The sequence below is a fragment of the Schistocerca gregaria genome, chromosome 5, assembly GCF_023897955.1.
Source record: "Schistocerca gregaria isolate iqSchGreg1 chromosome 5, iqSchGreg1.2, whole genome shotgun sequence".
Lineage (NCBI taxonomy): Eukaryota > Metazoa > Arthropoda > Insecta > Orthoptera > Acrididae > Schistocerca > Schistocerca gregaria.
The window spans coordinates 147920214-147992302 of NC_064924.1; positions in this window are offsets into that span (position 1 = coordinate 147920214).

Here is a 72089-nt window from a genome sequence, read left to right on the forward strand (position 1 = left end):
CCTTACCGTTACTCATTCAGGCTTTCTCTTCATTGATCATCATAAGTCTCATAATCGTCATCTCATGTACCTCACCAACATTAATCTCATTAGCATGTTACAACATGAATCATATTCACTGTCTTTCTCTCAATGTAGACTTCAAATAACAACACCCTGTACTGTTTTCGTCCACTTATTTCCACGTAAACAACACTTCGTAGCTATAATCGTAAATATTACAGATCAGTAAACACTGCATCATTACATCACAATAGATCCTGAAAAACATCTTACATCAAAATACCTATCACTCTTCTACTCAGACGACACAATTGCATCCTAACAGTCTGTATAGTGTTAAATGTCTTTGTATTATCATCACTGTGTACAGCTTAAACTATTTCTCAAGTGAACAATACATTGCCGAAAACCTACACATCCCCTTAGAACTGGTTTTTAAAACATACTGTCAGTGTTCATTTTATTGGAAATTATTTATTCCTATTCGGTTTCTAGATGGAATTTCGAAGTTCGTAACAGTTTGTGTAGTGTCCACGTCGTGGAAGCATATTGTTCGAGTAGATGCGCGATAAATGCAGTTTGTTACGCGCAATAGTCGCCCGATTCCTGTCAAAAGTTGCCTGTCGCGCGGTGGGACTCGCTCTGGCATGCAGTACTATAGCACTGTTTATTGATAACTGTTACTCTACGCTGTAACGCAAGAAACAGTTTAGAAACAGGTGACATGTCAGGGTACCACTTCAGTAAATAGAATTATTCTACATATGGTTTAACATTTGAAACATGATGCAGTCCGAATCGTTTCAATTTCGTCCTAGTTTTGCTTCCTAGTCGTTGATTATCTCGTGGATTTGGTGATTTCATTTCAATTATTTCTATCTGTCGCGCTGGCCTTGCACATCGAGAATTATGTCAGTGTGAATTAAGATGTTGATTACTGTGAGTATGACTATTCGCATAGTTGTTGTTGTGCCATGTATTTTGCGGATTCGATCCACCTGAAATGTACCCGTGAGAAATTGTGGGACTACCAGCTGAGTGAGGGTACTGTCTGTGAGTATTGTGTTTGTTATGATACATATGGTTACGCCTGTTCCTATAACAATAGCTTATATGATGTCTGTTACTGTGTTCATAGTCAGATTTAAAGAAATTACTTCTATCACAATAGTCATTACTCAGCTGTGAGAATCGTGCGTCGTATGGACGATGTCGATTATGCAGTCTGTAATTGTTTCTGTGTTTGTGTTTGTTGTGCGAGTTCCTATAGTGTTTGTTTTCACACGGTAAAAACGCGTTTTGCGTGTCGTAGTTTCAGTTGTGACTGTTACTGTATGTTTTCGTTAAACCGGTGGCACTGATCTATTCCAATTCCTGAAGTACTGTTTCAGAGACTTCTAAATCATTTTTACATTTGCTGGCCAAAATTACATGTCTCAAATGTGCAGGTAACTTTCTTATACAAGTGCGAAGTAGCTCTGACAAACTGTGTGGGTTTGATAAGTACCTTGTCTTCAAACTATTTTTCTGGGCTCAAGAAGTCAGATTGTTGAAAGTTTTGTCGCATTATAATGCTATGTTTTGCTCGATCTTGTGTGGCCTGCGACCAGTAATCTGACAAAAATGGTCGATAGAAAACATTTACGCTTCAGAAATCTCTTTCTACTGAGCGCATTTTTTTTTGCAGGCGCATTTTCCAGATAATATCAGGGAAATTCTAATTTATTTTCAAGTGGCCAATTTGGAAAAAAAAGAATGTAGGAACTGATCAATCCAAGCTTCAGCGTCAATTTAGTTACTGCAATTCCTGAAAACTTCGAATTTACTTGCTGTCAGAATGTGTTTGTAATCGAAGTTACCATTTCTGTGTGAAATAGATTGTTCTCTATTGTACCAAGTCGGCGATTCATTGCCGCATCTGGATGTATGGTACTGTTCACGTGGAAAATCACCTAAACGGCATAAATTTGTATGGCCACCAAAGTTTTCTGAATATGAATGTAAACGCTCAACATCGTCTTTTTCATTCATGGTGCTCCTACAACATTTATCTTCCAGATTAATTTTCTCTTGGCTGTCTTTAAAATTTATGAAAGACTGGTATTCTGCTGCGTCTGAAATTTGTAATGCCACTTAGTCATTTGAATCTCTCTCTGTACTATATTCATCATAAGAATGTCCGCAGCTCGTGGTTTTGCGGTAGCGTTCTCACTTCCAGCACACGGGGTCCAAGGTTCGATTCCCGGCGGCGTCAGGGATTTTCCCTGCCTCGTGATGGCTGGGTATTGTGTGTCTTTCATCATCACTGACTCGCAAGTCGCCGAAGTGGCGTCAACTAAAAAGGACTTGCAATACGGTGACCGAACTTCCCCACATGGGGCCTCCCGGCCAACAATTCCATAAGGTCATTTCATTTCATAATAAGAATAAACCAGATGTAAACATTACGCCATGTATTCTTCCGCGTTTCACGTGGAGTGGAAGTCAAGCTGTGATCAGTACAGTCAAGTACGATGAAAAGGATACGTGTTACGCTGTGCTACACGCACACAGACTGAGCGATAATGTGGGACAACAGCTTTACCTACCCGTTAAGCTTGGACAGCACTGGCCAGCCAGCCGTCCAAATAACCTGCAATGAGGTGAGCAGTTGCAGTTCAGACGTAAAAAGAGACTGGCAAAGAAACAATATAGCTTCGAATGTCATTTAATTTTTAAAGAGAATGAAATAATATTCGGAGAAACTCTAGCACTACCGCACGCTTCTTAGGTGACCAGACGGAAAGCATAACATGTTCTCGTTATCGCCTGGCACAGTATTATAATTACAAACAAGAGTGACGAAAATTTCTTACATAAACACAGGGTAATTTTTCTGAGCGAGCTGTGTGTAAAGCAAAATCATACTGCAAGGATTTCACCGTACTGTTGAATACTGAAGCCACTGAAGTTATTTATTACAGTCAGCCGCCTGGTAATCACTTAGGTCCTTCCTTATCCGAATCCGAGAAATTCGTTTAAGTCCTGGAAGTGTCACCTGCTACGTTGATAATGAGCCTATCAACAACAGAATCCACAAAGCCAACCAGGTGAAGCATTTTCTCTTCTTCTTTTATGACGAGCCGTTTTATATCCCGACAGCGTTCGGCAGTGACGTGTGGAAAGCTGCTTGCGTTAGTTCCTGTACGTCTGGCAGCTTAACACTCTTGTTAGTTCTCGGGCCGAATCCCGCAGTTCTGTTGGGTTCATATTGTAATGGTACAGTAGCAAACGTAAAGGTGCAGCATTTGTATGGTGTATTCGATGCTGTGACAGTGATTGTGTTTCATGTTTCTACTGTACTTATCTACTTCTGTGGTATAAAACGATGGACATAGTCCAAATAAAGAGAATTTGTATTTTAGTGTTTGCCTTAAAAATTAAATTGTTATATTTTCAAAGTGTAAGTAACTTATCTTAACAGTCTTTCATAAAACAACGATAATTAAGAATTTGTATTTAAAATTAAAACAGGAATTTCGCGGCCAATATGTAATTAGAAACTAGAAGACGTGCATTATTAATAAAAATGATAATGACTTTTATAATTTAAGCAGATATTTCAAATAAAACGAGAAAAAAATTATACTGGGGAGATTTTAACTAGCGAACCACTAACTGCACTCGGTTAACATTGCATTCCGCTACCGACAGCGGTACACGTACGATGTTGATTTACGTAACAGCTAATTACTTACACTAAATGGGAAAACTTCAAAGCCGATTATCTCTGTAAGTTTATGAAAAGCATTAAGAACAGCCAATTTCCCGGCACTTTTTAACCGTGTTCCACACGCTTGTTTCAGTACGGAACAGGAAGCAGCCTCAGCCATTTTCATACTACGCATTGACAGTGCAGCAATCAGAGCACAACGCTGCAGAGGCTGTGACTGTACAAGATTTTTGGTATAAAAACTACCTAGCTAAAGCGTGATTAAGGAAAACGTTCATGGCTGTTAATACATTTGAATATCTTAAAATTCCATTTAACATAATATATCTAATAAATCAGTAGGACCTACTTCCAAGAGCGTAACATGAGTCTTCGTGTGCTACGGCTTCTAACCAAACATCGGTTGATTACATAAGGTTTATTCTTATGATAAACGGATTATGCAATGGTTGAAAAATTTGCCTTTTGCTTTTTCAGGTCATCAACTTTTTCTTTAATTGTGATTAACTGTTCTTTGTTCTTCAGAATTTAGTGTTAAAGTTTCTACTCGTTCGTTAATTTCCTTTACTGTTGTGTTAAGCTATTCGTTCTGTTCTTCTATCTGTGTAACTATCGCACTCGGAACAACAGTGCTAATTTTAGGTAACAATTCGTCCTTTTCGTGTTATGTTTCAAGATCACGTAATCTAGATGATTATTGGTTGAAAATCATTTTAAATTCCTTGCCTAAGTGATTTCCTGTTTTCTTCCACTGATTTTTGTTTCTTCCGGTGATTTCGTATTTTCGTCTTGTGTTTTTTCTGTTCTCGTCCTGTGTTTCGTCGATTTCCTTACTCATGCAATCTCGTGTTTCTTTAAGCACCTGGCGAATTGATTCTAGAAAATTTGTCAGTTCCGCACAATTTGATTCTATATAATCGTTCACTGGAGGTGTTGTGTTTCGTGTCCGTTGAAATAACACTGACGCAAAACCTGCCTCTGACGTGTCTTATTTGTTGTTGTGGAGTTCCGCACGGCTGTGGCGACTTAGTACGCTATCGCTAGACTGTGGCGACTGATCGCCAACCGAATCAACTTCAGAACTTCTTCATCACCTGTCGACTATTCTGTTTCATTATTGTTCGCTAATTGGTCAAAAATAATGGATCCGCGCAATTTCCGTCAGTCTTGCGTAAATTCTTGGTATCTGCTATTTGCTCAAGGTGGTTTATCTCACCCTTTACCGAAGCATTATTTTGCAAAACCTTATGTAGTCTTGTGCTACGATGGATTTTCATATTGTTTTCTGTTGTCCCAAACATGATGAAATACTATTTATTTAAAAAACAAAATTTCTACAATGACGAAACAAACAAATTTGTACTATCGCCAATACTCAACAATGAAAGAAATCCCCACAGGACAATTACTATTATGCAGCAATTTAATCCATAATACTCACATGAAGCAAACTTTCACTATCTGAACAACATTGGTAACATTAGCGCGGCGGTATTTTTGCTTTCAAGAAATCCAACACTATCTGACTACGTATTACCAAAACAACCAACGAACTATCCTGGCAGAAAAGTCGACATATGTATCTTCCGCGTTATATTTGTTCCTGTCTGAAATTTAGCGCAAATTTACCTCCCACTCTATGAAAGTCTACGTATTACCAAACCTATATACCCAGAAACTGTTATCCAACTTGAGGTCGTACGCTAACCTTTGACTAAACAGAATCTAATTTGACCTGAACTCTAACAGATCTGAATGTAACTTGTCCATATATTGAATGCGCAACTGAAGTAAAACAATTATCTGGCCCTAAGCAATATTTACACTTATCTCGCATTTTAACAACAATGTTGCAGATTTCTCGAAGGCACAACAGCAAACATCAAGCAGGAAGTGACTAAGCTAGAGTTCTGTCTCTAAGTAAAATTTTCCTCCTGCATTCAGACTGTGAGATGTGATGAAATGAAATGTTTGTATGGCATTATTGGCCCGGAGGTTCCATTCGGGTTCGGTCGCCTAGTGCAAGTCTTATTTCAGTGGGCGCCACATTGGGCGACTTGAGGGGGATGAAATGACGATGAGGACAACAGAACACACCGTCCACGAGCAGAGAAAATCTCCAACCTGGTCGGGAAACGAACCCGGGCAAGCTGCATGGCAGGCAAGCACTTTACCACCCAGCAAAGCAGACTGACTATGAGATGTGATAATGATTAATGATAAACAGTGGGACAGGTAGAATAACTACCCCTATTAAATGATATTCCAAGATAACGATTTTAGAATGAAGTACATACTTAAAAAGAAAGAGTAAATCTTCGCGTGATCTTCGCACATAACATACGTCTCAACAATACTACGCTTAACAAAGAGAACAATGATTTAAAGAGCTTCCAATATTAACAGAGAATTTCTATAAAAATCAAACAGCGTAATCAGTTAATATCCTAATATCATACTCAGGGGAGTAAGGTGGTCTTTCTCTCAGCTCTGAGCAAGTTAGCTAGCTGACAATAATCATTCCTAGCTGTGCAGCGCTGCAGTCTAATCTCAAACTTTTTCTCTTCAAAAATAAAAACATTATTCAAAATTCACATCCATCATATTCATCCTTGCTGTCGTTTACAATCCATATTTCATCAGCATTTCACGCATCACTACCAGATATGTTTGGATTCCGTAGAAATGGTGGAAAACGTGAGGCAATACTGACCTTACGACTTATCTTAGATGAAAGATTAAGAAAAGCAAACCTACGTTTCTAGCATTTGTAGACTTGGAGAAAGCTTTTGACAATGTTGACTGGAATACTCTCTTTCAAATTCTGAAGGTGGCAGTGGTAAAATACAGGGAGCGAAAGGCTATTTCCAATTTGTACAGAAACCAGATGGCAGCCATAAGAGTCGAGGGGCATGAAAGGGAAGCAGTGGTTGGGAAGGGAGTGAGACAGGGTTGTAGTCTCTCCCCGATGTTATTCAATCTGTGTATTGAGCAAGCAGTAAAGGAAACAAAAGAAAAATTCGGAGTAGGTATTAAAATTCACGGAGAACAACTAAAAACTTTGAGGTTAGCCGATGACATTGTAATTCTGTCAGAGACAGAGCAGTGGAACGAAATGGACAGTGTCTTGAAAGGAGGATATAAGATGAACATCAACAAAAGCAAAACGAGGATAATGGAATGTAGTCAAATTAAATCGGGCGATGCTGAGGGAATTAGATTAGGAAATGGTACACTTAAAGTAGTAAAGGAGTTTTGCTATTTGGGAAGTAAAATAACTGACGATGGTCGAAGTAGAGAGGATATAAAATGTAGACTGGCAATGGGACGGAAAGCGTTTCTGAAGAAGAGAAATTTATTAACATCGAGTTTAGATTTATGTATCAGCAAGTCGTTTCTGAAAGTATTTGTATGCAGTTTAGCCATGTATGGAAGTGAAACATGGACGATAACTAGTTTGCACAAAAACAGAATAGAAGCTTTCGAAATGTGGTGCTACAGAAGAATGCTGAAGATAAGGTCGATAGATCACGTAACTAATGAGGAGGTATTGAATAGGATTGGGGAGAAGAGAAGTTTGTGGCACAACTTGACTAGAAGAAGGGATCAGTTGGTAGGACATGTTTTGAGGCATCAAGGGATCACAAATTTAGCATTGGAGGGCAGCGTGGAGGGTACAAATCGTAGAGGGAGACCAAGAGATGAATACACTAAGCAGATTCAGAAGGATGTAGGAGGCAGTAGGTACTGGGAGATGAAGGAGCTTGCACAGGACAGAGTAGCTTGGAGAGCTGCATCAAACCAGTCTCAGGACTGAAGACCACAACAACAACAACTAGATATGTACGTCGCCTTCCACACGTCAACTAAGAAAATACCAGTATGCGCAGAGGCAAGGACTGTGCACGACAAGACTAAACACTCTTTAACAGCAACGTGACTTGCTCTCTCCCTAACGTACACAATGATCACACACAAAAACCAAAATGAGATAACCACCTTTCAAGTTGAAATAGGTTGAAATGCTGAAACAGAAATATTCACGGAATGATGGCAAACCAGGGAGAGCAACACGTAAGTGCTGAGCATCATCCAATATCTCTTCTCCCGTTTCAGAGTCAACTAATAACAGAACTGCTGCCAGTAGTTTCTTGCCTCGTACAAGTGCTAACAATCCAGCAATAAAAGGGGTCAGAAGCCAAAGAAGGATTCTAGCTGACATCTCCGCCCTTTCGACAGTTCTATGGGATTAAGCAAACATGGAAAGAATAAATAAGACTGTTACCCTAACATTTCAACGCCTACAAAATCACAAGTGAATCACTTCTTACATTTTTCTTTTCATGTGCAGGAGCGTACACTTACTGCATCCTACTAAAATTGGTTCCCCTCAGTGAGTCACAAACCCAGCCCTACGAAGTCATGATTGTAAGATAAGACGAATTTCTTGACAGGCAAATACACACTGCTGCTCGGTATAAATTTTTTCGCAATCAACGTCGCAATGACGGATCCTGTAAACAATGGTTTGCGGAAGTGCATGTTATGACTCGGCACAGTAAATTCAGATTTTGTGTGTGGCACAGCTTGTAAGGATGAAATGTTCGCAATGCTAATATTCAAAAGATCTATCAAATTAGAGATTGAGGGCCGAAGTTCTAAAGGATCGCAGCCCTAGCCTCATCTACGTATGTAAAGTAACCGATGTACACGTAGTTCAAGATTTAGCCGAGCAGGATTACTATCTACGAGTTACCGCTTCTCCTGAGACAATGAACTCGTGTCCCAGTCGCTCTGGGACAAGTTTCATCAACATTCGTTGGACGGTACTGTAGGATGTGCAAAAGACTTTCGCGCTCACATGATGTAGAAAGCTAATGCGCAACATAAATTTTGCAGCACAGGAACCCCTTGAGCAAAATGCATTACATGACGGCGTGGTTACAGAAATTGAGAGGCTGGAAACCATTGGACTACTAATGTCAGTGGGCTTCACCATTTGTCGTCATTCGTAAGCCAGACGGGAAGATTCGTCTTTGTTCGGATTTAAAATGCATCGTATATTCATTGACACTCATTGAACCCACACCCTCATGTAGAGGAAATTTGGGAACCTAGCGGACGGACAGTTCTAAAATATGATCTTATAGAAGCCTATCTTCAGTTAGTGTTCGACAAAGAGGCGAAGAAAATGTTTGTTGTGAATACTCATGTCGGCTTGTTTGAATATCAAGGCGAACCTTTCAAAAGCGCTTCCGCATCTGCGTTGTTTCAAAAACTTCTCGAACAAGTAACGTCGAAGGTGTCTTCTTGATTTAATTATCCTGACGACATAATCGTTTACGGTAAAACACGGGAACACCAGCTTAAAAACCTAGTCTGCCTTCCTCATGTTTTAACTGGGGCGGTCCTCAAATGTTCTTTGTTCCATACAATGACTGTATACTTACTACAAATCATCGATGCCATTGACGAAATATTTGCAAGGAATTTAGCGGCTGCCATCTCATAACTATTTCCGTGAACTGCAAGCTGTTCTTGGAAAACTGCCGCATCTCTAACCCGCCTGAGAAGTAAACACGTACCGTTCCATTGGACAAAAGACTGTGACCAAGCCTTACAAAGACTGAAAACTGAAGTGTTTCGTCAAACTTGCCTTACGCACTACAATCCGCTCAAATCACTTGTGCTTGCAGTCGATACCTCATCCCATGGTGTAGGAACGATTTTATCTCACAAAATTGGCAAAACAGAACGCCATATCGCATTTGCTTCCAGACCTTTGAACAGTTGTCAGATTAATTATATCAGCTGGAGAAGGATGCTCTAACTATAATATAATGTGTCACCAACACTATTAACTGTACGGCACAAAATTTCGCTGGTCACGGTTCAAATGGTTCAAAGCACTTGGGACAAAACATCTGAGTCATCACTCCCCTAGACATAGAACAACTTAAACGTAACTAATCTGGGGAAAGAGATCCCTTATCATTTAGCTACAATATAGCAGGTCAGCAACTGGAAGCAGTTAATTCCATAAATTATCTGGGAGTACGTATTAGGAGTGATTTAAAATGGAATGATAATATAAAGTTGATCGTTGGTAAAGCAGATGCCAGACTGAGATTCATACGAAGACTCCTAGTGAAACGCAATCCGAAGACAAAGGAAGTAGGTTACAGTGTGCTTGTTCGCCCATTGCTTGAATACTGCTCAGCAGTCTGGGATCCGTACCAGATAGGGTTGATAGATGAGACAGAGAAGATCCAACGGAGAGCAGCGCCACTTCGTTACAGGATCATTTAGTAATCGCGAAAGCGTTACGGAGATCATAGATGAACTCCAGTGGAAGACTCTGCAGACGATCAGTAGCTCGGTAGGGGCTTTTGTTGAAGTTTCGAGAACATACCTTCACCAAGGAGTCAGACGGTATATTGCTCCTCCTACGTATATCTCGCGAAGAGACCATAAGGATAAAATCAGAGAGATTACCGCCCACACAGAGGCATACCGACAGTCCTTCTTTCCATGAACAATACGAGACTGGAATAGATGGGAGAACCGATAGAGGTAATCAAGGTACCCTCCGCCACACACTGTCAGGTGGATTGCGGAGTATGGATGTAGATATAGATGTAGAAATTACACACATCCATACCCGAGGCGGGATTCGAGCCTGCGACCGTAGCAGCAGCGCTGTTCCCATATTGAAGCGCCTAGAACCGCGCCGGCGGCGCTGGTCACGGACGATAAGCCACTGACTGCACTGCTTCATCCGTCAAAACAAGTTATCGACCGTACGGCGCTAGAGCTTGAATGCTGGTCGCCACTATTGTCAAATTGCCAGTACGAAATTCTGTATCGCCCAACGGCGCAACATGCAAACGCAGACGCATTGTCTCGTTTACCTATCGGCACAGACGCAGCATTCGATCCATCGGCGGCTTTGTGTTTACATAATGATTCCTCTGACTCGCAAATACTATGGAATCCAGTTTCCCAGAAGAGCGCCGTGCGTGGCACAGTCTAACGGCGAGACCGAACGTTTCGTTCGAGCGATCAAGAAGAAAATGTCAAAACTTCCGGCTTCACATTCACGTGAAGATTCATAATTTATGTTTCCGAGTTAGTGTCGCACTTCACCTGCTCCTGACATTTCGCCGGCAGAAGGCTTGCATTGGAGAAGCCATCGGACCTTTCTGCATTTGATTCGTTCTTACCGCCCTGTTCCAGCTTTAGACTTTACGACGAAGGTTCAACCGAATGTCATAGTTCAATATCGAGTTTACACCGAGCCACATTCCAGGGAATATGGCGTTGTTCCCTCATCAGCTGGCAGGGCGCAGTGTTCTATTCGCGGCAGCGCATACGCGCAATAGCTCGACCAAAATCGGCTACAGTTCCTTGAATTCATTGATCCTGCCGTTTCATATTTCTCCACTGCACGAGTTCCGGCTGCCGCGACGCAACCACATCTGTCCTCCGCAAGGCAGCCTCCTACGCAGCTTTTTAACTAGGCGGTGGTTTGAGGTACTGTGATGAACACTCAGTAGACGATACCCAATTAACGAAATCAGACGGCGTTCAGAGTAAAGACACTTACTATTAAAATTTTGTCAGTAAATTGTGAAAGTATTCATAAAAACATTCGCGAATTCACTGCTCTCCATGAATGTTATCACGCTCAAATTATTCTTGGGATCGACAGCAGGCTGAAACCTGAAGTGGAAAGGTGTGAGATATTTAGCGAGTCTTTTTACTTTTTTTTTTGTCATCAGTCTACTGACTGGTTTGATGCGGCCCGCCACGAATTCCATTCCTGTGCTAACCTCTTCATCTCATAGTAGCACTTGCAGCCTACGTCCTCAATTATTTGCTTGGCGTATTCCAATCTCTGTCTTCCTATACAGTTTTTGCCCTCTACAGCTCCCTCTAGTACCATGGAAGTCATTCCCTCATGTCTTAGCAGATGTCCTATCATCCTGTCCCTTCTCCTTATCAGTGTTTTCCACATATTCCTTTCCTCTCCGATTCTGCGTAGAACCTCCTCATTCCTTACCTTATCAGTCCACCTAATTTTCAACATTTGTCTATAGCACTACATCTCAAAAGCTTCGATTCTCTTCTGTTCCAGTTTTCCCACAGTCCATGTTTCACTACCACACAATGCTGTACTGCAGACGTACATCCTCAGAAATTTCTTTCTCAAATTAAGGCTGGTATTTGATGTTAGTAGACTCCTCTTGGCCAGAAATGCCTTTCTTGCCATAGCGAGTCTGCTTTTGATGTCCTCCTTGCTCCGTCCGTCATTGGTTATTTTAATGCCTAGGTAGCAGAATTCCTTAACTTCATTGACTTCGTGACCATCAATCCTGACGTTCAGTTTCTCGCTGTTCTCATTTCTACTACTTCTCATTACCCTCGTCTTTCTCCGATTTACTCTCAAACCATACTGTGTACTCATTAGACTGTTCATTCCGTTCAGCAGATCATTTAATTCTTCTTCACTTTCACTCAGGATAGCAATGTCATCAGCGAATCGTATCATTGAAATCCTTTCACCTTGTATTTTAATTCCACTCCTGAAACTTTCTTTTATTTCCATCATTGCTTCCTCGATGTACAGATTGAAGAGTAGGGGCGAAAGGCTACAGCCTTGTCTTACTCCCTTCTTAATACGAGCACTTCGTTCTTGATCGTCCACGCTTGGTTGTTGTAGATATTGTATATGACCCGTCTCTCCCTATAGCTTACCCTTACTTTTTTCAGAATCTTGAACAGCTTGCACCATTTTATATTGTCGAACGCTTTTTCCAGGTCGACAAATCCTATGAACGTGTCTTGATTTTTCTTTAGCCTTGCTTCCATTATTAGCCGTAACGTCAGAATTGCCTCTCTCGTGCCTTTACTTTTCCTAAAGCCAAACTGATCATCACCTAGCGCATTCTCAATTTTCTTTTCCATTCTTCTGTAAATTATTCTTGTAAGCAGCTTCGATGCATGAGCCGTCAAGCTGATTGTGCGATAATTCTCGCACTTGTCAGCTCTTGCCGTCTTCGGAATTGTGTGGATGATGCTTTTCCGAAAGTCAGATGGTATGTCGCCAGACTCATATATTCTACACACCAACGTGAATAGTCGTTTTGTGGCCGCTTCCCCTAATGATTTTAGAAATTCTGATGGAATGTTATCCATCCCTTCTGCCTTATTTGACCGTAAGTCCTCCAAAGCTCTTTTAAATTCCGATTCTAATACTGGATACCCTATCTCTTCTAAATCGACTCCTGTTTCTTCTTCTATCACATCAGACAAATCTTCACCCTCAAAGAGGTTTTCAATGTATTCTTTCCACCTATCTGCTCTCTTCTCTGCATTTAACAGTGGAATTACCGTTGCACTCTTAATGTTACCACCGTTGCTTTTAATGTCACCAAAGGTTGTTTTGACTTTCCTGTATGCTGAGTCTGTCCTTCCGACAATCATATCTTTTTCGACGTCTTCACATTTTTCCTGCAGCCATTTCGTCTTAGCTTCCCTGCACTTCCTATTTATTTCATTCCTAAGCGACTTGTATTTCTGTATTCCTGATTTTCTTGGAACATGTTTGTACTTCCTCCTTTCATCAATCAACTAAAGTATTTCTTCTGTTACCCATGGTTTCTTCGCAGCTACCTTCTTTGTACCTATGTTTTCCTTCCTAACTTCTGTGGTGACCCTTTTTAGAGACGTCCATTCCTCTTCAACTGTGTTGCCTACTGCGCTATTCCTTATTGCTGTAGCTATAGCGTGAGAGAACTTCAAACGTATCTCGTCATTCCTTAGAACTTCCGTATCCCATTTCTTAGCGTATTGATTCTTCCTGACTAATGTCTTGAACTTCAGCCTATTCTTCATCACTACTGTATTGTGATCTGATTCTATATCTGCTCCTGGGTACGCCTTACAATCCAGTATCTGATTTCGGAATCTCTGTCTGACCATTGTGTAATCTAATTGAAATCTTCCCGTATCTCCGGGCCTTTTCCAAGTATACCCCCTCCTCTTGTGATTCTTGAACAGGGTATTCGCTATTTCTAGCTGAAACTTGTTACAGAACTCAATTAGTCTTTCTCCTCTTTCATTCCTTGTCCCAAGCCCATATTCTCCTGCAACCTTTTCTTCTACGCCTTCCCCTACAACTGCATTCCAGTCTCCCATGACTATTAGATTTTCGTCCCCCTTTACATACTGCATTACCCTTTCAATATCTTCATCCCCTTTCTCTATCTATTCATCTTCAGCTTGCGACGTCGGCATTTATACCTGAACTATCGTTGGTGTGCTGTCGATTCTGATTAGAACAACCCCGCCACTAAACAGTTCACAGTAACACACCCTCTGCCCTACCTTCCTATTCATAACGAATCCTACACCTGTTATACCACTTTCTGCTGCTGTTGATATTACCCGATACTCATCTGACCAGAAATCCTTGTCTTCCTTCCACTTCACCTCACTGAGCCCTACTATATCTAGATTGAGCCTTTGCATTTCTCTTTTCAGATTTTCTTGTTTCCCTACCACGTTCAAGCTTCTGACATTCCACGCCCCGACTCGTAGAACATTATCCTTTCGTTGATTATTCAATCTTTTTCTCATGGTAACCTCCCCCTTCGCAGTCCCCTCCCGGAGATCGGAATGGGGGACTATTCCGGAATCTTTTGCCAATGGAGAGATCATCATGACACTTCTTCAACTACAGGCCACATGTCCTGTGGATACGCGTTACGTGTCTTTAATGCAGTGGTTTCCATTTCCTTCTGCATCCTCATGACGTTGATCATTGCTGATTCTTCCGCCTTTAGGGGCAATTTCCCACCCCTAGGACAAGAGAGTGCCCTGAACCTCTATCCGGTCCTCCTCCCTCTTGGACAAGGCCGTTGGCAGAATGAGGCTGACTTCATATGCCGGAAGTCTTCGGCCGCCAATGTTGATTATTTATCAAAAATTAGGCAGTGGCGGGGATCGAACCCGGTACCGAAGACGTTTTGATTATATATCAAAGACGCTACCCCAAGACCACGGGTACAGGACTAGCGAGTCCAGGAACATATATCGGATACACATATTAGACACAATAGGTTGTGACGTGTTCAATGTAGTGTTTGTTGTTGTGGTGGTCTCCAATCCAGAGACTGGTTTGATGCAGCTCTCCATGTTGCTCTATCCTGCCCTAGCTGCTACATCTCCAAGTACTTATTGCAACCTACATCCTTCTGAATCTGCTTAGTGCATTTATCTTGTCGTCTCCCTCTACGGTTTAAACCTTCCACGCTGCTCTCCAATACTAAATTGGTGATCCCTTGATGCAACAGAACATGCCCTACGAACTGTTACATCGGTGCCATTTGAAGCGTTATATATATAAAAAATTACATATGTATTTTATATATTTTTATTTTTAATTTATCAGCATGAATTTTTCTTTTGTTAGAGCATGATTCTTTCTTTCAGGGATATTATCTTTTCTTATCACTTTTACTTAAGTGCATAAGTAAATATGAAACAGGTTCTTGAAGGGCTGCTATTTTCCATGTATCAACTTTGGATTTTGAATGTGATGACTAAAATATAGCTCCCGTTAACTGAATTGGTAATTTTGTTAATTTCGATTTATTTATTGCAAACCAAGGCTCGAGAAAATTTCGACTGCTGCCGTGGAGCCGCCAAGACAACACTTACTGAGCTCATGGAATCTGCATAATTTATGAAATAAACTTTAACGTAAATTAACTATCGGTTGCAATTTAGAAGGGTTCTTACAACGAAATCCTTCACATTTACAGTTAATGTTAACACTTAAAAAATAAATTAATACTTCGGCGCGTAATGGCCGACCAGAGGCTGCATCGGAAGATGAGCTTCCCGCAGTGCAAATTACTGACAAAATGTTTATTAAAAATAATTAGCCACTGCGAGCATTTGAGGTGACAACTATTACAAGGAAACTCATTTTGTAATAACAATTATTAGTTTATTTTAACAGAATACAGAATAACATAAAATATGTGTAGACCCTCAGTGTCTGCCGTCCGTATTGCGAAAGAAAAAAATGTTTCAAATGGTTCTGAGCACTGTGGGACCTGACACCTGAGGTCATCAGTCGCGTAGAACTTAGTACTACTTAAACCTAACTAAGCTAATGACATCACACACATTCATGACCGAGGCAGGATTAGAATCTGCGACCGTAGCGGTCGCGCGGTTCCTGACTGTAGCGCCTAGAACCGCTCGGACATAACGGCCGGCTGTTGCGAAAGAAAACAGTGTGTGTACAATAAAGTACATCCTTCCTCCTTGGCCGTACAATTGCGTCTTTTTACGATTCTTTTTATTTTTAAAGGCATATTTTAAATAAAGATGCTAATTTTGAATTATCTCTGCATATCAGTTGTTTCAAGAACATTAACTGTATCTTTTACACTAATTATGTTAATAAAATACGTTAACTACGGTTTACAACCGATAAAAATGTCAACGTTTATGTGACGTACCGTCACATGGGCCCCCTAGTGAGGGTGTACGTAGTAAAGTTCACTGTTTATGTACAGGCTCACAACGGTTTTATATTTTATATTTAGTTCAGTTTTGTGGATGGCCAATCGTTTATGTGTGGCCCACCTATTTCAGTTCACTGTTGCCGGGATAGTTCCTTTGAAAGGGCACGGCCGACTTCCTTCCCCGTCCTTCCCTAATCAAATGAGACCGATGACCACGCTGTCTGGTCTCCTTCCCCAAAACAACCCGCAACCCAACCCAATTATGGATGTCATACATAGTTCACAATTACTGGTGAGTACGTCCATCAGTCCCATCTGTCTTTCTGTTTTATTATGAATAGGAACAATCTGGTATCTTACAGACCCGAGGCACTTTGACTTACGCTCCCCCATTCGGGTTACAGTCGTAAGGGAAAAAAAAAACGAGCCGCAAATACCCCACCCGGAGCCTTCGGATTGTTAATTTTGCTTTTACACTGAATGTGTAGCACTTGCACACAAATTAACAGACAAATATACAGGGTGAGTCACCTAACATAACCGCTGGATATATTTCGTAAGCCACATTAAATACTGACAAATCGATTCCGCAGTTGACGCTTGAAAACTCCGACGTTCAGTTGCATGTTGTAAAAAAAGCGGGCCACTGTCGGCGAGCAGCATCTGCAGGGACATGTTTACGATGAAGACCGTGTTAACGAGTGTGGCTGTAGTGCACTGTTGTGGTTTGGCCTAGCTGTCGCAGTGTCCGCATGTAGCGCTTGCTGCTATTGTTAGTGGGCATTCGTCTCCGCACGCAGACCAACTGTAGTACACTCGGTTACCAGACGTCTGTGATAGTGTAGTGTTGTAGGAACTGTGACCATGGTGTATTCGAACTCTGAAAAGGCGGAGATGATACTCATTTATGGCGAAATGCACCTGAAGCCTGCATGGTGTATGCAGAACGGTACCCGGACAGAGAGTATCCAACGTGCCTTACATTGAAAAACATCTACAGCCAACTGTATGCAACAGGTATGGACGTAGCACGCAAACGGGTCCGTAACAGGCCCGTCACAGGAGAAGCGGGCGCAGTTGGTGTGTTAGCTGTTGTTGCCATGAACCCACACATGAGTACACGGGACATTGCGAGAGCCGGTGGACTGAGTCAAAGTAGTGTCACGGGCATACTGCATCGTCACCGCTTTCACCCGTTTCATGTGTCGCTACATTAGCAATTACATGGTGATGAATTTAATCATCGAGTGCAATTCTGTCAATGGGCAGTTCTACCTGTTTACCGATGAAGAGGGTTTCACAAACCACGGGGCAGTGAATCTATGGAACATGCATTACTGGTCCGTGGACAATCCTCACTGGCTCAGACAGGTAGAGCGACAGCGACCGTGGACTGTAAATGTATGGTGCGGAATAATTGGCGACCACCTCATTGGTCCTCACTTCATTGCAGGGGCCCAGACAGCTGCAACATACATTGTGTTTCTATAGAATGATCTGCCAACGTTGCTCGAAAATGTTGCAATGGAAATGCCTCGACGTATGTGGTATCAGCATGATGGTGCACCTGCATATTCCGCAATTAACACTAGGCTGGCCCTTGACAGGCTCTTCAACGGGCGTTTCATAGGACGTGGAGGACGCATAAATTGGCCAGCACGTTCCCCTGATCTTACACCTCTGGACTTCATTCTGTGGGGTACGTTAAAGGATAATGTGTACCGTGATGTGCCTGCAACCCCAGAGGATATGAAACAACGTATTGTGGCAGCATGAGGCGACATTACACCAGATGTACTGCGGCGTGTACGACATTCATTACGCCAGAGATTGCAATTGTGTGCAGCAAATGATGGCCACCACATTGAACATCTATTGGCTTGACATGTCGGGACACACTCTATTCCACTCCGTAATTGAAAACAGAAACCACGTGTGCGCGTGTACCTCACCCCTCATGGTAATGTACATGTCCGTCAGTGAAAAGACCAATAAAAAGGTGTTAGCATGTGGACGTAATGTGCTGTTCTAGTCTCTTCTGTACCTAAGGTCAATCACCGTTCCCTTTGGATCCCTACGTAATTCAGTGCTCTCCGATACACACGATCGAACAGCGGAGGAGTGGCACTCAAGCGTCAACTTTAGGTTACAATATCTCCGGATGTAATTAACATTTTACAATGCAACAAACGGCACTGATTACGTATTTGTTTATATGTTCAGATGTGCTAACAAAACTTACGTGCTTCCATTTAAAAAAAAACGTAGGTTTGTGTTAAAAAAAATACTTCCGTGCATTTTTGTATGGTTTGTATTAAACAGTTACAGTAGCCCTTCTCCTCACGTTCGGTCTGTGGAATCGGTTCGTCAGTATTTGATGTGGTTTACGAAATATATCCAGGGGTAACGTTAGGTGACTCGCCCTGTATACTATTACATTTAGATTACAAAAATTCATCATTAAACCATGCAATTACATAACGTCCAATAGTCTTTTTTTTCTTTTGTAGATATAGTTGTTTTAGTTTTGGGGATTTTGTCTAGTTATGTTTGTTACAAGTTTAAATGGTGTATTAGTTCATCGTCGACTACAACATTTTTAGATCTGATCAAAGTAAACGTTGCCGACGGCGGTTTGTTGCTCGTCTGGCGGTGTGTCGCTGCTGGCGTAGACGGTAGCGAATGTGACCGCTTGTTGCAGCCGGCGCCGGTTCGTTGGCGCAATGGCTGCACGGACAGGACAACCACCGATGATCGCTGGCCGCGTCGCGCAACATGTAAACATTTCACCCAGTATTAGTTCATGAGCATAATAAAGTAAATATACCTGATATAAGTGTTGGAAGAAAATTCATTAGTTTACCAAACACTCCACACTCACTTGTGTTCACTGTTTACGAAATGCATTCTAAGAACGTTCGAACGAACGAGTTCCAGGTCTTTAAATAAGTTCTGGTTCGAACTCACACATTATACACTCATTTAACATAACTGTAGTTTTAAGTTAAGTGTTACTTGATGACAGTAAGTATTGTCACTATGGTGAGTGTTCAGTTGAGTACGTCGTGGTGACACTTTTCGCTTCATACCACTTGGCCTACGTCGCTTCTAGCGTGCATCTGCTGGTCCGGAAACCACAGTTCACTGTGCGCTACCTACAGCGTATTTTCACAGTCCACTGCCATAGCTCCGTTTATCCGAAGTCTCACTTCTTTGCAGAAACATTTATACATACTGTGAATGTCTATCATGTTTCGCATCTAAATTGGATTCTGCGAAGGGCACACCATTTGAGCTATTAATTTTTATTCTTTTGTTCACCATTCTTTCAGAACAGTTTTCCACTGTTAAACACAGTCAGATATGTTATGTTCTTGCACAGTTAACTGTTCACACTTTTATGTCGTTCCAATTCGTAGTTCAGCTTATCTGTCTTTTCACTCTTTGAGCGTTTGTATAGTCACTTTTAAATTTGCATTTTACTAGAATTACATAATAAATATGCCGAGGTCGTTGCATAGCTCGGATGACACCCAGGCGCGGCGGTTTACCACCCGTTGGCGAGGTAGACACGCCCTTTCGGTAGCCCTTCTTGGAGAAGGTGGTGACGACGACGTGTGTGTTTGATTCATATGCCGTTTTGAGGAGTACTCAATCCCTCCCACATCACTGACCGTGATGTCCCTTTAGGTCGCCCATTGTGTTGGATGCTGTGGTCTCGCGCCGGATGCTGAACCTGGCCAGCAAATACAGTAGTCCGTCAGGCTCGTGGAACATAGGAGTTTTAGGGCAGCTTCTGTCCTAGATGGCAGCCACGTTGGTAGACTCCTCCTGGACTTCATTATCCGCGACTATGAATACCTGACCTTCGCGCGAGGCAGCACGTGTAAAACAAACCCTAGAACAGTTTCTGTATGTCCATCGTTGCGATAAGGAGTTTGGCCGCTCACCCATGTAATAAAATGTAACATCCACAGCCGTCCTCATGATGTCATTTGTAATATTGGCCACAGACGCATCGTGTATACTGATAAACCCCATCAGCGTCAGCTGAGGCCAGAAGATGGTGCACTGAAGCACCGAAACTGGTAGACATAAAATAAGTGACATCAAGAGGACGGCTGTAGGTGCTACATTACAACACTAGAAAAATCTCACACACAAGATATTACCATACCATTACCAGCTAATCGTGTGCGGATGACATGAAAGCCGTCGATCCTACTGTCGAGAGCTCTGACCCAGTGGCATTCTTAATGACCGACTAGATTATACTCTTCTCTAGTGTTCAGCAGTCGCCAGTTCCGCTGCATCTGCTTAACGAAATTGTTACATTGTGTACACTGCTTAGTGTCCTGCTACGCGATGCTGCGTCCTGCCTAGTGTCTCTTACATCTACCTAACATTACGAGAGCAAATAAGGCATTGTGGCTTGTGGTCATCCTACTATTTTCTGCCGAGCTCTCTCGCAGTCGCACATATGAGTGCCCAGGTTGCTGTCTTTCTGACCGACTCGCAGTCGCACATATGAGTGCCCACGTTGCTGTCTTTCTGACCGACTGTTATTGTTGTTGTGGTCTTCAGTCCTGAGACTGGTTGATGCAGCTCCCCATGCTATTCTATCCAGTTCAAGCTTCTTCATCTCCCAGTACCTATTGTAACCTACATCCTTCTGAATCTGCTTGGTGTATTCATCTCTTGGTCTCCCTCTACGATTTTTACCCTCCACGCTGCCCTCCAAGGCTAAATTGCTGATCCCTTGATGCCTCAGAACATGTCCTACAAATCGATCCCTTCTTCTACTCAAGTTGTGCCACAGACTTCTCCTCTCCCCAATCCTATTCAATACCTCCTCATTAGTTATGTGATCTGCCCATCTAATCTTCAGCATTCTTCTGTAGCACCACATTTCGAAATCTTCTTTTCTCTTCCTTTACAAACTATTTATTGTCCATGTTTCACTTCCATACATGGCTACATTCCATACAAATACTTTCAGAAATGACTTCTTGACACTTAAATTTATACTCGATGTTAACAAATATCTCTTCTTCAGAAATGCTTTCCGTGCCATTGACAGTCTACATTTTATATCTTCTCTACTTCGACCATCATCAGTTATTTTGCTCCCCAAATAGCAAAACTCCTTACTACTTTAAGTGTCTGATTTCCTGATGTAATTCCCTCAGCATCACCCGACTTAATTCGACTACATTCTATTATCCTCGTTTTGCTTTTGTTGATGTTCATCTTATATCCTCCTTTAAAGACACTGTCCATTCCGTTGAACTGCTCTTCCAAGTCCTTTGCTGCCTCTGTCAGAATTACAATGTCATCGGCTAACCTCAAAGTTTTTATTTCTCCTCCATGGACTTTAATACCTACTCCGAATTTTTCTTTTGTTTCCTTTACTCCTTGATCAATACACAGATCGAATAACATCCGGGATAGTCTACAACCGTGTCTCGCTCCTTTCGCTACCACTGCTTTCCTTTCATGGCTGTCAACTCTTATACACTCCTGGAAAAAGAAAAAAGAACACATTGACACCGGTGTGTCAGACCCACCATACTTGCTCCGGACACTGCGAGAGGGCTGTACAAGCAATGATCACACGCACGGCACAGCGGACACACCAGGAACCGCGGTGTTGGCCGTCGAATGGCGCTAGCTGCGCAGCATTTGTGCACCGCCGCCGTCAGTGTCAGCCAGTTTGCCGTGGCATACGGAGCTCCATCGCTGTCTTTAACACTGGTAGCATGCCGCGACAGCGTGGACGTGAACCGTATGTGCCGTTGACGGACTTTGAGCGAGGGCGTGTAGTGGGCATGCGGGAGGCCGGGTGGACGTACCGACGAATTGCTCAACACGTGGGGCGTGAGGTCTCCACAGTACATCGATGTTGTCGCCAGTGGTCGGCGGAAGGTGCACGTGCCCGTCGACCTAGGACCGGACCGCAGCGACGCACGGATGCACGCCAAGACCGTAGGATCCCCCGTAGGGGACCGCACCGCCACTTCCCAGCAAATTAGTGACACTGTTGCTCCTGGGGTATCGGCGAGGAACATTCGCAACCGTCTCCATGAAGGTGGCTACGGTCCCGCACACCGTTAGGCCGTCTTCCGCTCACGCCCCAACATCGTGCAGCCCGCCTCCAGTGGTGTCGCGACAGGCGTGAATGGAGGGACGAATGGAGACGTGTCGTCTTCAGCGATGAGAGTCGCTTCTGCCTTGGTGCCAATGATGGTCGTATGAGTGTTTGGCGCCGTGCAGGTGAGCGCCACAATCAGGACTGCATACGACCGAGGCACACAGGGCCAACACCCGCCATCATGGTGTGGGGAGCGATCTCCTACACTGGCCGTACACCTCTGGTGATCGTCGAGGGGACACTCAATAGTGGACGGCACATCCAAACCCTCATCGAACCCATCGTTCTACCATTCCTAGATCGGCAAGGGAACTTGCTGTTCCAACAGGACAATGCACGTCCGCATGTATCCCGTGCCACCCAACGTGCTCTAGAAGGTGTAAGTCAACTACCCTGGCCAGCAAGATCTCCGGATCTGTCCCCCCTTGAGCATCTTTGGGACTGGATGAAGCGTCGTCTCACGCGGTCTGCGCGTCCAGCACGAACGCTGGTCCAACTGAGGTGCCAGGTGGAAATGGCATGGCAAGCCGTTCCACAGGACTACATCCAGCATCTCTACGATCGTCTCCATGGGAGAATAGCAGCCTGCATTGCTGCGAAAGGTGGATATACACTGTACTAGTGCCGACATTGTGCATGCTCTGTTGCCTATGTGCCTATGGTTCTGTCAGTGTGATCATGTGATGTATCTGACCCCAGGAATGTGTCAATAAAGTTTCCCCTTCCTGGAACAATGAATTCACGGTGTTCTTATTTCAATTTCCAGGAGTGTAACTGTCATCTGGTTTCTGTACAAATTGTAAATAGCCTTTCGTTCCCTGTATTTTACCCCTGCCACCTACTGAATTTGTAAGAGTTTATTCCACTCAACACTGTCAAAAACTTTCTCTGAGTCTACAAATGTTAGAAACGTAGGTTTGCCTTTCCTTAATGTATCTTCTAAGATAAGTCGGAGAGTCAGTATTGCCTCCCGTGTTCCAATATTTCTACGGAATCCAGACTGATCCTCTCCGAGATCGGCTTCTACCAGTTCTTCCATTCGTCTATAAGCAATTCGTGTTAGTATTTTACAGCCGTGATTAATTAAACTGATAGTTCGGTAAAGTTCACACCTGTCAACTTTTGGTTTCTTTGGGAATGGAATTATTCTAATCTTCTTGAAGTTTGAGGATATTTTGCCTGTCTCATACATCTTGCTCAACAAATAGTAGAGCTTTGTCAAGGCTAGCTCACACAAGGCTATCAGTAGCTCTAATAGAATGTTGTCTACTCCCGGGGCCTTGTCTCGACTTAGGTCTTTCAGTGCACTCTTAAATTCTTCTCGCAGTATCAATCTCCCATTTCGTCATCTACGTCGTCTGCTATTTCTATAATATCGTCCTCAAGTACCTCGCCCTTGCATAGACTGCTATATACTCTTTCCACGCTTTTGCTTTCCCTTCTTTGCTTATGACTGGTTCTCCATCTGAGCTCTTGATATTCATACAAGTGGCTCTCTTTTCTCCAAAGATATGTTTAATTTTCCTGTGGGCATTATCTGTATTATCCCTCGTGATATAAGCCTCTACGTCCTTACATTTGTCCAGTAGTCAATCCTTTTAGCCAACTTGCACTTACTGTCGATCTCCTTTTGATACGTTTGTACTCCTTTTTGCCTACTTCTTTTACTGCAGTTTTATATTTTCGCCTTTCTTAAGTTTAATATCTCTTTTGTTACCCAAGGAATTCTAGTAGCCCTCGTCCTTTTATCCACTTGATCCTCTGGTGCCTTTAGAATTTCATCTTTCAGAGGTACCCATTCTTCTTCTACTGTATTTCTTTCGCCCATTCCGGTCAATCGTTCCCTAATGCTCTCTCTGAAACTCTCTACAATCTGAGGTTCTTTCAGTTTATCCAGAGCCCATCTCCTTAAATTCCCACCTTTTCGCAGTTTTTTCAGTTTAATCTACAGTTCATAGCCAATAGATTGTGGTCAGATTCCAGATTTGCCCCTGGAAATGTGTTACAATTTAAAAGCTGGTTTCTAAATCTCTGTCTTACCATTATATAACCTATCTGAAAGCTTCAGGTGTCTCCAGGCCTTTTCCATTTATATAACCTTTTTTCATGCTTTTGAAACCAAGTGTTAGCTATGATTAAGTTATGCTCTGTGCAAAATTCTACAAGGCGGCTTCCTGTTTCACTCCTTATCCCCATTCCATATTCACCTACAACCTTTCCTTCTCTTCCTTTTCCTACTGTCACATTCCAGTCCGCAATGACTATTGAATTTTCGTCGCCCTTCACTATCTGAATAATTTCTTTTAATTCATCATACATGTTTTCAATCTCTTCGTCATCTGCGGAGCTAGTTGCCATATAAACTTGTACTACTGTGATAGGCATGGGCGTCTCGTCTATCTTGCCTAGGAATATGCATTCACTACGCTGTTCGTAATAGCTTACCGTGCTCCTATTTTCGTCTTCATTACTAAACCTACTTCTCCATCACCCCTATTTGGTTTTGGATCTATAACCCTGTATTCACCTGACCAGAAGTCTTGATCCTCCTGCCACTGAACTTTACTAATTCCCAGTATATCTAACTTTATCCTATCCCTTTCCCTTTATAAATTTTATAACCTACCTGCCCGATTAAGGGATTGGATATTCCATGCTTCTATCTGTAGAACGCCAGTTTTCTTTTTCCTGATAACGATGTCCACCTGAGCAGTCCCCGCCCTGAGATCTGAATGGGTGACTATTTTACCTGCGGAATATTTTAGCCAAGGGGACGCCTGAGAGGTTCCATGCCCTCTTTTGCATGTCGACTCTCATTTTTATCAGTTTTATTAATGTTCTATGTCATTGCATGGTAGTAACAGAACGAATAAGGTTATTGTAATGAGAGTATTTGTACTGAGAGCTCAAAAATACTTTTCACTTGATTCCTAAACATGTTGTTTTATTTCCCTGGGTGGCCTGTGTGAGACGAGCATCAGAGGACGCGCCTCAGTGCATTTCCGGTTGGCGGCTGCACTTCCCTGAATTCTGAGGGGCTCTTACAGTGGGCTTAAGCGCCTGGCAGAACGACTGATGTCGTTCGAGTTTCGCCTGCTGTATGCAGGGCGAAAAACCTGCGAGACGTCTGAGTGTCGCCGCAGTTTATGTGTTTATCGTTCCAATGCCTCTGCAACAAAGACTCCCACCGTCTGACTGCATTGTCCTCCTGATTCTGAGAATACTTGTGGACTCTGCCCTGCTGGGCGCGACTGTCTGGCGCCGAATGGCCGGTGGTCTAGGGAGGTTGGTTTCGTATCGGGTGAAACGGCAAGTTCAGTGCAGTCAGCTGAATAGCAGAGGCATGATTGGTCAACCTAAACTCTGGCTAGTTGACGTCATAAAGCCCTGCTCGAAATTATAGGGAACCGTCGCTATTGGCGCTAATTATGTTCTGAGACAGTGTGGGGGAATTTTGGAATCAGCACTGAATGATGATTCGCGGTTCTCGAGGAGAGTAGGGTGTATTGCAACGTTGGCTTCGCTCTTGCGTTGCGCGGGCAGTGTTTATTCGGGATTTGATCTTCGTCGGAGTCGGACGGTGTTGCGACGTCGTCGCTCTTTTTCGGAAGAACTTAGAACTCTCGGACATCCTTCGAGGCCAGGTGTTGACACAGAGTTGCAGCAGGGCAGAAGTCGGCGCCTACATCAGTAGGACGCTGCCTACCGACGACGGGATGCGGATTTCAGTACTGGTTCAGTATTTTGCGGCTCCAGCATTGTAGGTCCTTATCAATTTTTTACTGAATCCATCAGCAGCACGCTCTCTCGCCTTGCTACAAATCCACCTTGCCTATTTCCCCATGTGATCTCATTTGAACGCTCACTACTAATTGCGATACTGCTGTATAGTCGGGAGATTAATATTTGATTTATTAGGACCTCCAGTCATTATCGTCAATGTATTGCATCACAGATAGTATGAGACCCTGGTTCCCTAGCCAACTCTTATTCTCATAATATTTCAGTATACCCTATCCTTTAACTTACAGTGTGTGTCGACAATCATGTGCATTTATGTTCTGACGTATAATAAATCTCATTGTAATATTTAATCCGCATATCATTTCGTAGATATAGGCAGAATCCCGTTACCTGTTGTTTATTATAATGAAGTTCATTTTGAGTAGATTACGATTTTTATTAAATTATTGTGAGTGTGCACTCCTTATTTTACCAACTAGCAGGATCCACCATCATTTCCTTCCGTTACTGTTGTGCGCATAATTAATTAGCTGGTAGATAAGGAGGGGATCGAGTGCATGTCTCGTTCTCATGCAAAATTCATCTGAATTAAAGAGGTACAAATTCTTCTTCACCCCGGCACCTTGCACGCCATCATCACTTAACCTTACAGTAAATTTGCATGCTCTCGGGAAAAATCACGGCTGTAGTTTCCCCATGCTTTCAGCCGTTCGCAGTAGCAGGACAGAGAGGCCGTTTGCGTTAATGTTAGAGGCCAGATCAGTCAGTCATCCAGACTGTTACCCCTGCGACAACTGAAACGGCTGCTGCCCATCTTCAGGAACCAAACGTTTGTCTGGCCTCTCAGCAGATACCCCTCCGTTGTGGTTGCACCTATGGTATGGCTATCTGTATCGCTGAGGCACTCAAGCTTCCCCACCAACGGCAATGTCGATGATTCATGGCGGGGGTTTGATGTAGTTAATAAAATTTTTTTCTCTATTGTGCTCGAAACTGACTGTGACAATGAAGTTATCTCGTGACTTATAATAGGTCTAGGTGAGATCAAGTTAGTTGTTAGTTGTTTCTACCGGTCGCCCGATTCCGGTCTGGAAGTTTTACAGTCATTCGAAGAAAGTCATATGGTTCAAATGGCTCTGAGCACTAAGGGGCTTAACATCTTAGTTCATCAGTCATCTAGAACTTATAACTACTTAAACCTAACTAACCTAAGTACATCACACAAATCCATGCCCGATGCAGGATTCGAACCTGCGACCGTAGCAGTCCGGCGGTTCCGGACTGCAGCGCCAGAACCGCACGGCCACCGTGGCCGGCCCGAAGAAAGTCAACCATGCTGGCTCGAGTAACTGTTTAGATAGAACGCATGCAATGGACAAACAATTAAGACGACGCCCCACGAAGGAATTATCAGAATGAGACGGCGGATACGATGTACTTACATGTACATACACTTGGATAATTTTTTCTATAGAAAGAGCTTGACAAACTGTGGAAGTCAATAACACGTTGGTCCCCTTCTGATACTTATGTAAGCAGTCTTTCTGTTTGGTATTGATAGAGTTGTTGGACGTCCTCCTGAGGGATATTGCCACAAATTCTGTCCAATTGGCACATTAGATTGTAAAAATTGCGTGATTTTTGAGGGTCCTAAGCATAATGCTGCAACCATTCTCAGTTGGGGAGAGATCGGGCGACCTTGCTGTGCATGGTTGGGTTTGACAAGCACGAAACAAGTAATAGAAACACTGGCCGTGTGTGGGTGGGTACTACCTTCCTGAAATGTAAGCCCAAGATGGCTTGCAATAACTGGCAGTAAAACAGGGCGTAGAATATCGTCTACGCACTGCTGTTCTGTAATGATGACGCGGATGACAGCTAGAGGGGTCCTGCTGTGAAAAAAAATGGCGTCCCAGACCATTATTCCTGGTTGGCGGGCGGTATACAGTACTCTTGAACGAACAGAAGTCCGAACAGCAGCGGACTGACATCCTAGAACATGCATTGATACTATGAAATGGTGCATTGATAATGACTAGGCAGTGGCTGAAATCTAGATTTGCTGAATAAAAGCTGCAAAAAAAGGACCACTGATTGCTGTGCTCTATCATTTGAAAGTCATATCACAGTCATTGAGCGCACCTACGTTTTTCATGGGAGGTGACCGGAATCTCATATTCAGTGCCTTCCTGACAGCAAGGAGAAAGCCGTATGCCCTTCTGCCTGTGCCTGAAGTGCCCCATTCATTTTTTCAAAGTCGTAGTATTCGATCTTGTATTAACTTTTTCGTGTTGGTCTCAGTTCCAAGCATTCTTCGTACTTCCACTTGATTGCCTTTCTTTGGAGAATAAATGGTTCTCATTCTACCGACGTCCAGTTCCTAAAATTACTAACAGTGTATCATTCGGGGTTTTGCAGTAGACATCCGTTGTATTGTATTGCATGTTAACCGGGGGCGTAGAAACGACGGAGAGGCTCCGTGCCAGCCGCAGCCGTAGTGGTCCACAACCCCACGACGACTACCGCAGTCCACTTCCCTCCCCCGTTGCCCCACAACGAACCACTCTTTCAGGGTTACTGTGCGGTTCGGCCCCCGGTGGAACCCTCCCCCCCCCCCCCCACCCAAGTAGCGTCTAACAACAGACGAGTGTAACCCCTATGTTCGCATGGTAGAATAATGGTGGTGTACGCGTACGTGAAGAACATGTTTGTGCAGTAATCGCCGACATAGTGTATCTCAGGCGGTATAAGGGGAACCAGTCCACATTCACCGAGGCAGATGGAAAACCGCCTAAAAACCATCCACAGACTGTCCTGCTCACGGGACCTCGACAAAAGTCCACCGGGCGGATTCGTGCCGGGGACTTGGCGCTCCTTCCCAATCCGGACAGCCGTGTGCTAGACCGCCCGGCTAGCCGGGATGGTAGACACGTGTTAATAGTAGTAACACTCCCCGTTGTACTACTCTAGCGAAGCTGGTTTGGTAGTGATGTTGGACGCTAAGATCCGGTACAATATCGCCTTTTTAACTCACCTGGCAATTCAGCGCACTATTGTACTCAAATCATTGAGTTACACATGCTGCTCTATGACAGGGCGTACTGTAATGCTGATGCAAGCAATCGTGGTATCCGGAACATTCCTCTGCTGTCCGCAGCACGAAGTGCTGTAAAATGTGTTCGTATCCTTCCGCATTTCTGGTTTTCTTAAGCGCAAATGGTTCAAATGGCTCTGAGCACTATGGGACTTAACATATGTGGTCATCAATCCCCTAGAACTTAGAACTACTTAAACTTAACTAACCTAAGGACATCACACACATCCTTGCCCCAGGCAGGATTCGAACCTGCGATCGTAGCGGTCACGCGGTTCTAGACTGAAGCGCTTAGATCCGCACGGCCACACCGGCCGGCTCTTAAGCGCAATAAAGGGACCACGAGAAACTCCTCCATACTATTACAGCACCTCTTCTGAGCTTCACTGTTTTCGCTAACATGATGGTAGGTAGCGTTTTGAAGGAATTCGCCAAACCATAACCAGTCCATTGGATTGCCACCGGTATGTTGAGATTCATCAATCAAAATCACTTACCTTCTTACAGCCATACTCCACAATGCTCGAAGGTCCCTGTCTGTCACTACATGAGGTCATACTCGTGTTGCAGTGGTTGTCCCTTGACTTTTCCGACCACAATAACGTCGCCAACAGTCGAATTTACTAGGCTTATAAAGGTTGAAATGTCCATGACGGCTTTGTTAGTCAGATGACATCCAGTGATAAGTTCACGTGAGCTCTCCTGGCCCACGCATTCTATGGTTACTGCTTTTCTAAGGACTACACAGTACTCCCTCCCCCTCGTTTTATAACTGCAGATAATGTCTCATGACATGTAATGGTCTATTACGCATTACATCGGGTGTGTAGTTAGTTTTGATCAGATAGTGTATAAGTCAAAGATTTTGTACACTGAAGAGCCAAACCAACTCGCATAGGAATCTGTATTCAAATATACAGATATGTAAACAGGCAGAATACGGTGCTGCGGTCGGCATCGCTCATATAAGATAACAAGTGTCTGGGCTGCTACATTGGCAGGTTATCACTATTTAAGTGAGTTAGAACGTGGTTTTATAGTCAACGCACGAGCGATGGGACACAGCATTTCGAGACAGCGACGATGATTTTCCCTTACGACCATTCCACGAGCGTATGGCGAATATCAGGAATCCAGTAAAACATCAAATCTCCGACATCACTGTGGCAGGAAAAAGACCCTGCAAGAAGGGGACCAACGACGACTGAAGACAATCGTTCAACGTGACAGAAGTGCAACCCTTCCGCAAACTGCTGCAGATTTCAGTGCTGGGGCATCAACAAATGTCAGTATATAGGATGGGGCCCCTCCACCCCGCATCAACGTGGTGACCAAACCAAAAGTTCTACTGTCACCTCCGTAAGCATGTTAGTTTTGAATCAGGCGTCACAGGATGCAGGCTGTGATGTTGTCCATGCGTCTGGGTAAGATTACTCATTTACATGGTCCATCAGGAGATAGAAGTGGTCGAAAGCGATCGAAGGGTAGCGGTTGTAAGGGCAGAGGGAAAAAAAAGTGCCAAGGCCAGAGCCAAGGGAAAAAAAACCTCTGTGACAGTAGGACGGGTAGTAAGGGCAGTAGCGGGTTGCTAGCTGCGATAGAGCATGCAAGGTGAGGTCGGTTAGCGTGAGGTATCATGCATCGTTACCTATGTGCTGCGTGTCCGTTAGCTGGGTCAGTCCGGGTGCTGCGGCTGGGCTCGCTTGTAGTCCCCTGGGCTGGAGGCAGTGGCTTCCTCCCTGTAACATAAGAGTTCGGCGCGGCAACGCATGCGTTGCTGTTAGGCCCTCTGCTGCGCCTTGTCGTCGGTGACTTAGTGCAGCTTCATCAGGCTGGTGCAGAACGACAGCGATCGGCTAGCGTTCAGCGTCCTCCTCTACTGCACGCCGCAGCCCTTTCGCAATGTAGCTTCCATGAGCTCCGTTTGTTCGAAGAGCTGCGACAGTTCAGCGTCCGAGGAAGTTTTGCCGTTCGCTCGCGCCTGGGCGATAAAGGCTGCCCTTTTGGCTTCTCGATCCCTTGGGGGACCCGCTCCCGTCGCGGTCGGCGTTGCCACCGGTTTAGCTGGGGCGGCGGTTTTCTTCTTAGCACCTTTCACCTGCGGTGCTGCTGGGGCAGCCGCTGACTCAGGCGCGCGGACGTCCTTCTGCGAGGTCGCAGGAGTGTTCGTAGGTACTACTGCGCCGGGGCCTCGGGCGAAGACTGCACGCAGCTGCCTTAAGGCCTCTTCTTTCTCTGCAGCCACGGCGGCTGCGAAGGCAGCCCTCTCTGTCGCAATGACGGCTCTGAGGGCTGCAGTGGCCTCCTTCACGGCGGTGCCGAGTTCGAGCTCACGTATCTTCTCGGGAGCGCGGGCTGCGTCCTGGCCGCCCGTTTCCAAGCGGTCTTCCCTGCTCCTGGCAGGTGGAGCTGCTGCTGCGCCGTCCCTCTGCTGCGCCGGGCTGTTCTGCGCCCTACGCCGTTTCTGACGTCGTCTTCGCATCTTCCGCTGCGTCGGTGCGGCCGCGGCCGCCTCGCCGCCCCCGACACGGCTGCGGCTTGCAAAAGCAGCACAGCCGCGCCAGCTGGCGACGTGCGGGCCGCCACACCGGACACAGGTCGGCAGAACGTTGCTGCCGCGGTCGCAGGCGCGGCTGTCGTGCTCCCCTGAGCACTTGCACCGCACCGCGTTGCGGCAATACTTCGCAACATGGCCCTCGCCCTGGCACCTGAAGCACTGGGGCTGGGGGTCCATGGCGGTCGGGAGAGCCTCTGACGTCACCGGGAAGCCCAGCAGCTTCCGCAAGTCGAAGATGTCGCTCCCGCCGTCGACCGTATGCACGGTCACGGCATAGAGCGGGGCCCTCTTCTTGTTGGTCCGGTTGTGCAGCCTTGCGGCTACACCACCAAACCCGGCTCGCAGCAGCCCTTCCCGGACCGCTGCCTCGTCACAGCACCAAGGTAGCCCCCTGAGGAGTGCCTTGGTCGTCTTCATCCTTCCTGCGGAAGGTGCCTTCTCACGCGCCGGCGGCGCGTCGACGATGTGGTCGGCCACTGCGACCTTGATCGCCCTGTGGTCGGCCACGTTTGCAGCTCGAACGCAGATCAGCGAGTCTGTATCGACAGACTCGTAGACCACTTCGTTCCGTGCGCAGTTCGTCATGGTGTCGAACAGCGCTGTCCACCCACCTTTATACTTGATGTACAAAGGGGGGACAGGCCGCGACTCGTCTTCTCGGGAGTTCCTTGCATGGTCGGCAGACTCAGTGAGTTGCGCAACCGAAGGACCCTTCGTAACGGCAGGTTTCCTCTGCGCACCCTTCTTTCCCATGCTGTGAGGCGCGAAACACGACAATCTGCACGCGTTGTCAAAACAACGCACGACAATTTCCTCTGCGCGGCTCCCACAGCACAGAAACCTCTTCACGAGCTCTCAACGGCCGAGTTAGCGTAGCGCGCAACGGCAGCGATGCGGTCGCCTCGCCAGCTCAGGCCGCTCTACAAATGTCAGTGTGCGAACCAGTAAACGAAACATCATCAATATGGCCTTCGGAACCGAAGGCCGACTCGAGTAACGCTGATGTCTACACGACACAAAATTGTAGGCCTTGCCTGGACCCGTCTACACCGATAAATGACTGTTGATGACTGGAAACATGTTGCGTGGTTTGACGACCCTCGTTTCGAATTGTAGCGGCACCACAGTTTAAGATAGTGAAGTTAGATTTGGTGCAATATTTCGGAGCGCACAAGTTACAGCCAGGTGCGGGCTGGATTGCAGTAAATTACGCTGACCAGCGGTTGTGAAGTGGAAAGGAGGCCACAGGGGCCATCGAACCGCTGAAAAGAGTAAACACAGCGGTTCGGATGTCGCAAGTTATAGGAAGAAGGGGCCCACTGGCGCAACCGTGGTGTGGGGCTACATGACTCAGAGCGATGCGGTAGCGAAACGCGTGCAGACGAGTAGCCGGCCGCAGTGGCCGAGTGGTTCTAGGCGCTACAGCCTGGGACCGCGCGACCGCTACGGTCGCAGATTCGAGTCCTTCCTCGGGCATGAATGTGTGTAATGTCCTTAGGTTAGTTAGGTTTAAGTAGTTCTAAGTTCTAGGGGACTGGTGACCACAGCAGTTAAGTTCCATAGTGCTCAGAGCCATTTGAACCATTTGAAGCCGAGTGTAAATAGGTGTGGTTCTCTAACGATATTCGTTCAAGTGTGGCAGCTCTCCTGCACGCCGGGGCGTGTCACACTACCGGCGACACTTGGCAACAGATGAGGCGACAGCGTCTCAGTCCACGGCGGGTCTTTGGTTCGACCCTCTAATGCCGACGTGGGGTCTGCAGCCACTCTTTGGGTCGCTACTGCGTTTAGTCGTCTCGTCTCCCGACACATGCCGGAGACTTCGCTAGGCGCAGCCTGCAAATTCTTATGCCCGATTGGGGGCGGTCGTTGCCGCCGCCCTCCCAGCTACGCAAGCCGAGGAAGAAGCAGCAGCGCGGCCGGCCTACGGCTGCCGGCGGAGCAGCGCAGAGTCAACAGGGACGGTGTCCGCTGAGTCGGCTGCTGGCCCAGCCATCCTGGCGTAACAGGAACTCTACAGCTGGCAACAACGCCGTCACGACACAGCGTTGCGTTGCACATGCCGCTGGTGGTACTTCCTCAGCAATGCAAGGTATGTGACGCGGACTAAGGTCAAGGATCCGCTGTAGTGGAAACGAATAAATCATTTTGAAAGCTCTCGCTGAGTTTTAATACGGCAACTCCTGGCACCCTTCCACTACACAGCGGATGTACGTGTCCGTGTATGGAGACTACCTCATGAGTCCATGGACCCAGAATGTCAGCAGAGGACTGTTCAAGCTGGTGAAGGCTCTGTAATGAATTGGAGCATGTGCCGTTAGAGTGAAACGGGACCCCTGATACGTCTAAATACGACTCTGACGGGTGACATGTACGTAAGCGTTCTGTCTGATCATCTGCATCCATTCATGTGCACTGCGTCTTCCGACGGACTTGGGCAATTCCAACAGGACAATGCGACAATCCACACGTCCAGGATTGCTACAAAGTGGCTCCAGGAACACTTTTCTGCGTTTAAACACTTCCGCTAGCCGCCAAACTCCGCAGACATGAACATTATTGAGCATACCTGGGACGCTTTGCAAAGTGCTGGTCAGAAAAGATCTCCAACCCCCTCGTACTCTCACGGATTTATGGACAGCCCTGCAGGACTGATAGTTCAGACATTAGTGGAGTCCATGCCACGTAGTGTTGTGGCACTCTGCAGTATATTAGGCAGGTGAACCAATTCATTTGACTCTTCAGTGTATATTGTATATTGCTCTCTGTAATTTATTCTCCACACAGAGGTATCTCGATGCTGACAGTAGTACTGTGCAAGAAGACCACGCACACAGAGAGGGGAGATTATAGACTAGAAATTTAAGGATTTAGCTGTACATTAAATAGCAGCTGCCTCCTATGTACACATGAAACGGGTGTAGAGTGTAAGTCGTTATTTATACGAGAACTACAGACATCACACGGACGAGGAACGGCCTCTGCTGGTTTATCCCGTAGAGGCGCTAAGCTGGCGCCAGCGGACGGGCCGGCTGTGATTGGCTGCTGGCGCCGGGCTTAGCGCCGCCGCCAGCGCTGGCTTAGGCCCGACTCGAACGGCGCCGGATCGTGTGACAGGCGTCATTAGGCACGCCGATGCCGCCCGGCTCGCCGTCGAGTCCGCGTCAGGAGGCTGTCAGCCGTGAGCTGTTTGCGCGCGTTCACTCGTTCGCCGGCGGTGGCACGACGGCTCGTGAAATTTATGAATTCCCCCCTGATGAACTGTGCGTGTTTGCTTCTGCCTTTTTCATCCTTTTTTTTTATTATTCCTCCCTCCCCGGCAGGGGAAGTGTTTGTGTTTGACAAACATCCACCACTCACTTCTTCTCGTGCCTGATATTTACAAAATTGGAAACATTTGTTTGTACACACCAGTCAACACGTTCATTGTCACATCAAATAAATTTATATTGCGGCCACTTTCGAGTACCGTCAGTAAATAACCACGTTCGGGACGCTTTTTTTTTTCGACCTGTGAAATGTTGGCTTTGGGGAAATATTAGCAGTACCCGTTTGCTTTTTTCCATCCGATCATCACTAAAATCTATTAGATAATTTTAATGTTTGACAAATCTTTGAGTGCTAAAGCCTGTGCATATTTGATTCAATAGGAACACTAATGCAGATACGAGACACCATCAATATGAAATAAGACTGCGGATAAAAACATATCGAACTAATCTCCAGAGTAATACCGAAGGGGTCGTAACACAGTAACATACACACTCAGTGCAAGAAAGTCTGAAATGGCTTGTCAGTCAGTTAAAGATGAACAGAACAAACTTTTATCTATACAAGCGAAGATACTTTGTAACACCTTAATAATACAACTAGAATATTTATAATCATTGGAGTCCTTTATATGAATAAGTGTATGCAGGAAACCGACACACACAGATCTGCATGCTCTCAGCCACCAGCATACGGTACAGAAACGTCGCGTTCTGAACACCCTCGTCCATCGTGCTAAAGTCGTCTCTGACGCTGAAAGTCTGCCACTAGAACTGAGCCACCTCCGAAAAGTCTTCCGGGAAAACGGGTACAGCCACGGACAGGTGGCACATGCTAAATCTGGTGTGACACGCAAGAAACACACCAACAGAGAAGAGAACAACACCGAAGAAGAAAGCTAGAAACTTGTGTTTTGGCCTTTCTGTTGTACAGTGTCGGGAACGATTAGCCGGCTCCTGAATAGATATAACATTTCGTCGGTGTTCAGGCCCCCAGCAAAGATTCGACAGCTCATGAGGCCTGTGAAGGACAATCTAGGGCTGAGAATGCCTGGAGTGTATATGGAACACTGTCAGTGTGGCTGTTACTAAGTCGGCCAAACAGTACGCAACGCCGGACGGAACACGAGAGGTGCCTACGCCTACGCTATCCAGAAAAATCAGCCGTGGCAGAACACACCTTAGAAAATGGACACCGAATTCTATTCGACGAAACATCTGTCGTTATCAGGACAAAGGGGTTTTGAGAGAGCGTCATAAAAGAAGCTATTGAAATAAAAACCTCTGAAAACACGATCAACAAGGACGGCGGTTTGCAGCTCAGCACGGCCTGGGACCCAGCAATCGCGATGTTAAAACAGGCGCAACGGACGCGGGATGAAAACATACCATATATGGCGAGGAAGAGAGCACCAGTGACGTCACAGCCAGCAGTGCGGCTATGTAACGACGCTGCGACAGCGACACAGCAGTCAGTCTTAACCACTTGACAATGACTGAGGAGAGCTCGGTCGAAAGCTCGTGGGATTTTAATCAGCAGACGTGGCTAGAAACCCGAGAAAATTTTATTAATTTATATCGCCTGAAACCATGCACTCACACAAGTTTTTTGTTTGTCTTGGTCCAATGGATGTTAGCATATGCATGCATATTTTGAGAACAACGCATTCATATGCCCACATAATCGGACTTGGAAACACTCTTCAGTTCGAAGAAGGGAACATATATCAATTTCGAGTTCGCTGTCTCTCAACTCTGGTGGTCGTTATCTTCTGTTCAGCTGCTTAAAATCTCGTGTTTGTCGTGTTCAGAGTATGGTTTTGTGTTTTATGTCGGACGTCTAACTTTGTACCACGCTGTCGCTAAAAATGAACAGCAAGGATCCTGAGATTAAGGAACTTATCATTTTCAGTGACGCCTGCGGTGGTGCAAACCGCAACAACACTTTGCGCTTGCATATTGAACTGATTGCTACTGGGTCATTTAGAAGATACATTAGTACTTTGTGTTGAGAGGACACTCAATTCTTCAACGAGATCGCAAGTTTTGGATCAAGGAAAGAAACATTAGTCATTGGGGTAGAATTTAAACTCCACAACAATTCATTTGCTCATATTTGATTCATTCCTGATGCAAGACAGGATTCAATGTTACTCATACGTCTGCTGAAAGTACAGGACGTTAGAATACATCTTACCTAAAGGTTTTGTCAACCGTATCTAAATTTATTGATGATGTGGTGAAAAAAAGCTTGTAGGTGCAAAAGAACAACACAGGATTGCCCTACGTTCCAACAGAAATGGCGTACTAAGGAGAAACTCCAGTACGAGAGAAGCATATAGTTACTTACATACTATATGAGTACACACCATTTATGAAAAGTTCTGACATGACCAACAATAGCTACTGCAGAAGACGGAGAAAATGAAGGACAGTTATGATTTTCAGATTAAATTTCACATATGTTGCTTTTAAGACGTGTGAAAAGTATACACATTTCCTGTATAAGTCGTATTATAAAGTAACAAGAAGTTAACGCCAAATCTGTAATGAGTCTGAAGAAGGGAACAAATCATCGAATTTTAATATCACGATACCTCCTTCAGGAGGTATCGTGATCTTTCCAAGGTATCTTTCCAAGGTACTGATATAAGCGGCCAATGTAAAGAATCTGTTATAACTGGTTAAGACAAAATTTTAAAAAAGGAACCGGAGAAAGTCTCTTACGTACCCTCCCAAAAGATATTTTGGATTCGTTCTCTTCTTCGAACTACCGTTTCAGTTTTAATCTTCAAAGGCATTCCAACCGTGAGTGGTTTGGGATATCGATCCAACATATTGTATTGTGAGGATGTGGTGTAGGTTAGATAAATTTATATTCGCATATTGACGATACGAACACTTCAAACATTAAGTAAGCGAAACACGATTGTGTAAACTGACATTGCAATGAGGTCCAAGGAAAGTAAGAAGCTCAGGTGTAGGTAAATGACAAACTGTGAAAAACGCTTACCTTCACACGGGAATCCAGATGTTGAGAATCTGAACTTCTGTATCCGTCTGTGTGTGATGGGGGCGTTGCTATTCACGAACACGTATCCTGGCGTGTCGTGAACGAACGCTCTGTATTCCACACGCAAAGTCAAGCGTGAGTCTGATAAGTCTGGCTAACCGCTGTCTAAGCAACAGTTAAACTCGCATGCCTGTGTTGCCAGTAACAAACTGTACGACATGAGCATCTTAGATAATAATTTACGATTTACTGAGTTTGTCGAGAAGTGTAGGGGAATGTGAACAATGAAAAACTGCTACACTGAATACATCTTTGAGCCACTAAAAGACGCGAACTTCACCAACAAGGAAGGTTATAGTTGGTACTACTAAATAAACTTTAACCTTGACAGCTTCTCCCTAGCCCACACAACTGTAGCGGTGTTAGGATGCTATGTTCATTGTGAGACATTCTTCTGTCCCCAACTATTTGATCATTTATCCAATTATTCTTTGGGAAGCCATCAGAATTTTATGTGCTTCTCAGACTTTTGTATGATTATTTCACATAAGCATGTCATCTGATTCTGGATGCCACACTAATCCGTTGCACAAATTGCTGCAGATTTCAATGCTGGGCCATTTAGAGAAAGTATCGACTTTGGTGCGAAAAGTGGCAGTTCTTATGTCATCTACATAAGAACTAGAAGGAATCCGTTAAATTCCTGTAACTCGATGAGCCACACAAATCCAAAGGGTGCCAATTCAGCTAAATGCCAATTAGGGTCAACTTAAATAGGAACCATCAAATTGAAAATATTCTAGGGAAGACGAGCCAAAGACTGTTAGTTTGCAGGACACGTAGAAGATACAACAAATCAACTAAAGAGACTGTCTTTTAGTGGTAACAGAAAAAAATGGTTCAAATGGCTCTGAGCACTATGGGACTTAACTTCTGATGTCATCAGTTACCTAGAACTTAGAAATACGTAAACCTAACCTAACTTAAGGACATCACACACATCCATGCCCGAGGCAGGAATCTACACTGCGACTGTAGCGGTCGCGCCGTTCCAGACAGTAGCGCCTAGAACAGCTCGGTCACCACGGCCGGCGCAATGAATGAAAAAACTAGTCGAAGCCGACCTCGGGGAAGATCAGTTTGGATTCCGTAGAAATGTAGGAACACGTGAGAAAATTAATCTGTCCTGGACGTTTCAGTAATTAAACGAGCAGATGGTACTCTTGGTCACAAAGTATACAGAAAAGATACGCATACCGACCGTTATCTTCATAAGAGTTCAAATCATCATCCCAGGCAGAAGAGAGGTGTCATCAAAACACTGGTGGACAGGGCCAATAGAATTTGTGAGCCAGCGTATTTACAAGAGGAACTAAATCATTTGCGGACAGTTTTTCGGAAAAATGGATATACTGATAAGGAGATAGATCGTGCACTCCATCCTAGAAAGAAAATGTCCGAAAACATGCAAAAACAACAACCTTCAGCAGGGAAAGGTTTTCTTCCTTACATCCATAATATTACGGACCGTATCGGAAAAGTGCTAGCCAAGTTTAGAATTGAAACAATCTACAGACCAACTAAGAAGATTAGTGAATGTTTAAGATCGGCGAAGGATGCACGACACCCTTTAGCTACTCCGGGTGTTTACAAAATTCCGTGTAGTTGTGGGAAAGTTTACATTGGAACAACTAAAAGAAGTATCAATACTCGCCTGACTGAACACAAGAGGAACTGCCGATTGGGACACACGGATAAGTCAGCTGTAGCAGAACATGTTTTCGAAGACGGAGACCACGAGATAAAATTTAGCGAGACAAGCGTGCTAGCTAAGACATCGCATTATCATGCACGTATGTATAGAGAGGCGATAGAGATTTTTAAACACCACAATAATTTTAACAAGAAAGAAGAAGGTTTGAAGTTAGATAAAATATGGCGATCAACCTTGCATCAAAGATGTGACAATCGATTACCTTCGATCGAGAGTAATGACGCCAGTCAGAGATAGTTTTACTGTTGACATCACGTGACGAGTGGTGGTGCCCTCTACCCGCTCTATATATACAGGACCTCCGCGGCTTGGTAGCCAGTCGTAGACTCGCCTCGGAAGATGTTGTCCGCAGCTGGCAACGATACGTCAGGGAGAAGAAGTTCTACTGTTCGACCACGGCCTCTCAGCCCGGAAGTTTTAACTACTAACCTAAGGACATCACACACATCCATGCCCGAGGCAGTATTCGAACCCACGACCGTTTTAATCATGACAGCGTGTTCAGCGACTCTTTACAAAGTAAAATTAAAGCAATAACAGCCAGTGGTCGCAAAACGTAAGTAGCTAGTTTGCATTTCCCGCTACTAGATGTCACTTTTGGAGTAATGTTCACCTGCCCGCAATTGCTAACTCGGATCCCTCAGTCTGATGCTACCTGTAGCTCGACATGTGTGAGCAGGCCAGAGCGGCTTGCCTTCCATGTATTCTACTTAAAAAATTTTGTGACTAAAGCTTTATTGCTGGATATTTATTTTATACGTAACACGGAAGTACTGTTTCTTTCTTGTACTGTTAGTAGTTACACTCACATAAAATAATTTCCCATAATGTTCGTACTTATTTTATAGGCCGGTTTCAATGTTTTTCTTCTGATGAAGATACTCATAATAGTGCCGAAACCAGGTCAAAAGACTTAATTTGCGACCGACGGCTGTTATTTCTTTAATTTTATTGAAAGTTTAAAGTCCCAAAGCAATATCATGTTCATGTGGATAATAAAATTAATATAAATCCCATAAAATAAAATGAAAGGCGAGTAGAATTAAAATGGCAGCACACCTGTTTACGCAGTAAATGAAGTCTTTTGCCATTAGGGGCCATATAACATAACATATTATTTTGAGTCATTGTTCTGCTATTTCCATATCTTCGATTGTCGATCGAGACAGATTCCATAGATGCTTGTGGCGTAGATAAGACATCGCTGCAGTCATTTTCGTTTTACGTGGTCACTAGTCGAAATTATAAAAACACAATGACCATTTAATGAACACCGCTCCTGCGATAGCGCACTTCTGCCGTTGATCTTGCTTAGGCTTAATTTCAGCATTAATTCTCATTGAGACAATTGATTACAATAAATCTTGAGAATTATTTCATGGTAAAAGTTCAGCTTCCCATTGAGAGCTTAGTTATGCGTTCTAAGGCAATGTAACTGTGAAATCAATTAGAGAATGCGTAATATAAACATATTGTTGACTGCATGTCTGAAGTAAAAATACGAATATTAACTCAACCGTGATTGATTCTAAATATATGTTACATTTTCGTTATCTTATCTGTAAGTCTAGAATTTTAGAGTAGCTATTCAGACTTTTATTTGGTTTATCGATGACCGTGCTGTATATGTCAAATTCAAACATGCACTTAATTCAGATTCAAGTCTACAATAACACTAGGCAACAGTGAAAATGTAACTGGGATGAAATAAATGTTTGGCAACTGTCTCGTCTACGCTGATGACGAAAACGACCATGAAAAACTCGAATTAGCTCACGTTTCCAAGTGAAAGGGGAGTGCATTTAATTGTATTTTATTGGCGTTCATTGTCAGTCCCTTCCCACATAGGCTTCGAAATCCCGCTGTTGGTAGAGTGACGAGACTGCAGGCGACAATAACTGTGTGTATTTTCTCACTATTTTTAGACCGGGCTGGTAGCAACAGGGGGGAAAGCGAAGAGAAAGGGAGGAGCGGAGCATGTTCCATTTAAGCTTACATTCAGTCTGTTACCTGAGGTTTTTTGTGGAGAACATGTTACCAAGTGTAGTTAGTATTTGTGGTCATTACAAACCCTGCGATTCAATATACCTCGCAAATGATGTGTAAACAGTGCTGACCATTAAACTTCCTGGCCGATTAAAACTGTGTGCTGGACCGAGATTCGAACTCGTGATCTTTGCCTTTCGCAGGCTAGTGCTCTACCACCTGAGCTACCCAAGCACGACTCACGCCCCGTCCTCACAGCTTTACTTCTGCCAATACCTCGTTTCCTACCTTCCAAAGCTGTGAGGACGGGGCATGAGTCGTGATTGGGTAGCTGAGGTGGTAGAGCACTTGCCCGCGAAAGGCTGAGGTCCCGAGTTCGAGTCTCGGTCCGGCACACAGTTTTAATTGGCCAGGAAGTTTCATATCAGCGCACACTCCGCTGCAAAGTGAAAATCTCATTCTGGACTGCTGACCATTTTTATTATATTTGCGGACAGGCTACACTAGAAACGCAAAGGAGGCTAATAACGCCATACTGTATATTAGAAAGGCATAAAGACTGTACGTCGGCTGTGAAATCGGGGACCAGGACCATCCCTGGGCTCCTCATGTATGTTGCGTAACTTGTGTTTTGAGTTTCATCCATGGTTGACTCGTAAAAGATCTTCCATGGGCTTTGCTGTGCCCGTGATCTGGAGAGAACAATCAATTTGTGTGAATTATTGTTACTTTTGTATGATAGCTCCATTAACAAACGGTATTTCCAACGAGAAACAGTCTTCCCTGATTTATCATAACATACCGTCTGGCATGCGACGAATACCTCACGGAAACGGACTGACTGTTCCTTTCCCCTCTGACTGAGATAGAGACGAAAGCGGTAGTAAAAGTACCACTTTAAAACTAAATTTTTCGAAACGTCCTGATTTTATAAGTAAAGAAGAGTGTACATAGATTCACAAAATAAAACAGTATGAACTTAATGATCTGGAGAGAGATCTGGAATTGCTGGAAAAGCTGAACTGTTGGGGTCAGTGGAATTGTCTTGATAAGATCGCTATATGTCATTTCTTCCATTTTTCGAAAACGAAAGGAATTTGATATTTTGTATTGATTTACAGGGACTAGCGGCAGCCATAGTTATTGGCTGTAAAAGTGATCAGTGGATGCTGCTCATCGACACCTCTACAGTAAGTCTCACGTGTGTACATCTGCATAATGGCGCCGTGTTACCATCTACTCTGACTGGCTATTCACCTTACATGAGAGAAACGCATGACAATATGAAACAGTTGTTATTGCAATTGAATTATTACACGTGTAAAAGGCAAATGTCAGGGGACCTGAAAGTCAGAGATATATTACTTGGGCTACAACACGGCTACACCAAATTCTGTTGCTTCCTTTATCTCTGAGATACTAATTTACTATAAAAATGAAAAAAAGTGGCCTAAGCCTGAATCAAATGAACGAGGATCTCACAATATTATGGACGAAGCACTTGTTGAATGCGAGGACATAATTCTCCCTGCTCTTCATACAAAATTGGGCCTAACGAAAAACTTCGCTACGATCATGGACAAAACTGGGGAAGTATTTCCCTATTTGCGCGAGATATTTCCACGTCTTAAGGAGACGTGGAAGAGGGGATCTTCCTGAGTTCACACGTACGAAAACTGTATTAGTATGAGTATGTCAACACTATCCTCACAGGCGACGAGAAGTTAGCTCAGGATGCTTTTCTTCCAGTGTCAACAAACTGTGTACGAAATAAAAGTGCATAAAAATATAAGAATCTTGTCGCAAATCTTCTGCAGTGCTGAAGCAGGCTGGAGTGTAAAGTGTACTTAAAGTCGCATTTCCCAGGTTCCCACTTGTTTCCTGACAACTGTGGGACTGGAATCGACGAACATAGAGAACACTTCCACCAGGAAATATCGGAAACGATACCAGGCAAGGGTAGTGCATCAGTGTTAGCCGATTATCGCCGGCCAAGAATCAGAGGATCACCAGCAGAATACTACAAACGCCAGACAAAGGCGTTATGCCTTTAATGATCTGTTCCCGATGGATTCACCAAGGTTAATACATGCATAAGCTTATATAGGCTATAATGTAGTAACAACTTGGAAACGAGAGCTAATATAGCATTTTTATTAACATTTCCGTTATCAGCACACATTAAAGATCAACTGTTTTCATGCTAGTTACAGAACAAAGTAAAATTTTGCTAGCGAGTTGTAATTAAAAAGTATATCCAACGTGAGTTGTGCGAAATAACGCTGGTGTTATCGTTCTATTGAACACGGCACTCGAATACAGGGCACAGTTGCCGCTCCTCTCGTAGCAGACTTACAAGTGCTATGCTGCTACACGGCTGGGTGCAGTCGCCGCGAGACCAGCTCACCATATCGCAGTTGTGCGGCTCTTCGATTGCATTCAGCGGAGCCATACATGAGATGCTTGAGATGCATATGGACCAGTAAGCCTACCCAAATGATGTGTATCATTGTTTACGAGCAACTACCACATCCGGATAAACGACCCAGGGACAGAGCCGGTCAGTACTGGAAGCAAGACAGCGAACAGTAAACAACCTTTATCAAAATCGTCCAAATGGCTCTGAGCGCTATGGGACTTAACATCTGAGGTCATCAGTCCCCTAGAACTTAGGACTAGTTAAATCTAACTAACCTAAGGACATCACACACATCCATGCCCGGGGCAGGATTCGAGCCTGCGACCATAGCAGTCGCGCGGTTCTGGACTGAAGCTCCTAGAACCGCTCGGTCACCTCAGCCGGCATTACCTTTATCAACATAGAGTACTGCTAGTGAATGAAACAAGTTTCCAAAGAAGACACGCAATACATACCTTTGCCATTTGCACCGTACGACACATATTTTCAGTGTTAAGTAAATCAGGCCATGCATTTGGACCAGTAAGCCTACCCAAATGATGTGTATCATTGTTTACGAGCAACTATCACATCCGGAAAAACGACTCAGGGACAGAACCGATCAGTACTGGAAGCAAGACAGTGAACAGTAAAGAAGGCATTACCTTTACCAAAATGGTCCAAATGGCTCTGAGCAATATGGGACTTAACATCTGAGGTCATCAGTCCCCTAGAACTTAGGACTAGTTAAATCTAACTAACCTAAGGACATCACACACATCCATGCCCGGGGCAGGATTCGAGCCTGCGACCATAGCACTCGCGCGGTTCTGGACTGAAGCTCCTAGAACCGCTCGGTCACCGCAGCCGGCATTACCTTTATCAACATAGAGTACTGCTAGTGAATGAAACAAGTTTCCAAAGAAGACACGCAATACATACCTTTGCCATTTGCACCGTACGACACATATTTTCAGTGTTAAGCAAATCAGGCCATCGAAGACCACGGCTGCCTTATGCCACAATACTCAGAAAATAAACCGGTACAACCTCCAAAACTTTGAGCGTTGAGTTCCAGTTCTTCCTACGCAAAGGGGGACATACTTAATGTGCGGGGTTTGTTCGAAAAATTGGAGAGTGTCTGGGACATTTATAAAATCAGGAATTGACATGGGGAAGAGAGATGTGAACTGACCCGCAAAAAAAAAAAAGTTTCAAAAATCTGTATTAAGTGAGGAATGTAAGAATGTAGTGCCGCGTGGAGTAGCCGCGCGGTTTGAGGAGCCTCGATTCCTCCCTTGGGAATGGATCTGTGTGTTGTTCTTAGCATAAGTTAAAGTAGTGTGTAAGTCTAGCGACCGATGACCTCAGCAGTTTGGGTCCTTAGGAATTCACACACATTTGAACATTTTATAAGAACGTGGTACTGCTCCACGGGTGTCGCTCCCATAGCGACTGTGGCAGATTAGATCAAGCGCACACAGAATCATTTGAGCAGTCATGCCTCCAACGCTCCCCAGTTGAAAGAAACGTAGAGACACTCAATAGGTAGCACAATGACATCCGGAAAAACGACCGAGGGACAGAACCGATCAGTACTGGAAGCAAGACAGCGAACAGTCAACAAGGCATTACCTTTATCAAAATTGTAACATGTAACGGACTTTGTATAACATGGATTTAAATGTACAAACAGTACTAATAAAATTTTAATCGTAACCTAGAAAACATATGGTTGTATAATTTATTTTCCGTTTGTCTGCAGGTTGATGTCGTTAGTCCTGGTACGCATAGAGATAGCGGCGCTATAGTACCATAGTACTCCGCTAGAGGAGGCCATTAATAAAATACCATACGGTGTGGGATTTCGTTTCCTGTATTTGAAAGGGGAACAACCTTTCAACGGTCCATGTTGAGTTCCTGTAAGTGTACGATAAGAATGCGCCATCGTAAGATATAGGACAATGTGGTTACATGTTGCAGCCGCTTCCAGTGTGCTCAGATAATTCTGTATGAGGTAGAACGAAGTGACCGGCTACCTGTCAGTGAAAAACCAGGAATTACGAGAGATGTGGAGGCCCTTGTACAGGAATACCAGCGCATCACAGTGAGGGTGATAGAGAAAAACGTGAAAATCAGTCATGGACTACTTTTTAACATTTTTAAAGTGAGAAAGGTTGATGCCACTATGAACCGCGATATCACACATCCTTTCAAGAAGCCTGCCGAAGCAAATTAGCGGAAGAAATGTTGCAGCGGTGTCAGATCAGTCCAGCTGACTTCTTCAGCCAAATCATCTCCATGGTCGGGCGACGCATACATCACTAAGTGACCTAAACAAAGGAGGAAAGCAGTGGAAAGACGCCGATTCACTACTGCTGAAAAATGCTAAACCGTCATCGAACAAAATGGTGCTGAGTAGTTTTTGGGACTCTCATGGTTTGAACTTAACAGGTTATTTCTGTTAAGGGTTAAGCCATGGCAGGAGTGTACTACCGAAATCTCGTAGCGAGATTACTCGAGGTTGTCAAGACGAAATGTCACGCAAAGCAGTTCTGTCACGCAAAGTAGTTCGAACGGATGTTTCTCCTCCACGAGGACACCCCAGCTCTTTCTGTATATGACATAGTCGCAACTGTTGTTTATTACGAGTGTTAAATTCTGCTTCTCTCTCTAGCGTTCTCCTGACTTTTGGAACCAGTGTCTTTATCCTTTCTCCTCGAATGAAGAGAGTACACTCTAAGACAAAAGAAAGACAATGCACGACGAAGGAACTACCCGAATGGGACGGAAGTCGGTAGATGTGCTGTACGTGCACAGACAACCAAATGAATACAATTTTGGGCAAAAAATGGATGATTTTTTAAAGAGACACGACTTCACAAATTCAGCAAGCCTAAACGCGTAGGTCAGTCTCTGGTCCTTAATCAGAAGTGCCATTTTTTTTCATAGTAGAACCCAGTTGTCATCCGTTTCACCCTTACAGCACAGTGATACGTAGACAATATTTTACAACCCGTACTTTGGCCAGCATGGTAGCCAGATCAGTCCCCAGTTGTGAATATTAGCAGCATTGCGGGCAGGGCTCCCCAAACTACCCGGAAGTTTATCTTAAGTGCCAATTGGACAACATTTGGCACGATACCGTTCAGGAGGGCATCCAACAACTATGTCAATCAATACCAGCAGCTGGAGCTGGAGCTAGAGCCACTGCCACCGCTGCTGGAGCAGCTCGCCATTACACCGCCTCACTTATTCATGGCAGCGACTGCCGCCCCCCTAATGAAACTGCTTGCGTAAGGAATAGAACTGGGCCAACTCGTTATTGACTTGCTCAGTTTCTGAAGCTCTTTCTCTTGAATTTATCACCCAATTTTTCTGAAACTGTATTCGTTTGTTCGTCTGTAGATGTAAATCACGTCTGGCGATTTGTGCTCCATTCGGATCGTTACGTTTCTTTTCTTTTTCCCAAGGTGACCCTCAAGATGGATCAATTGCTGAACACCGAAAGTGCACAGTGTACAACCAACGTATTCACAAAGATGCCCATCTTTCGGAAAAATGGATTGTCACCATTACTACGTTTCACAGTCACAGTCACAGTTTGATTTTTTAGAGGTGATAAAACTTCATGACTGCCCCCTCGTAAAAAGTCACTGAAGTCCGAGCACGCAGCTCCATTTTCACGATGACGGAGAACAGCCTGGATGCGGGTGAATGGTACTCAGCCAGTGTGACCACAAAGTAAGCCGTCGCGAGGGCGATGGAGCAGCGCGTGGGGGCTGATGGAGCAGCTTACGGGCCGTCCCACGCCGGGTAGTCGACGGGTCGCCGCTGGAGTGCAGCTGGAGCTGGAGCTGGAGCTACTGCCGCCGCTGCTGGAGCAACCCGCCATTACACCGCCTCACTTATTCATGGCAGCGACTGCCGCCCCCGTTTTATAGCCTTCAAGGCCGGCCACGCCTACGACTGCCGACACTCTCGTCAAATATTCACCCGCTTTGCGCGCCAGCAGCTTTCCCGCTCTCAGGCCGATCGCGGCTATCGAGAGTGTCTGCTCTTGCCTGCCAGTGATTCCTCAGTGGGAAGGAGGAGAGGCTCCGGAAACACGTATCGGCGCGGTCTCAAGCAGGTTGCACTCAACTCGGGTTTACAACAAAACCACGACGTAATTAAATACAGAGCACATGGTCGCAGCACTTTGTTGTTACCAACTGCTACATCTGAGGTTCCCTTCACGGTTCTTGAGACAAGAACAAAGAATATTAACGTAGAAATGTCGCAGCCTTTCACCACAGTGTGGTGTTTATGCCACATTCCTGCCCTTTTATTACATTTCTGTTGCTTTGTTTCTATGAACAGTATGGGAAGATATCGTTCCGGGAGGCTAGAAAGTGGGTAGGATCACAAGGCAGAATCACAAGACGTCGCGCCAGATGGTCATAGTGTGTGAGAATGGCAGGGCGGGCAAGAGTCGTATCGTACTGGAACCGAGAGAGACGGAGGTTACTCACTTACAACGCTGACCGCCAAGGAGCGACTCATTTGTTAATTATATTTACTATATAAATATTAATATACAGCTACGGCCATGCTGATTGCGTTACTAACACTGAGAACTTATTTATAATAATTTGAATGTCGCTCAATTCATCAGGACATGCTAATTACAGATTTTAGTTACTGTCTGTGCTTATTGATGGAAAGAATGAACCAGTTACAATCGCGCACTGAGACATCAGGCGCCAAACAGCTTAGGTTCAAAAATGCTTCAAATGGTTCTGAGCACTATGGGACTTAACATCTGTGGTCATCAGTCCCCTAGAACGTAGAACTACTTAAACCTAACTAACCTAAGGACATCACAAACATCCATGCCCGAGGCAGGATTCGAACCTGCGACCGTAGCAGTCGCACGGATCCGGACTGAAGCGCCTAGAACCGCTGGGCCACCGTGGCCGGCCAGCTTATGTAGCTCGCTGCTAGCCTAAGAACAATTTCAGAGGAAGTAATACATGAAACCGTGTACAAAGTCTGACTTCATATAAAGGCGTAATTGTTTGTTGAAAAATTGCCTCGAGTGACGTACTTGTTCGATGTTGTGTTGATTCAATGCAGTCTACGATCGGTTTGCGGGGTGACAACGGGAGACCTAGTGTGTGAAGTGTAGCTCTATGTGAAGACAGAATTAAATGTTAAAGTTACTTCGTAAAATAAATTTGTGCAACATCACGTCGATTCTAAGATCGTTTGAAATAATTTGTAACTTTTACTGTGCTCGGGAACTAACGATTAATGACGGGGAATCTTGTTATGAACATCAATAATAGGCTAGCTCTGGAAATGGCTTTACTAGTTTTGCAACTGGATAAATAAATTAGTTGGCTTCCTGACATTTCACGATTCTTGTTATGCTTAAAAATTTACTGCTACCCACTTCCCACAGTATTATATGCTTTTTATTGCTCAAGCGTTAGAGTTCGCGACCGACGGTGAAGAAACCAATTCGGGAAACATCTACAAGAAACTAGATATATTTGGCTACAATTTAATTACGAGAATTGAGGTTTATGTAAATCAGACGTAAAACATTTGTACGTTCCCGTGTACATACTGTTGTAGACGATACTTCGAATATTCACTCTCCTGTGTAGTGTGATAGTGTTACATTTTACATTTCTTGTGTGGGGAAAACGCTTTTCAACATCTTTTAATTTTATTAGAAACCATTAAACCCTCATGTTAGTGTCCTACTTGCATCCCTGTGCGTGGATGTGTGACTAAAATCGCAAACTACATTTTGAACAAGTGCTTTTGTAGCCCTCATGTGACAGTGTTACAACTGCTCTTTAACAAATACACGGTTGAAATCTTACCGAAGTGCAAATGCAACTATAGATTTACACACAAAATTTTGACCAACGTTACTGTATAAAGCCAATTCTATTTTATGGATGATAAGGCTTCAACAGCCAATATGAGCTACAGTGAGCTGCCTAGCAACTACACAAAATACAAACATGTCGGGCACGAGCCCTGTCATTATGTGGGAAAAAACCAATAAGGACAAAAATAGCAAACAAACCAAAATAATACATCTAGCAGATAGATTTAAATTTTTGGGGGCCATGCAGAAGTACAAAGGAGAACCGGACCAAAAAAATGAGAATCTTAATTATCTAAACGGGGGCGTAAGAAGTTCTCTCCAAAATAAAGTTAAAACAGAAAATTATCTTAAACTTTATAAAGTTATGTCTGTACCAACACTGTTACATGGGTTTGAGTCTTGGGTACTTAAAAAAAGATAATGGGATCACAGGCCAAGTAAATGAAATTTCTCAGAAACATAGCAGAATACATAGGCTACCTTCATGCAGTTCTTCATGCTACATTATACTGTGGAAACCTCTTTATCTCTTAATAATAAATGCAACCTACATTCATTTGGACACGTTGTAAATTAGTAAGCAAAGAGAAGTGAAAAATTTTCTAATATCGAACAGCCAGCGTCTCTCAATTATGCGAAAGAGTCAACAGCCGGGAAGCGCAAACATTTCGACATCGTTAGTCGGTCAGAGCCCCCCATGAACCATTGACCTTGCCGTTGGTGGGGAGGTTTGCGTGCCTCAGCGATACAGATAGCCGTACCGTAGGTGCAACCACAACGGAGTGGTATCTGTTGAGAGGCCAGACAAACATGTGGTTCCTGAAGAGGGGCAGCAGCCTTTTCAGTAGTTGCAGGGGCAACAGTCTGGATGATTGACCGAACTGGCCTTGTAACACTAACCAAAACGGCCTCACTGTGCTGGTACTGCGAACAGTTGAAAGCAAGGGGAAACTACAGCCGTAGTTTTTCCCGAGGGCATGCAGCTGTACTGTATGGTTAATGATGATGGTGTCCTCTTGGGTAAAATGTTCCGGAGGTGAAATAGTCCCCCATTCGGATCTCCGGCGGGGACTACTCAAGAGGACGTCGTTATCAGGAGATAGAAAACTGGCGTTCTACTGATCGGAGCGTGGAATGTCAGATCCCTTAATCGTGTAGGTAGGTTAGAAAATTTAAAAACGGAAATGGATAGGTTAAAGTTAGATATAGTGGGAGTTAGTGAAGTTCGGTGGCAGGAGGAAAAAGACTTTTGGTCAGGCGAATACAGGGTTATAAATACAAGGTCAAATAGGAGTAATTCAGGAGTAGGTTTAATAATGAATAAAAAATAGGAATGCGGGTAAGCTACTACAAACAGCATAGTGAACGCATTATTATGGCCAAGATAGACACGAAGCCCACGCCTACTACAGTAGTACAATTCTATATGCCAACTAGCTCTGCAGATGGCGAAAAAATTGAAGAAATGTATGACGAAATAAAAGAAATTATTCAGATATTGAAGGGAGACGGAAATTCAATAGTCATGGGTGACTAGAATTCGGTAGTAGTAAAAGGGAGAGAAGGAAACGCAGTAGGTGAATATGGATGGGGGGGGGGGGGGGGGGGGTAAGAAATGAAAGACGAAGCCGCCTGGTAGAATTTTGCACAGAGCACAACTTAATCATAGCTAATACGTGGTTCAAGAATCATAAAAGAAGGTTGTATACATGGAAGAATCCTGAAGACACTAGAAGGTATCAGACAGATTATATAATGGAAAAATATAAAAATGCAGTAAATGAAGCAGGCAAAAAGGAATACATAAATGAGATCGACAGGAAGTGCAAAACGGCTAAGCAGGGATGGCTTATCTCACTAGGGGTAAGATAGATACTGCGTACAGGAAAATTAAAGAGACCTTTGGAGAAAAGAGAAATACTTGTATGAATATCAAGAGCACAGATGGGAACCCAGTTCTAAGCAAAGGAGGGAAAGCACAAAGGTGGAGTGAGTATATAGAGGGTCTACACAAGGGCGATGATTAATTTGAGGACTATATTATGGATACGTAAGAGGATGTAGATAAAGATGGGAGATATGATACTGCGTGAAGAGTTTGATAGAGCACTGAAAGACCTGAGTCGAAACAAGGCCCCGGAAGTAGATAACATTCCATTAGTACTACCGATAGCCTTGGGAGAGCCAGTCCTGACAAAACTCTACCATCTGGTGAGCAAGATGTATGAGACATGCGAAATACCCTCAGACTTCAAGAAATATCCCAAATAAAGCTGGTGTTGACCGATATGAAAATTACCGAACTATCAGTTTAATAAGTCACGGCTGCTAAATACTAACGCGAATTCTTTACAGATGAATGGAAAAACTAGTAGAGGCCGCCGCCCTTGGGGAAGATCTGTTTGGATTCCGTAGAAATATTGAAACACGTGAGGCAATATTGACCCTATGACTTATCTTAGAAGCTAGGTTAAGGAAAGGCAAACCTACGTTTTTAGCATTTGTAGACTTAGAGTAACCTTTTAACAATGTTGACTGGAATACTCTCTTTCAGATTCTGAAGGTGGCAAGGGTAAAATACAGGGAACGAAAGGCTATTTACAATTTGTACAGAAACCAAATGGCAGTTATAAGACTTGAGGGGCGTGAAAGGGAAGCAATGGTTGGGAAGGGAGTGAGACAGGGTTGAAGCCTCTCCCCGATGTTATTCAATCTGTATATTGAGCAAGCAGTGAAGGAAACAAAAGAAAAATTCGGATTAGGTATTAAATTCCATGGAGAAGAAATAAAAACCCTGAGGTTCACCAGTGACATTGTAATTCTGTCAGAGACTGCAAAGGACTTAGAAAAGCAGTTGAGCGGAATGGATAGTGGCTTGAACGGAGGATATAACATGAACATCAACAAAAGCAAAACGAGGATAATGGAATGTAGCCTAATTAAGTCGGGAGATGCTGAGGGTATTAGATTAGGAAATGAGACACTTAAAGTAGTAAAGGAGTTTTGCTATTTGGGGAGCAAAATAACTGATGATGGTCGAAGTAGAGAGGATATAAAATGTAGACTGGCAATGACAAGGAAAGCGTTTCTGAAGAAGAGTAATTTGTTGACATCGAGTATAGATTTAAGTGTCAGGAAGTCAGTTCTGAAAGTATTTTTATGGAGTGTAGCCATGTATGTAAGTGAAACATGGACGATAAATAGTTTGGAAAGGAAGAGAATAGAAGCTTTCGAAATGTGGTGCTACGGAAGAATGCTGAAAATTAGATGGGTAGACCACGTAACTAATGAAATGGTTCAAATGGCTCTGAGCACTATGGGACTTAACACCTGTGGTCATCAGTCCCCTAGAACTTAGAACTACTTAAACCTAACTAACCTAAGGACATCACACACGTCCATGCCCGAGGCAGGATTCGAACCTGCGACCGTAGCAGTCGCACGGTTCCGGACTGCGCGCCTATAACCGCGAGACCACCGCGGCCGGCGTAACTAATGAGGAGGTATTGAATGGGATTGGGAAGAAGAGAAGTTTGTGGCACAACGTGACTAGAAGAAGGGATCAGTTAGTAGGACATGTTTTGAGGCATCAAGGGATCACAAATTTAGCATTGGAGGGCAGCGTGGAGGGTAAAAATCGTAGAGGGAGACCAAGAGATGAATGCACCAAGCAGATTCAGAAGGATGTAGGTTGCAGTAGGTACTGGGAGATGAAGAAGCTTGAACAGGATAGAGTAGCATGGAGAGCTGCATCAACCAGTCTCAGGACTGAAGACAACAACAACAATAACAGTCGGTCAGAAAGACTGCAACCTGGGCACTCATATGTGCGACTGCGAGAGAGCTCGCCAGAAAATGGTAGGATGACCACCAGCCACAATGCCTTAATTGCTCTCGTAATGTTACGTAGATGTAAGAGACACTAGGCAGGACGCAGCATCGCGTAGCAGGACACTAAGCAGTGTAGACAATGTAACAATTTCGTTAAGCAGATGCAGCGGAACTGGCGACTGCTGAATACTAGAGTAGAGTAGAATCTAGTCGGTCATTACGAATGACGTAGAGTGGAGACATAAATACTCCACTGCCACTGGGTCAGAGCTCTCGATAGTAGGATCAACGGCTTTCATGTCGTCCGCACACGATTAGCTGGTAATGGTATGGTAATATCTTGTGTGTGAGATTTTTCTAGTGTTGTAATGTAGCACCTACAGCCGTCATCATGATGTCACTTATTTTATGTCTACCAGTTTCGGTGCTTCAGTGCACCATCTTCTGGCCTCAGCTGACGCTGATGGGGTTTATCTGTATACACGATGCGTCTGTGGCCAATATTACAAATGACATCATGAGGACGGCTGTGGATGTTACATTTTATTACATGGGTGAGTGGCCAAACTCCTTATCGCAACGATGGACATACAGAAACTGTTCTAAGGTTTGTTTTACACGTGCTGCCTCGCGCGAAGGTCAGGTACTCATAGTCGCGGATAATGAAGTCCAGGAGGAGTCTACCAACGTGGCTGCAATCTAGGACAGAAGCTGCCCTAAAACTCCTATGTCCCACGAGCCTGACGGACTACTGTACTTGCTGGCCAGGTTCAGCATCCGGCGCGAGACCACAGCATCCAACACAGTGGGCGACCTAAAGGGACATCACGGTCAGTGATGTGGGAGGGATTGAGTACTCCTCAAAACGGCATATGAATCAAACACACACGTCGTCGTCACCACCTTCTCCAAGAAGGGCTACCGAAAGGGCGTGTCTACCTCGCCAACGGGTGGTAAACCGCCGCGCCTGGGTGTCATCCGAGCTATGCAACGACCTCGGCAGCATTGAGTCCAGTGTTGGATTCAGTGCATTTCTCTGGATTACGTAGACATCAGTCACTACTGAAGACACGGAAAATGACTTGTATTCTGAATAATAAGTAGAATAACATTCAACACTGTTTTGTTGTGGCTAAAGACACCACACTGGTCCTCTGTCTGTATCCTTACGAAATAGTAGTGGTTTCCAGCTCAACAGTGAGCGATAAGTGCTCTGTATTCATCTCTTGGTCTCCCTCTACCATTTTTGTATCACACTCTTCCCTCCAGTACTAAATTGATTATCCGTTGACGTCTCGGAATGTGTCCTATCAACTGATCTTGTCCTTTAGTCAAGGTGAAACACAAATTATTTTTTCAGCAAATATATTCAGCACCTCCTCAATGGTTACATGAGCTACCCATCTAATCTATAGCATTCCTCTGTAGCACCACATTTCAATAGTTTCTGTTCCTTTCATGACTGAGCTGTTTATCATCCACAGTTCACTTCCGCACAATCGAGACAAATATCTCCAGAAAAGACTTCCTAACCGTTGAATCTATGTTTGATTTTAAGAATTTTTTCTACTTCACAAACGATTTTCTTGTCATTGTCATTCAACATTTTATATCCTCTCTACTCTGGCCATCATCAGTTATTTTACTGCAAAAATAGCAAAATGCATCTACTACTTTTATTGACTCGTTTTCTAATCTAGTTCTCCCACCACTTTGTGACTTCATTCGACTACATGGCTTAACCCTTTTTTTGCTTTTGTTGATGTTCATATTACATTCTCCTGTCCATTGCGTCCGATTGCTCACCCAAGTCCTTTGCTGCTTCTGACAGAATTATAATGTCATCGGCAAATGTGAAAGTTTTATTCCTCTTTCCTGACCTTTAATTCCTTCTCCAAACTTACCTTTCATTTCCTTTACTGCTTGCTCAATATACAAACTAAATAACATCATCGCCGGCACGAGTGGCCGAGCGGTTCTAGGTCGCAGGTTGAATCCTGCCTCGGGCATGGATGTGTGTGATGTCCTTAGGTTAGTTAGGTTTAAGTAGTTTCTACGTTCCAGGGGACTGATGACCTCAGAAGTTAAGTCCCATAGTGCTCAGAGCCATTTGAACCCTTTTTGAATAACATTGGGGATAGAGTACAACCCTGTCTCACTCTCTTCTGAACCAGTCTTTTCGTCTCATGCCTTTCTACTCATAACATTTTCGTTAGTTTTCTGTGAACATTGGATGTAAACTTTGGCTTCTCCTGCTTTACCTCTGCTACCTTAAGGATTTCAAAGAGTGTATTCCAGTCAGTACTGTAACACGTTTTCTCCAAGTCTACAAATGCTATGAACATAGGTTAGCCTTACCTTAAGCCATGTCCTTAGAGAAGTCTAGGATCAGTATTGTCTCACACGTTCCTAAATTTCTCCAGAAGCCAAACTGATACTACGCGAGGTCGATTTCTACCAGCTTTTCCATTCTTCTGTAGGTAACTGGAGTCAGTACTTTGCAACCATGACCTATTAAACTGACAGTTCAGTAAATACTCACACCCATCAGCATGTGCTGTCTTGTGATGTTTAAAGCTTTCCCGGAGTACTGATTGTTCCATAAAAACACAGGAGATGTCAGTAACATCCTGCCACGATATTTCGGCGCAGAGTCTTCTGGACATCTGCAGATGAGTACCACTGTAGTAGTACTGGCGAGTACTCACTCACTCACTCTTAGCACGGACTGATCATCGAGTCCGATGTGGCAGGAGACTAAGCAGTGAAACTTCCTCCTTGGTAGGCAGTGTTGGTATAGATGGCCTCTGGTACGATGTAAGAGTGATGGCACACTTCGTGTTGGTATAGATGGCCTCTGGTACGATGTAAGAGTGATGGCACACTTCGTCACTCGATGTACAGAAAGCCCAATCATACAGACCCGTATCTACAAGCTACTAGTTGCCACCATCAAGCACAAACAATGGGCGTTCTCAAAACCTTGATCCATACCATCTCTGACGCCGACAGTCTTCAAGCGGAACTGGGAACACCTGCAAAAAGCATTTCTGAAGAATGGCTTTTCTACTAGGCAAGTTATAGAATTGATGAAGACCTACAACCGACGGAAGAAGGAAGAGGAAGAGGCCTTCACGTTGACTGCTTATCTACCTGTTATTGGGAATATTTCTTCACAGACAGGCAGAATATTGAGAAAGTATCAGAGTCATCTTTCGCCCTCCTTCCAAAATATCATCATTGGTGGGATCCGTTAAAGACGACCTGGGCCTGCGTAAATCAGGTGTTTACAAAATTTCGCGTGAATGCGGCAAATCATATATGGGACAAACAACGCGAACTGTGCAGGAATGCATTGTGGAACACCAACGGCATACTCGCCGTCTCCAACCCACCAAGTCCGCAATCGCCGAACATTGTATTTCTGCAGACCATTCCATGAATTGCAGCGACACAAAAATTTTGGCCCGTACATGAAACTTTTGGAGCTCGATTATGAATGAATCTGTGGAAATAAGATGGTCTGGCAACGGGACTTTCAACAATCGAGATAGCGGTTATCAGCTAAACTGTGCTTGGAATCCTGTTATAAAGAAACTTCGCAGTCGACGTAGTTATCTACATAAAGATGAAAATTGACCTGATATCGATGAGCCAACCTTTCACCGTGAACGGCGCGAGGCGCAGCGCACGAGTTGTTACGAACGCGTACGCTGAGCAGCGCATGCGCAGTGTCACCTCAGTATGGCTTTAAATAGCGGAGCTCAGCGCGTACTCGTCTCTCCTTTCTCCTGATCGGCTTCCCACTCTTACTCCCCCCCCCCCTCTCTTGTGCTCCTTTTCAGTGTCTCTGCACTCCCTCCTGCTTTGTCTTCCCTCTTCATCTCCTGCCCCACCAGTCTCCTGTCTCCTGCCTCTTCGTGTACCTGCTGATGCCCCTACTGTCTTCATCGCACCGCCTCCCCTGCTGCCCCTTGCTCTCCCATCCTTTTCCATCCTCTCCGACCTCTCCCTCGGCAGGTCCCCCTGGCAGTTTTATACTTCACCGTGTTTGCTCCAAGTGGGTTTTAAGTGTGTTGTTCTGGAGTGTCTTTAATACTGTGGACGACTTGTAATCTGTGCATGTGCATTCAGTGTCTTCTTTCTGTTTTAAGACTCGCCATCTGTGTATTTTAACTTAATGGTGACTTTTTTAACTGTCCCCCCACGTACGTCTCAATTTCAGTGTATTTTACCTCCATTATCTCCCCTTACCCTGTTTTGTGTTGCTCTTTTTTTCGCCTTATATATGTAATATTGTATTCTTTTTATAGTTGCCATGTCACTTGGCTGAGGAGCAGCGTATTGTACTGCTGACAGCCTTCCCCTGCCCCTATGGGGCGGGGGAATGAAATCACAATAAGGAAAAAAAGGAGTACTCGCAAGTACTACTACAGTGGTACCCACCTGAAGTTGCCAGATGACCCTGCGCCGAAATATCGTGGCAGGAAGTTACCGACATCCGGCAGTTCTCTAGTGTTTTTATGGAACATGTGCTGTCTTTGTAATTGAAATTATTACATTCTTCTTGAAGACTGATGATATTTTACCTGTCTCATGCATTTTTCACTCCAAGTGGAGTATTTTTTTCATGGTCGACTCTCCAAAAATATCAGTAGCTCTGTCGGAATATCATCTACTCCTGGGGCCATGTTCCGACGGTTTTTCGGTATTCTGTAAAGTTCTCGTCGGCGTCTCATATCTCCCACCTCATCTACATCTGCATCCTCTTCCCTTTCTATAATATTACCTTCAAGTTCATTTATTTGTACAGCCCCTCTAAATACTCTTCCCACGTTTCAGCTTTTCTTTCTTTGCTCAGTACTGGCTTTCCATCTGTCTGAGGCACTGCAGCTCTCTGGTTATCGATTCCTCACCGAAGTATGTGGTTTGTCTGCTAGGAAAGAGTATCTTTCCATAGATGAAGGAATAGAGAGAGAAAGGGTAGCTGCTTGTCTGCCGTGAGTCCAGCAGGATAACACGTGCGGTTGACACCTTACTTTAGTGAAGAACTGCCGTTGCTGTTAATAAGATTGCCGCATATGGAGCCAAAGACACACGTTGAGGTAATGGTGATATCTTCTGTTTCTATTACATAAGTTTTCGCCTCTGTGCTTATGACTGCGATGGATTTGTCTCTAAGATAATCGCAGCATTTGGAACAGACGTTGGTTATATGTTGCAATGGGTAAAGGAAGTGATTGGTCCGTTAGTCTGTTCCCGAGCAGTAACGCCAAGTGATCGCACTATTAAATTCTTGCTTATCGTATGCTGCCATTTGCATGTTTCATTTTATTACATTGTCTGTAAAATTGGTTCCTTTTTTTCTAAAGTCTTGATTTAGTCTGTTGCACGCTATGTTGTGTTCCAGGAAGCTGTTTGTATGGTCATCTGTTTCTCCTGCTCAGAACCTTAAAATATTTGAGTGTGGTCCCTCCTCTTGTAGACAATTATTGTACGTAACATTTAATATAATAGATTAAGCACTGTATGCATTCAGTTACTTCTAGTTAATAAATTTTGGCATTTTTTTGCTCTTCGGTAAGCCAGAATAATAATCAAACCTGGTCATTTAAGTCTTTTTATAGTTTGGTTTTAGATTTAGGTTTGTATTTTTAAATGACTGCTAATTTTTACAATACTAGGTTAAGTAGTCTCGCCCTGAGTTATATTCAATGTATTATTCCGTTCGCGTGGTTATTAATTATAATGTAGTTATTGTGTGTTCATGTGTAAGTAGATATTACTTCTCAGGTTTCGGTTTGAATTTGTGATCAGTTATAAATCAGTGTATCAGGGTAGCAGAAAGTGCTGAATCCTATGATAAATTGTCTATTAGCTTTCTGTTTGATACATAAGATCTTTGTGTGCTATCATTAATCCTGTTATTTCAATATACTGATTTGTGGTTTACATTAGTCCTAGCCCAGACTGGTGATTGTGCATCACGTGACCAGCTTTCTATATGCACTTTGTTTCCTGTTTGATCTTTCGTGGCCGACCGGAGGGAATGTGACTGCGACGCGGACGAGATGTGCCCGCAGTAGAGGTTCTTGCGGTACTGTGTTCGGTCGCGAAACTCGGGACTAAGCCATGCCATATCGTCTGGCAGTTCCGGGAAAGAAGTTACGTTACAAGTAGTTTCTTTTTCAGATATTTTGGCATCAGTCAGTAGAGTCCAAGCACCCCAAAGGGTACGCCCGTTCTAATGCATCAAGAGATCAGTTAATAATTAGTTTGTATGCCTTTATTGGGGCCACTATTTACTTTGTTCTTCCTGTACGTTAATATTGCCTTTGTGGGAGCTGTAATGGCGACATTATTATCCTGAATGAGATTTTCACTCCGCAGCGGAGTGTGGGCTGGTATGAAACTACCTGGCAGATTAAAACTGTGAGCCGGACCGAGACTTGAACTCTGGACCTTTGCCTTTTGCGGGCAAGTACACTTGCCCGCGAAAGGCAGAGGTGCAGAGTTCGAGTCTCGGTGAGGCACACAGTTTTAATATGCCAGGAAGTTTCATTATTATCCTGTTCATCAACAGCAACGAGTATTTGTATGCCGTTTGCACCGTAATAATAATGTACTGCTGCGTATTTGTACGCCGAAAATTGTTCCACCTTGCTGCTTATGTTATCGTAAGTCGTGAGCACCTATAGAAAGTGCACGCCTGGTTAGCCACGTGGTCTAAAATGCTGCTCCCCGAGCGGGCAGGCGTGCCGTTCCTCAGCACGAATCCGCCCGGTGGATTAGTGTCGAAGCCCTGTGTACCGGGCAACCTGTGCATGGTTTTTAAGGCTTCTTCGAATGCGGATTGGTTCCACTTGTTCCGCCTCACTTACACTGTGTCAGCGACTTCTGCGCAAAGACTGTGTCCTCGTACGCGTACACCATAATTACTCTCTGGTATGAGACGTTCCTGGGGAAAGGGGAGTGGGGGTCCACTGAGGGCCGAACCTCGCAATAACCTTGGGTTCGGTATTGGGCGACGGTGGCGTGGGTGAACTGCTGTGGTCTGTTGTGGGGTTGTGAACCACTGAGGGCTACGGCGGGACGAACGTCTCCGCCTTTTCTATGTCCCTGGTTTAATGCACAATACAGATACACGCACCTATGGAAACTGGTCGAAGGATGATGGAATAACGTATAGGCCCGTATGCTACTGGACATCGACATTTCATCACAAAATGTAGGAGTTGGAGGATGCAGGATAGGCTCTGTGGGAGATCTGACGACGGTGTATAATGCTGGTGGAGGCACAAGTGCTTCAGAACACACCGTTCCAGTGTCGTTGCCGAACATGGAGGTTCTTGGGGACTGATGACCTCAGCAGTTAAGTCCCGTAGTACTCAGAGCCATTTGAACCATTTTTTGTTCGTGTGTCGACCCAACGAAATCGTCAGTTACGACTGCAGTGGGCACAGCAGTCACTGCATTTTCACCGTGGATCAATAGAAACGTGTCGCATGTCGAATGAATCGCTTTTTATGTTATACCAGGCCCATGGTTGGGTCCTTACAAGGCGTCGACCAGAAGTATCGCTACCTGAAACGTGCACTGCGTCACAGAAGCAGATCGGCGAGAGCAGGGTTACACTATGGGGTACTTTGAGCTGGGCTTCTATGAGACCTGTGGTAGTACTCAAAGACTTTATGACAGCAGTGAACCACGTGAACAATACTACAGGCCACGTGCATCTCTTCATGGCTGAAGTCTTCTCTAATGGGGATGACATCTTCCAGTAGGATAACACTCAGCAGCACAAGGGCAGAATCGTGTTGCAGTGGTTTGAGGATAGTGAACTCATGTTGATGTCTTAGCCAGCAAATGCCCCTGATCTGTACACACTGGAACACTTTGTAAGTAGGCCGTTGAGGTTTTTATGTTGGCAATGCCACGTAGCGCTCTGTATGAAAATAACGACTATCAGGCTTACATACTTGGAACATATACAGTACTGATAATGAGATTTTAATGCAACATTTTGGTTTACTTGAAAATACATTCTTGATTTAAAGATTGAAATGAAAGAAAGGTTTACAAATAGAACTAAATTCTAGCAAAACGGTAAATAGATATAACTAACGCAATAATGTGGATGAAAAAACAGGATGATAAAACAAAAGCAATTAAATATAAACGAATACATTAAATTAGTTAAAAACACATGAACAAAGATTTTATGTGGAAAAAGAATAGTAGGAACAAAATGGAAAAAATTGACTATGATTAAAATGATGCGACAAAGGAATGGAAATAAAAAATTACATTTAAGCAATTAATTGAATAAAAATGATCATCAAAGTCATTTCGACGGAGATTTTAAAATTATTAGTACATGTGTTGATATGGAATCCACGAATTCCTTGCATGTGAAGCTATTACCCTATCCATTATACGACACAACCACACTAAATATCTACATCTACATCTACATCTACATGACTACTCTGCAATTCACATTTAAGTGCTTGGCAGAGGGTTCATCGAACCACAATCATACTATCTCTCTACTATTCCACTCCCGAACAGCGAGCGGGAAAAACGAACACCTAAACCTTTCTGTTCGAGCTCTGATTTCTCTTATTTTATTTTGATGATCATTCCTACCTATGTAGGTTGGGCTCAACAAAATATTTTCGCATTCGGAAGAGAAAGTTGGTGACTGAAATTTCGTAAAAAGGTCTCGCCGCGACGAAAAACGTCTATGCTGTAATGACTTCCATCCCAACTCGTGTATCATATCTGCCACACTCTCTCCCCTATAACGCGATAATACAAAACGAGCTGCCCTTCTTTGCACCCTCTCGATGTCCTCCGTCAATCCCACCTGGTAAGGATCCCACACCGCGCAGCAATATTCTAACAGAGGACGAACGAGTGTAGTGTAAGCTGTCTCTTTAGTGGACTTGTTGCATCTTCTAAGTGTCCTGCCAATGAAACGCAACCTTTGGCTCGCCTTCCCGACAATATTATCAATGTGGTCCTTCCAACTGAGGTTGTTTGTCATTTTAACACCCAGGTACTTAGTTGAATTGACAGCCTTGAGAATTGTACTATTTATCGAGTAATCGAATTCCAACGGATTTCTTTTGGAACTCATGTGGATCATCTCACACTTTTCGTTATTTAGCGTCAACTGCCACCTGACACACCATACAGTAATCTTTTCTAAATCGCTTTGCCGCTGATACTGGTCTTCGGATGACCTTACTAGACGGTAAATTACAGCATCATCTGCGAACAACCTAAGAGAACTGCTCAGATTGTCACCCAGGTCATTTATATAGATCAGGAACAGTAGAGGTCCCAGGACGCTTCCCTGGGGAACACCTGATATCACTTCAGTTTTACTCGATGATTTGCCGTCTATTACTACGAACTGCGACCTTCCTGACAGGAAATCACGAATCCAGTCGCACAACTGAGACGATACCCCATAGCTCCGCAGCTTGATTAGAAGTCGCTTGTGAGGAACGGTGTCAAAAGCTTTCCGGAAATCTAGAAATACGGAATCAACTTGAGATCCCCTGTCGATAGCGGCCATTACTTCGTGCGAATAAAGAGCTAGCTGCGTTGCACAAGAGCGCTTTTTTAACGCTGTTGATTATCACACAAACTTCAGAAATATTTTTCGTCAATTACTCACAAACGGGGGTCTACCAGTGTGAATGGCTGCAGTGTGTGGTACCTGGAATATTAATCTGCTTTAAAAAAGTTGATACCACCGCTGGGGCCTCTCGTTGCTAGCCCTTATTAAATGCAGAGTCTCGTGCGCTGCCACCATTTCCTCATTACTTCCCTTTTTTAAAGTATTCAAGTTGAAAATTCTATCCTCTAACTACATAAATGTTTGAATGTTGTGCCCTTGCAGTGAAGGGTTAGTGTCTTAGCTTCCCCCGTTTTCTTCATTGTTGTGTGCTATTTCCAGTAACTGTCGATGGGAGCGTGTCATAACAGTTCTATAATATTTTTTCCACATACTAAAATCTATTTTTATTCCTTTACCTTCGAACGCTGTGTAGCAAGAAAACTTAGCTCCTCGTTCATTTTTTACGCAAATGGGGACCGAATGTCTAGGCCAGTGGTAGTCAAACAATTTTGTTCGGGAGCCAATATTGACATTGTGAAGCCACCTCTGGCTGTAAATGTAATGATTTTATTGTTAATTGGTAACTTACTTCAGTTAGTATGTTATGAGTCCTCAACAGACTAGCTACAGTGACGGCGCGATAAGTTGACCGCTCTAGTTCTAACCGTTCAAAGTCGTCATCATTCGAAATACTTTGTCTCGACTGTTCTCTGTTTGAGATTTGTGCCATCCACAGACACACGAAAATTGAGACACTGTCATTGACTGACGAAGTTTTGTTGTGTTGTCTGTACGAACAAATTGATTAATTGGTTAATGACAAAAACTGTACTTGTGCGAGGATTGGAACATAAATAGTGGCAACTATTTATGCTACTGGCGATTGAAATTGCTACACCACGAAGATAACGTGCTACATACGCGAAATTTAACCGAGAGGAAGAAGATGCTGTGATATGCAAATGATAAGCTTTTCAGAACATTCACACAACGTTTGCGCCGGTGGTGACACCTACAACGTGATGACATGAGGAAAGTTTCCAAGCGATTTTTCATACACAAACAGCAGTTCACCGGCGTTACCTGGTGAAACGTTGTTCTGATGCCTCGTGTAAGGAGAAGAAATGCGTACCATTACCTTTCCGACTTTGATAAAGGTCCGATTGTTGACTATCGTGATTGCGGTTTATCGTATCGCGACATTCTGCTCGCGTTGGTCGAGATCCAATGACTGTTAGCAGAATATGGAACCGGTGGGTTCAGGAGGGTAATACGGAACGATGTGCTGGATCCCAACGGCCTAGTATCACTAGCAGCTACGTCATTTGCTACGACCTATCAAGGCTCCATATTCTTCAAGAATGTATTCTGAACTGATAATATTGTGAATCCTGTATCGTCAAGAGCGACGTTCATCATTAATGGATTAAAGTGAAGTATCAATCTAATTACGTCCGCTTCCTGAATTCTAATTCCTGGTCATGTTCCAGACCTCACGTCAGTATAGTTCTTCCCTCCATACGCCAGCCTGCGTGAGCTAAAACGCGTGCATTTCGGCCTCCTCTAGTAACACGGTGTTGGCTCTTCTTCCAAATACAACAGGCATCTTAGCCGCATGGCTGTAACGGATCGTGCATCCACGTCTCGATCCCTGAGTCAACAGATGGGGATGTTTGCAAGACAACAACCATCTGCACGAACAGTTCCACGACGTTTGCAGCAGCATGGACGATCAGCTCGGAAACCATGGCTGCGGTCACCCTTGACGGTGCATCACAGTCAGGAGCGACTCCGATGGTGTACTCAACGACGAACTTGGGTGTACGAATGGAAAAACGTCATTTTTTCGGATGAATCCAGGTTCTGTTTACAGAATCATGATGGTCGCATCCATGTTTGGCGACATCGAGGTAAACACACATTGGAAGCGTGTACTCGTCCTCGCCATACTGGCGTATCACCCGGCGTGATGGTATGGGGTACCATTGGTTGCACCTCTCGACCATCTATTGTTCGCATTGACGGCACTTTAAATAGTGGACTTTACATTTCAGATGTGTTACAGCCCGTGGCTGTACCCTCCATTCGATCCCTGCGAAACCCTACATTTCTGCAGGTTAATGCACGACCGCATGTTGCAGGTCCTGTAAGGCCTTTCTGGATACAGAAAATGTGGTACTGCTGCCCTGGCCAGCACTTTCTCCAGATCTCTCACCAATTGAAAACGTCTGGTCAATGGTGGCCGAGCAACTGGCTCGTCACAATGCGCCAGTCACTACTCTTGATGGACTGTGGTAGAGCGTTCATGCGGCATGGGCAGCTGCAGCTGTATACGCTATGCAAGCTCTGTTTGACTCCATGCCCAGGGGTATCAAGGCCGTTATTACAGCCGGAGGTGGTAGTTCTGGGTAATGATTTCTCAGGATCTATGCACCCAAATTGCGAGAAAATGTAATCACATTCAGTTCTAGTATAATTTATTTGTCCAAATCATCTGCATTTCTTCTTGGTGTAGCAATTTCAATGACCAGTAATGTATTCACAACCGATAAACGAGAGTTACATGTTCGCACCTCTTATTGTCCTTCAAAGTAGTCACCAGTGTTGTGTAGAACCCGTTGCTAGCGATGTGGAAAGCCTAGTATACCGTTCGCAGAGCCTCTTCTGTTGATGTCGCGAATGGAGCGGTCTAAAGTTTCAGTGATTCTCGTGTACGACTGTGATGGTGTTATCCTAACGCATTACGTTGCTCCACGGCAGACCGTCAGTGGACAGTATTACTGTTTGTTTTTGGAGCATCACCTGCGACCAGCTTTGCGAAAGAAGAGGCGACGCTTCCTGCCAACCCAACCGTATTTTGCACGACAATACGCGGGTGCCTACAGCGCAATCTGTGGTTGCTCTGTTCGGTCGATAGGACTGGAAAATACTGTACCATCCACCTTACTCCCCGGACTCAAGTCCTCGTGACTTTCATTTGATTCCGAAGATGGAGGAACCACTTCGTGGCGTGCGCTTCAGAACTGTTCCAGAGATACGACAGGCAGTAGACCGCTCCATTCGCACCATCAACAGAACAGGCTCAGCTAACGGTATTCTACCCCTTCCACATCGCTGGCAACGGGTTCTACACAACGCTGGTGACTACTTTTAACGACAGTAACAGGTGCAAACATGTAACTCTTTTGTATCGGTTGTGAATAAATAGTTGCCACTATTTAAGTTCCAACCCTCGTAATTAAATTAATTATGCAATAAGAGACACGGACAAAAATGTTTTCTAAAGGTTTCAAATTTCATTTTCTTTCTACTCGTTGCGTTGTATTAAAATAGCCTTACTTTAATTTCGTACCCATATGCTTTTGAAGATGATCAACTATGCAACGCACATTCGCGATTCCGTATTACCTCGCTGTCAACATTTCCATCACAGCTTTTTATTTGCACCAGTCGCGGACGCCCGCGAGATGTCAGTACTGAAACGCATACTCTGAAATATCCCCCCTCTCACACCCTCTAACCCCGCAGTTGCCCCGCTACTTACCCCTCTGCCCATGAGGTACGCGCTGACCTCTGCTTAGCTCATGGCCGAATCCAACATTGTCAGTTCAAGACTAAGCATATCTTAAAATATTAATGCCTCTGTAAATATTTATGTTTGTTACCGTGCAGGAAAAGTATACCCCTAAGGAGATCGTAATGTAAGTGTCGTTTTGGGTTCCGCTGTTTAGATTCTAGACGCATATTATTATAAAATACTGCTGAGAACCGCGAGCAGCACGAATATTCACTAGGGCCGTGTCGGATAGTGGACCACACTTTGCTGACTACTGGTCTAGACAGTAATAGTGACATGGATGGGACGTATGACACTGAAACAAATTAATATGTCAGATTCTGAGAGAGAGTTACGAAATTGTGCTGAAAAGTGTGCCTCCTAAGTTTTTATTCTGTTCTCAGTTTCGGTTCAGGTCATATGCCGTGATATTACTCGGTCGATTTTCCCTTTTTGCTGACGTAAGTGGCAATCTTCAGCCACTACAGATCTCTGAACCGTAGCGTGTAACACGGCGCTGTGCGACGAAACTTTGTCAGTGCGTGAGAAACAATGTGCTGTTAACGAGTTCCTAACAGCAGAAACGTCCGTCCGTACTTGGAGCACCTTCTCCTTCAACGTTATCATACCAGACCACACACGAGCGTTGCGACAACAATCCGACGGCTTGGGTTTACTGTCGCTGAACACCCTCCCTACATTGCCATCTTGGCCCCGTCCGATTCTTATCGTTTACAAACCATAAAAAAACGGTTTCGAGGACGTAACTTTCATAGTGATGACACGGTGCAAGCAGAGGTAAGGTTACGCCTCTGTCAACAAAATCAAACAGCGTACAGTGACGGTATCAACGAACTGATCTCTCGTTGGAAGAAATGTTCGTCACCTGGGCGGCTATGTTCAGAAATAAATATGTATACGAGAAGAAAGACGATGTAAAACGTTAATAATGTTTGTTTTGTTTAAAAAGCTTTAAGGAATTTCCGCATAAAAAATTCGGAGGCGTCATTTAAATGTATGCCAACGGCCTTACCGCAATAGTAACACTGGTTCCCGTTGGATCACCGTAGTTAAGCGCTGTCGCACCTGTCTAGCGGCCGGCCAGAGTGGCATAGCGGTTCTAGGCGCTACAGTCGGGAACCGCGCGACCGCTACGGTCGCAGATTCGAATCCTGCCTCGGGCATGGATGTGTGTGATGTCCTTAGGTTAGTTAGGATTAAGTAGTTCTAAGTTCTAGGGGACTGATGACCTCAGCAGTTAAGTCCCATAGTTCTCAGAGCCATTTGAACCATTTGAACTTGTCTAGCACTTGGATGGGTTACCGTCCATGTCATCCGAGCGCTGTCGGTAAGCGGTGTGCACTCAGCTTTTATGAAGCCAGGAGATACTTGACTGAGAAGTAGCGGCTCCCGTCAGGTGACGTTCCAGGGGTAGAGTATAGGCCTACTGATGCCAGCAGTGATGGTAGCAACCATGAAAATACTTTGTTTATGAGTACGAATGATGACCCTTACGCACATTTTATCGGGAAAAAATAGTGTTTCAACTGAAGGGGGAACAACTTCCATTGTAAGGATAAAACATTATTGCTAAAGTCCCTGGCTAGAAGCTGGGGAGAAAATCCAGAAAGAGAATCCGTATGCAAACTTGTTTTTAAAAAAAATGTTCTGTTAGAAACAAAGTCTTATCTTCATGAACTTAACATGACTAACTAAAGGCATTCATCGGTCTTCTTTTATATACAGCGATTTTGAAATTACAAAACGAGTCCTTGCACAATCTTCTTACAACTTATGACACGGGAAGTGATACTTCTCGATGTACCGTAACACAAAATAGGATTTTAGTCACTTTAGCTACTCTTAGGTTTGATAACCCAGAACTTAGAGAGGAGAAAAAGATGGAAATTCTTGATGCAACAATTTCACTGATTTTTGGACTTTCTTTATTACTTCGGGTTCTTCAATGAATATGGATGAGATTCTGACACTGTTCAAAGGGCGTTGCGCCTCCATTGTGTACATGCCAAAGAAACCGGCAAAATATAGCATAAAAGTGACGTGTCTGATTAAGAAGGAACTCATCTTTATAGTGCATATATTTACTGTGGAAGAGGGACTGAGAGTTTCACTTTGTCAAATGAACAAAAAGGGACGAAGATTGCAGTTTCAAGCAGTGGTGAGACTGGTGAAAAAGATAGAACAAAGGCAAAGAAATGTAATGGCACGTTACTGGCTTGGATCCATACAACGGCTTAACAATTTCTTAATAAGGAGCTGACATTTGTGCGCACTCTAAAGAAGAATAAACCAGAAACCCCAATAACTTTATTCCTGAAAGGGGAAGACTGGGGAAGACTGCTGTTTACAGCTTCGCGAAAGAGATTTCGTCTCTCTGAAGAAGGGGAAGCTGTAATCCTGATCCCCAGTAAGCACCCTTCTGAGAGCCTCGATCCAAAGAATGGCAAACCAGAGGCAGTGTGGATTCTCTGGTTCAAAGCTGTGCAACTTATACCGCAAACAAATGACAAGAAGGAAACCTGTAACGATATTTTTCTCACTGATTGATAAGTACTGGGGAGTAAATTGTTATCGTCTATACCAATTTTTCAAACGAAAAAAATGTGACTTTTCTACAGACAATCACAGACTTCAGTCTACAGTTTTAAGTGCCTGCATTTTTCTCCATATGTATAGTTTTTTTATTATGAACTAGTTTTGGCTTTAAAATAGTTTTCAGCAACCGCCGCTCATATTTACGTTCTCTTTTATGTTTCTGTGGAATAGAATTGTCACCTGAATCCATGAAGACAAGAGAGCATCAGAGGGTTCAAATATGTTTGCCTTCAGAAAATCATGTACTTTTGTGTCTTATACTCCGAAGGCCAAAATGTTGTATCCAGTCTCCACCTTGATGACAGTGTTGAAAAAGAGGCGGCTGGATCAGAAGTGACGGTTATGCTCAAGACCGAAGAAAGTGTTGTCATGTGTGACAAGTTGTGCGTCGTCTGCAACTACGCAAGACACACTCACCGATGGCCTTTGCTCATATTTTATTCCGTACTGAATCTTCGAGTAACAGTTCTTCAGCAAATCATGCTCCTTGAGGTATACTGAACTTTGAACACTCCTACAAGAAACACACGAACTTGTACTTCATTCTCTATATTCAAGAACACAATTGATTCAACAAAAAAGATCTTCGTTGACCATCAAACGAAACAAGTAACCAACTTTGTAATTCTTTCTTAACACGGAAATAAGTTCACAACTAAACGGAAGTACTTGGAACAACAATAGGAGTGCTCTCACAGTCATGGTTCGTTCTCTGCTAGTTGGCTTTCAAATGTTTAAGTCCTCGCTCTCCTTGAGCGGAGCACACTGGAACAGATTAACACTCAAGCTACGGACTGTACGAGTGTCTACAGCCTTGCCACGTGAGTCTGACAACAGCAAAAAGTCCGCGACCCGGTTCGAGGTCCTTTGGCGCCGACAGCGGCGTGCAGGTGGCGGTGTTGGGTCTGGAGCAAACTCCTATCTTGGTTGGCTACGTGGTAAGTGCCGTGATCGCCGCGGATGCCTTCCTAACAGCCGCACAGTGGAGGTGTACTTCTTTCTGATTGGCTGCACGTGACATCGTGGGTACAGCGAAAGGTAGGTTGTTTGAGCGACCTCTCTTGGTGATTTACACGCCCTCTGTATTGTGGTCCAGCATACGTGAAGACCTTCTGCAAATGATGGGGGAACGTCGTGTAGTCGCAGGGGCTGAGCAGGCAACCAACCCGACGGCGTTGTGTTGCCGTGTGGCGTCGGAGCTTGACATCTTAAGCGACACGCTGTTTCTATCAACACAGGCACCTGCATTTGACAAAGCGGTTTTCTGCACCTGCTGTGTTATCAGCTTGTTCCACAAAAAGTACGAGTCCGAATTCACACTAAATTACAAACATAATTAGTTATTTATTCATAATTACTTTGTTGATATTTACTTATAAATCTATACTTACCTTCTTGTGGGCTGCCGGCGGGGGTGGCCGAGCGGTTCTAGGCACTACAGTCTGATGACCTCAGACGTTAAGTTCCATAGTGGTCAGAGCCATTTGAACCATTTTTGAAACTTATGGGCTGACAGTTTTTTAAACCCTAATCGCCAGTTTTGTAAAGGCGTCGTCGCTACCCCCGAGAAGGCCGAGTTGCCACTTTCGTTGCGATAGGCCGAGTTTCTGAGTTCGTGAAACAGCTTCTAGCGCAGTACACTGCTAACAAAATTTCTCTCTGTCCCTATTACAGTTATGCCCCAGGGTCAGGTAACAGGATACGAGAACGAATGTTCTACAACACCCCAACAAATTAGTAATAAAGTCACACAAATGAGTTGAAAGGTTTGTTGATCTTTGTGATTAGTCGAATAGTGAAGTCTGCAACATTGCATGTAACATACAAAAAAGGCCCTCATTAGCAAAGTGCAAATAATCGTAAACTTCGCATTACGTAGAAAATGCAATTTACAACAGTTGTCCGACACTTCTAAGAGTTCATTTACTGACGTTCCCTGGTTAAGTCAGCCCTACACGATGATCTGTAACCAAGTGGGCCGGCCGCGTTGGTCTTGCAGCTCTAAGCGCTCAGTCCGGAACCGCGCGACTGCCACGGTCGCAGGTTCGAACCCTGCATTGGGCATGGATGTGTGTGTTGTCCTTAGGTTAGTTAGGTTTAAGTAGTCTAAGTTCTAGGGGACTGATGACCACCGATGTTAAGTCCCATAGCGCTCAGAGCCATTTGAACCATTTTTTTTAACCAAGTAGGTGTATAACCAAGTGTCCGAGTGCTGGTCTACTATCTTAGCAGGCTTCGGTCCATTGTCGTCCGCTCATTGGTGGATTGTACGAAGCCGGCAATTAACCCACGCGGAGTCGATATCTTCATCCTCAGCGCCGCCCG